Here is a 72,089-nt window from a genome sequence, read left to right as displayed (position 1 = left end):
GGGGTTTCCTTGCAACTGTGTAAGATCAAGGTGCTCCTTACAAAGCCCTTTGTCCTTCCTTTCTCGTGGCTCACATGTCACCCTGCATCACAGCATAAAGGTGTCTCCACCTCCTCCCACTCCCTGGTAATACATCCCTTAGAGAGAGTGGCCCCACCAATCTCGTCCTGTCTGCCATCTGCACCCAGAGGCCCTAAGTGATACTGCTGGTAACAAATAGTTTCCAAGTCTAAGCATTTGACACACATCTTGCCCACGTCATGAAACATCAATCAGTGATTCAGTCCTGCCTGATACTCAAGCCAGAAAATACTGCTTAGTAGGAATCGAGTTAGTAGCATCTTGATGGTGACCAAAAATAGCCAAGAACTTGGAGCATTTATTTGCCATGATAGTTTTTGCTTTTGGTTCTCTTTGCTCCCCTGCTCCCAGCATGGCATCCCAACTAGAATCTCACGATTCTCCAGAAACCTTAGTACTGGGTGCCTTGAAGTACAATTGCCTGTACCTGTGGGTGGCCTTCTTGGGTTTCCCATTAAAATTTTGAGTAAAGCAAATCCGGGACAAGATGGCGGGGAAGTAGGAGGAGGCACCTTTTCAACCTGTACCCTAAAGTGAGCTGATTACCTACCATAGAACTCCAATCACCCATGAAATCAGCCTGAGATCAGAATTATACTTGTCTGAATCTCTACAGGGGCTGAAGATGCCAGTGGGCAGGTAAAGCGGAGTGGGAACTTCACACTGATATTGGAAGATAAACAAAAGGGGGAGGGAGCCACCAGAGGCAACCGATTGGAATGTAATAACCCTAATACGAGAGTGCCCTGCATCTGGGGACCAGCATTAACTTGGAAACGGGTTGAAGAGAGCAAAGGATCCTGTGTGTGTGTGGGGGGGGAATTGTGGTAATCGGGGTGGTTAGGGACAGGGGCTTAAGTCCCCGGACCCAGGGCAGCCTCCCCTGGTGCTTAGCCAGAGACAGTGTGGCAGAGAAACCAGGTCTTGGTCCCTGAGCTGCCAGCCTGCCTGAGATTGCATGGGGTTTGGCTCCTGTGAGGGGCTGGGAGCCACAGCCAGATGGCAGAATGCCGAGCCCTGCTACAGAGCCTACAACCCGTGCGCCCCTCACCCTCCCCTGAGAGAGGTGTACAAAGGCCACACCTGGCGCTCTTAGACCCACACAGTTGTTCAAGAGCCTGAGATGCACGCCCCAAACTCTCCCCTGAGAGTGGGTGTGAAGGGCCAGCCTTGTGCTTTCAGACCTGCGCCTGCTCTCAGAGCCTGAGACACCACACAGCCACCCACAGCCTCCCTGAGAGAGGTGCGCAAAAAGTTTGGGCGCTCTTAGACCCAGAAAGACCAGGCACTCCCAGCCAGGGCCAGTGGGGAAATTCTCAGTGTGAGATTGCTGCTTGGACCTCTCTGGCACTCTGGAGCTGCCAGACAGCTGCCGCTGCCATGTTTTGGGTACAAGCAGAAGATCCTGCGTCCCCAGGGTCTGTGACTCGGAACCTGCTCTGCCAGTGGCCAAGGGGGAATTTATTTGGGCTCTGCAGCCAGACTAAAGCTTCTCTCGAGAGGGAGGTCAGGGGTGCAGTTTGCTTTCCACTTAACCTACAAAAACCATCAAAGCGCTCAAGACGAGAGAAAAAGAAAAAGTGAACAAATATAAATCCTCCAGAGAACAAAAGCTTGAAAAAACCGGTTTCCTCAGAGCCCACCCCCTTGAAGGGGGGGCGGGAGGACTTAACTCAGGGAACATCATTGACTGAAAACCCACGTGGCAGGCACCTCCACCAGAAAACCAACCAGGAAAGAAAAAAAAAAAAAAAAAAGACTACAAGAGAACAACCACCACTACTTCATAGGACAACTTTTATTTTTAATTTGTACCCACTATTTTGGCTCATTTTTAATATAGATAATATTTAACCTAATTACCATCACAGTGAGCTGTCCAGTACATCAAATTACATAATACCTTCTAACCTGAACTTTTGATACATACACCTGTGTTTTTCTTTTGCATTTCTATTTTTTAAATTTCTTTTTTAATTTTAGTTTAGTTTAGTCTAGTTTATTTCCTTTTTTATTTTATTTTCTAATATTCATATAGAGTTAAACTTCAAAGTAATCCCCTTTCCCCAATCAATACTACCCCTATAGGTAAACCAATTTTTAATCCCCCTTTATATTAGGAAAGTTGAGTCCTTTAACAAAGATATCAAGATACATCCAGGAAAAATCAAAACAACCTTCCTTGCCCACAATGAAAATTTATAACCACTCTCTCATCTTCTTCTTCCACCAGTATTTCTGAGTTTTTGTGTTTGTCCTCATAGTATGTAAATCTTAGACTTGGGGTTCTTTTTGATGAGGTTCTTCCTTTATTTGCATATATATATAATTTTTTCTCTTGTCGTGTACTTTTATCAGTCTTTCCTTTGTCTGTTTTTGTTTGTATACTTCATAAATCTCCCCTTAGGGCCCATTTGGGCTGAACCTTCTCTTTTATCTTCCCTTTCTTTCCTGTCTCTCTCTCTCTCAATCTTTTTCTTTCTTTTTTCTTTTTTGTCTCCTTTGGGTGGGGATTCCTGATTGCTCAGAAGTGTTCCAGGGTTCACCTTGACTGTACCATGGTCAATAAATCCAGCTACATCTCTCACCAAAATGACTAGGAGGAGGAATGCCCAACAGAAGAAAAAAAAAAAAAGAGGATGGTCCTTCTGCAACAGAGCTAACAGCTATCAACATAGACAATATGTCGGAAAGAGAATTCAGGCTAACAATTATCCAGGCAATAGCTAGTTTGGAGAAAGCCATGGATGACCAAAAGGAATTGATTAGGGCTGAACTGAAAGCGACCAGAGAGGATGTTCACAATGTTAGGGCAAAGATAAAAGCTACCAGAGATGAGGTTCATAATGTTCTCAATGAGTTCCAATCTAGTATAAATTCTCTTAAAGCTAGGGTAACTGAGACAGAATATAGAATTAGTGATCTGGAGGACAAACAGATATAGAGAAAGGATCAGGAGGAAGCCTGGAACAAACAGCTTAGAAGCCATGAAAACAGAATCAGGGAAATAAATGATGCCATGAAATGTTCCAACGTCAGAATTATTTGAAGTTCTGAAGGGGAGGAGAGAGAAAGAAATCTAGAAGATATAGTGGAACAAATTCTTCATGAAAATTTCCCAATCTCATGAATGGAACCAGCATTCATGTACTAGAGGCTGAACAGTCTCCACCCAAGATTATAGATTCCAGAAAAATATCAAGGCAGCTGATAGTCAAATTGAGGCATCATAATTGTAGATATAATCTCTTGAAAGCCACTCTGAAAAAGAGGCTCCTTACTTACAGAGGAAAGCCCATCAGAATAATGACAGACCTGTCCACAGAGACCTGACAAGCCAGAAAGGGCTGGCAAGATATATTCAGGACACTAAATGAGAAGAACATGCAGCCAAGAATACTTTATCCAGCAAGACTGACATTCAAAATGGATGGAGAGATAAAGAGCTTCCAAGATTGGCAAGGCTTAAAAGACTATGCAACCACCAAGCCAACACTGCAGGAAATATTAAGGGGGGTTCTATAAAAGAGGAAAAAATCCTAAGAATAGCATTGAACAGAAATATAGAGACAATCTACAGAAAGAAAGACTTCAAAGGTAACACGATGTCAATAAAAACGTATCTATCAATAATCACTCTCAATGTGAATGGCCTAAATGCGTCCATAAAAAGACACAGGGTTGCAGATTGGATCAAACGACAGGACCCATCCATATGTTGTCTCCAGGAGACCAATTTTGAAACTAAAGATACACCCAGACTGAAAATGAAGGGTTAGAGAAGCATCTTTCATGCCAGTGAGCCTCAAAAGAAGGTCGAGGTAGCGATTCTCATATCAGATAAATTAGATTTTAAACTAAAGACTGTAGTCAGAGATACAGAAGGACACTACATCATTCTTAAAGGGACTATCCACCAAGATGATCTAACAATTGTAAATATCTATGCCCCCAATATGGGAACAGCCAATTACATAATAAAACTGTTAATCAAGATAAAGAGTCATATTGATGTGAATACATTAGCAGTAGGAGATCTTAACACACCTATCTCAGAAATAGATTATAGAAGCAGAAAATCAATAAAGAAACAAGAGCATTGAATGACACATTGGACCAGATGGACCTCAAGATATATACAGAACATTCCACCCTAAAACAGCAGAATACTCATTCTTCTCAAATGCACATGGAACCTTCTCAAGAATAGACCACATACTGGGCCACAAATCAGGACTCAGCCGGTACCAAAATCTGACATCATTCCCTGCATATTCTCAGATCACAATGCTTTGAAACTGGAGCTCAATCACAAGGAAAAGTTCAGAAGGAACTCAAACACCTGGAAGCTAAAGACCACCTTGCTTAAGAATGCTTGGATCAACCAGGAGATCAAAGAAGAACTGAAACAATTCATGGAAACCAATGAGAATGAAGACACTTCGGTCCAAAACCCATGGGATACAGCAAAGGCTGTCCTATGAGGGAAATATATAGCCATCCAAGCCTCCCTCAAAAAAATTGAAAAATCCAGAACACACCAGCTGTCTCTATACCTTAAAGAACTGGAGAATCAACAACAAATCAAACCAACTCCACACATAAGAAGGGAAATAATCAAGATTAGAGCTGACATCAATGAGGTAGCAACCAGAGATACAGTAGAACATATCAATGAAACTAGAAGCTGTTTTTTGAAAGAATCAATAAGATAGATAAACCATTGGCCACACTAATCCAAAAGAAAAGAGAGAAAGCCCAAATTCATAAAATTATGAATGAAATGGGAGAGATCACTACTAACACTCAGGAAGTAGAAGCAATAATCAGAAGTTATTATCAACAGTTATATGCCAATAAGCTAAGCAACCTAGATGAAATGGATGCATTCCTGGAAAACTATAAACTCACAAATTTGAACCAGGAAGAAATTGACAACCTGAATAGACCAATATCTAGTAACGAGATTGAAGCAGTGATCAAAAACCTCCCAAAAAAACAAGAGCCCAAGACCTGATGGATTCCTTGGGGAATTCTAACAAACTTTCAAAGAAGAAATCACACCTATTCTCCTGAAGCTGTTTCAAAAAATTGAAGCAGAAGGAAATCTTCCACACTCTTTCTATGAAGCCAGCATTACCCTGATCCCCAAACCAGGCAAAGACCCTACCAAAAAGGAGAATTTCAGACCAATATCACTGATGAATATGGATGCTAAGATTCTCAACAATATCCTAGCAAACAGGATCCAACAGCACATTAAAAAGATTATCCACCATGACCAGGTGGGATTCATTCCTGGGATACAAGGATGGTTCAACATTCACAAATCAATCAATCTGATAGAACAAATTAATAAGAGGAGAGAGAAGAACCACATGGTCCTCTCAATTGGTGCAGAAAATGCATTTGACAAAATCCAGCATCTGTTCCTGATTAAAACGCTTCAAAATATAGGGATAGAGGGAACATTCCTGAACTTCATAAAATCTATCTATGAAAGACCCACAGCAAATATCATCCTCAATGGGAAAATGCTTGCAGCCTTCCCATTGAGATCAGGAACATGACAAGGATGCCCACTCTCACCACTCTTGCCAACATAGTATTAGAAGTCCTAGCAACAGCAATCAGACAACAAAGAGAAATAAAAGGTATCCAAATTTGCAATGAAGAAGTCAAACTCTCTCTCTTCGCAGATGACATGATTTTTTATATGGAAAACCCAAAAGACTCCACCCCTAAACTACTAGAACTCATACAGCAATTCAGTAACGTGGCAGGATACAAAGTCAATGTACAGAAATCAGTGGATTTCTTATACAATAACAATGAAAATACAAAAAGGGAAATTAGAGAATTGATTCCATTTATTATAGCACCAAGAACCATAAGATACCTGGGAATAAACCTAACCAAAGAGGTAAAGCATCTGTACTCGAGGAACTACAGAACACTCATGAAAGAAATTGAAGAAGACACAAAAAGATGGAAGACCATTCCATGCTCTTGGAATGGAAGAATAAACATTGTTTAAATGTCTATACTGCCTAGAGCAATCTATACTTTTAATGCCATTCCGATCAAAATTGCACCAGTATTTTTCAAAGAGCTGGAGAAAATAATCCAGAATTTTTTATGGAACCAGAAAAGACCCCGATTTGCTAAGGAAATGTTGAAAAACAAAAATAAAACTGGGCGTATCACATTGCCTGATTTCAAGCTTTACTACAAAGCTGTGATCACCAAGACAGCATGGTACTGGTATAAAAACAGACACATAGACCAGTGGAACAGAGTAGACCCCAAATATGGACCCTCAACTCTATGGTCAAATAATTTTCCCCCAAACAGGAAAAAATATACAGTGGAAAAAAGACAGTCTCTTCAATAAATGGTGCTGTGAAAACTGGACAGCTATATATAGAAGAATGAAACTCAACCATTCTCTTACACCGTACACAAAGATAAACTCAAAATGGTTAAAAGAGGGACGCCTGGGTGGCTCAGTTGGTTGGACGACTGCCTTCGGCTCAGGTCATGATCCCGGAGTCCCGGGATCGAGTCCCGCATCAGGCTCCCAGCTCCATGGGGAGTCTGCTTCTACCTCTGACCTTCTCCTCACTCATGCTCTCTCTCACTGTCTCTCTCTCAAATAAATAAATAAAATCTTTAAAAAAATGGTTAAAAGACCTCATCGTGAGACAGGAATCCATCACAATCCTAGTGGAGAACATAGGCAGTAATCTCTTCGATATCAGCCACAGCAAATTCTTTCAAGATATGTCTCCAAAAGCAAAGGAAAGAAAAGCAAAAATAAACTTTTGGGACTTCATCAAAATCAAAACATTTTACACAGCAAAGGAAACAGTCAAGGAAACAAAGAGGCAACCCAGGGAATGGGAGAAGATATTTGCAAATGACAGTACAGACAAAAGGTTCATATCCAGGATCTATAAAGAACTCCTCAAACTCAACACACACAAAACAGATAATCATATCAAAAAATGGGCAGAAGATATGAACAGACACTTCTCCAATGAAGACATACAAATGGCTATCAGACACATGAAAAAAATGTTCATCATCACTAGCCATGAGGGAGATTCAAATTAAAACCACATTGAGACATCACCTTACACCAGTTAGAATGGCCAAAATTAGCAAGGCAGGAACCAACATGTGTTGGAGAGCATGTGGAAAAAGGGGAACCCTCTTATACTGTTGGTGGGAATGAAAGATGGTGCAGCCACTTTGGAGAACAGTTTGGAGATTCCTCGAGAAATTAAAAATAGAGCGTCCCTATGACCCTGCCATTGCACTACTGGGTATTTACCCCAAAGATACAGATGTAGTGAAAAGAAGGGCCATCTGTACCCCAATGTTTATAACAGCAATGGCCACGGTCGCCAAACTGGAAAGAACCAAGATGCCCTTCAATGGATGAATGGATAAAGAAGATGTCATTCATATACACTATGGAGTATTATGCCTCCATCAGAAAAGATGAATACCCAACTTTTGTAGCACCATGGACAGGAATGGAAGAGATTATGCTGAGTGAAATAATTCAAGCAGAGAAAGTCAATTATCATATGGTTTCACATCATGGGTGCGGGGCAGCAGCAGTGAGGCAGCTGTGGTGGGCGGGCCCACAGCCAACATCAAGGGGGCGTGGCAGCAACGGTTAGTAGGCCGTGGTGGGCGGCCCATTGTGGAAGTCATGGGGACGGGGCAGCCACAGTTAGGCGAGCGTGGTGGGTGGGCCCAACATGCACTGTAGAGGCCAGGGACACAGGGCAGTCACAGACCGGTGGCACCTGAGGTAAGGCAGGCAGTGTGAGGGACACAGCAGGGGACAGGGGTGTGTGTGGTGGTAGCAATGTGAGCTGTGCAGGGAGGGGGGCAGATATTCAGGGTAGAAGTAGTGTGGTCATGCATCTGGCAACTGGGAGGCAACGGAGCAGGGGGAGGGAGAAGCCGTTAGGCAGTTGTGGCGTGGGGGGGGCAGGACCAGCCGGGTGTCAGCAGGGCATCAAGATCATGGCACTGTGGGCAGGGCTGCATGGGCCTGAGGAGTTGGCAGCCAGGAGATAACACTGAGGAAGGGGAAAGGGATCACAGGGGATTGAGCAGGGGTCATCGGAGGCAGGGATGGGGCAGGCAGTAGTGGCACTGGGAGGAGTGTGAGCTGTGTGGCACCTGTGGAGGATGGGTGGAATCTAGGTGGCAGCAGAGGGGGTGAAAGGTTGGTAGCAGCCCCAGGCAGCAATCAGCAACAGTTAAGTTGGCGTGGTGGGCAGGCCCATGTCTCACGTCAAGGGGGAGGGACAACAGCAGCAAGGCGAGAGTGATGGGTGGGCCCATCCTGCACGTCGAGGGGGTGGGGCAGCAGCGGTGGGGTGGGCGTGGTGGGAGGGTCCATCGTGTAGGTCAAGGGCTCTGGGCAGCAACAGTTAGGAGCATGTGGTTGGCGGGCCCATCGTGCACGTCAATGGATCTGGGTAGCAGGTTTAGGAGGGTGGTGTGTGCAGGTCCATCATACATATCAAGGGGACGGGCAGCATCAGTGGGGCAAGTTTGGTGGGCAGGCCCATAGGGCACGTAAAGCGGGCGGGGCAGCATCAGTGGGGCAGGTGTGGTGGGCGGGCCCATAGTGCACATCATGGGGGCGGGGTAGCATTAGTGGGGCGGGCGTGGAAGGTGGGCCCTTTGTGCATGACAAGGGGGCGGGGCACTGAAGCACAATAGAGGCTGGGACACAGGGAAACAGTGGAGCGGCTGCAGCAGTGGTAAAAGGGGTTGTGTGTGGGGGGGTACAGCAGGGTGTAAGGATACATGTGGGGGGCAGCAAGATGGTGGCAGCGTGAGGGGGGCAGGAGGGCGGGCGTGCAAAGCAGTATGCACATGGCCACGGGAAGGCAACGGAGCAGGTGGAGGGGGAAGCAGCTACTCGGTCGTGGCAGGTGGAGGGGAGGGACCAGCCTGGCATCATCAGGGCTTCAGTGTCATGGTGTGGCGGGCAAGGCTGCCAAGCTCCATAAGGACGAGGAGGTGGCAGAGAGGTTAGAACACTCAGGGGCGGGGTCCATGGGGGAGGAAGTGGGGGTGTTACCAGGCAGCACTGGTACAGGGAAGGGGAGCTTCTTGTGGTAAGGGGAAGCTGTGTGACACCTGAGTGGGGCAGCCTTGTGGCACCTGTTGGGGGGTGGAATATAGGTGGCAGGGCAGTGTAGGGAGTGTGGGACCAGCCCTGAGGCAGCAGCACAGAGACAGCTTGGCTGGCTTACTGGGCCTGCTCATAGTGCATGCCAACAAGGTGGGGCAGCAAAGCACAGCAGAGGCAGTGGGCACAGGATAGAGGTGGCACAGCAGTAAGGGGGAATGAGGGGGCACAGCAGGGTGCAGGGGTACATTTTTGGGGGGCAGCAAGTTGGTAGCAGTGCAGGGTGTGGTGGACGTGCTGGGCAGCCACATGCTTGAAGACAGGAGGCATTGGAGTGAGGGGAGGGGAGTGGCTAGGAAGTAGTGTCGCTTGGGCCAGGACAGGACTAGCTGGGTATAAGCGGGATGTCAATGTCATGGCATGGTGGGTCAGGCAGCGAAGCAAGGGCCTGGCTTTGCTGGGCTTGGTGCATGTCTACAGGGCAGGGCCACTGATAGCAGAAGCAGCGGGGACCCAGGGTAGCAGCGGAGAGGCAATGGTGGTTGTAAATGGGGGACACTGTGGACGGGGGTGGAGCACAGTGGGAACGGCTCATGTTGTGGGTGCAGCCTGGTGGTACCAGGGCGGGGAAGGTGGAGTAGGACTCTTGGGGTGGCAGCAGCGCGGCAACAGGGGTAGGGAATCAGGAAGGCTCCTGAGTGGGTGGAAGGGGTAGCACTAGGTGGTAGCTGCAGAGAGTGGGGCTGGAACAGCATGGGGACAGCGTGGCAGGTGGGGCAGGCATGCAAGTCACCAGGGCAGGGCTGCATAGGGCTGGGCTACGAAGACCAGCAGCAATGGGACCCAGGGCAGCAGCAGGACATAGGGTAAGAGTGGGAAACAGGGTGGAAGCAGATCAGTAGCAGGGTGGCGGTAGGGGGCAATGACAGTGAGGGCAGGGGATTGGTAGTGGGGGTGTCAGTCACCCGGCAGGGTAGAGGTGCAGGGATAGCACAGAGGGATGGTAGCAGCAATGCAGTGGAGCAGCAGGAGAGTAATGAGCATGGTGTTGGGTGGGGTGTGACAGCATGGCTGCACAGGTGCATGTGGGGTGACAGGCGGGTGTTGGCATGGGGAAAAGGGGGTCGGAACCAACTGGGAGGCAGTGGCACAGCAACTGCACAGGAAGAGCATGAAGGGAGGTGTAGGACCTAATGCATATCAGTGGGGACTGGACAGTGAAGGTCAGCAGTGGCCTGGGGCACAGGGCAGAAGCTTAGCTACAACAGCGGTTGTAAGGTTGACAGTATGAGGGGCATGCTGCAGACAGCAGAGTCACGAGGCGGGGGCACCCAGGAAGTAGCAGCATTGGGAGAAGGCTGGGATGAGTGGGGCGGCAGCAGCAGGTCAACGGGGAGAGAATCTGGAGGCACTGGAGCTGGGATGGGGGATGACAGGCGGTAGCATTTCAGGCGTGTTTGGTGGGACCAGCAGGGCAAGAGCTATGTGGGCAGGGAAGGGGCTCTGCACAGCTACGGCAGCACGGGGACAGGATGCAGTGAAGAAATGGCAGTGGGGGGGGTGCAATGAGACAGCAGTGACTTGAGGAAGGCAGTGACTTAAGGAAGTGCAGTTGGATTGCAGCAGTCGTGGTGGTGAAGCGGAGAGGGATTGGCCCAGAGGTGGTTGCAAGGGACCAGCAGGTCAGCAGTTGCCTGGCAATGGCATGGCATCCTTGGGGGCAGATCAGTGCGGTGGAGATGGGCAGGGGCAACAGGGTGACCACGGTAGCAGAGGAGGTGCTGTTGGAAACACAGGCACCAGGCAAGTAGAAGCACTGGAGAGTGGCGCTGCAGGGTGGCAGAGTCCTAGGGGTGCACAAGGGAGTGGTAGGGCACTGGGGGTGACAGAGCAGGGCATCAGTTGCAACATGCAGGGCAGCAGGGCAACTATGGCGAGGGTTGCTGTTGTGGGACAAAGGGGCACTGCTGTGGAGTAGCAGGGTGGAGGGTGGCAGCACTGGTGGCAGCGGCCTGTCAGCAATGGGGGGTGGAAGGGACAATGGCTGGTGTATGGGGCACAGCAGGGTGGCAGTGGGGGGATGGCACAGTGGGGTGGCCATGGTACGGGGTGTGGGGACTAGCCAGGCAGCAGAAGCACAGGTTGGTGGGCAGTGATTTGGTAGCAGCGCTATCAAATGCTTTTTCTGCATCTGTTGAGATGGTGCTATGATGCTGATCTTTTGTTTTGTGAATGCGGCACATTAGTTTGATTTGTGTGACGATTTTTATGTGTAGATTCATCACAGATACTAGTGTGTCATTTTCTTGGTGCACATTGGGAGGTTTCGATAAGGGCCATGCTGGGCTCTTAAAATGAGGTGGGAGCATTCCTTCCCCTTGTTTTACTGGACGTTTGAGAAGGACTGGTATTCATTTTTTTCTGTGGATGATTCGTAGAATTCACCGGTGAAACCATGGGGTCCTGGACTTTTGCTTGTTGGAAGTTTATGATTTCTTATTTAATATCCCTACTGGTCATTGGTCTGTTCAGAATTTCTGTTTCTTCAGGATTCAGTCTTGGCAGGTTGTATGTTTCTGGGAATGTATCCTTTTCTTTTGGATTATTCAGCTTTTGGGGTGTAATTGGTCATAGAACTTTCTTATGAGCCTTTGCATATCTATGGTATCAGGCAACATCTCTTTCATTTCTCATGATGAGTCCTCTTTCTTTTCTTTAGCTTGAGTCTGGCTGAGACTCTGTCAGCTTTGTTTTTCAAAGAAATAGCTCTTTGTTGATCTGTTGTTCTTGTTTTATTTTTTTTTTTATCTTTCTCTTGTCCTGTTAGTCTGTATTTCACTTATTTCAGTTCTGATGTGTTCCGTCCTTTGTTCTACTAACTTTGGACTTCATTTGTTCTTTTTCTGTTTCCTTGAGGTATCAAGTTAGGTTCTTTATTTGAGATATTCCTTGTTTCTTGAGTTAGGCTGTATCACTATAAACTTCCTTCTTAGAACCACTTTTTTTTTAAGTTAGCTCTAAGGGGTGCCTGTTAGGCTCATTCTCTTAGGCATTGGACTTTGGCTCAGGTCATGGATTTAGGGTCCTGGAATTGAGCACTGGATCAGCTCTCCAGTCAGCATGGGGAACCTCTTTTTCCCTCTTCTACTGCCTGCTGCTCCTACCACTTTGCTCAGTCTCTCTGTCTCTCTCCCTCTGTGTCAAATAAGTAAATGACATCTTCAAAAAATTAAAGTGATCTCTATGCCCACCGTGGGGTTGAAACTCAAAACCACAGGATCAGGAGTCACAGCGCTCCACTGACTAATCGGGTGCCCCATTTTAGAACCCGTTTTACTGCATTCCATAACTTTTGTTTGATTGCATTATTTTTTCATTTGCCTCAAAGTATTTCTGTGTCCCTATTTCTGTTTGCCCATGAACTCAATTGGTCGTTCAGTAGCATGTTGGTTAGTCTGTTTATGAATTTCCAGTTTTCTTTCTGTAATTGTTTTCTAGTTCTAGACCACTGTGTTTTGAAAAGATGGTTGATTGGTTTCACTCATCATTTGGGAAAATCATAGGCTTCTGGAGTTTATTGACTTGTCTTGTGGCCTCACCTATGACCTGTGGTGGAGAATGTTCTAGGTTCACTTGAGAGGAGTGCATTCCATTGGCTGCTTTTGGGTTGGAGTGTTCTGTGTGTATCTGTCAAATCCATCTAAGTAATGGGTTGTCTGAGGCTGATGTTTCCTTTGTGATCTTCTGTCTGGATGGTGTATCATTGAGAGAAGTGTGAGGTATTAGAGTTCCCTATGTTATTAGTGCTGATCGCTTCTCTTAGGTCTGTTCATATATGCTCTACATATTTAGCTGCTCCATTGCTGGGTGGGTAAATATTTATAAATATTGCATCATCTTACTACATTGATTCCATTATCAGTTTCTAGTGCCCTTCATTGGCTCTTGTTACAGTGTTTGGATTTTTCTTTTCCTCCTCCATTGGACTGAAAATCAGAAGATCATCTGTTAGCTCTGCAGTCATGAGCAAAGCACAGCCCTGCTCTAAGTCTGGTTTTCTTTATTTTCCTATATAAATAAACACAATAAATTCTTCTCCCAGGACAATATCCTTACTCCAATAAGAAAGTATGTATAAAAGTGCTTTGTAAACTAGAAGATACTGCCCAATAATGAAAATGATTATGCATCCACCACAAGTTCAAGATTAGATTTTTAAGACATATTTATTTATTGTAGAAACAGAAAGAGATTGCAGGCACAAGCATATGCTAGAGAGGGGAGGGTCAGAGGGAGAGAGGGAATCCTCCAGCAGCGTCCTCATTGAGTGTGTAGCCTGGTGTGGGGCTCTCTCCCAGGAGCTGGGATCTAGATTGGAGCCCAAATCAAGAGTCAGCTGCTTAACTGACCGTGCCACCCAGGTACCCCCAAAATAAGATTTTTAAAAACATTTTTGAGGGCTTATTCTCATAGGTATTATTCTAAGTGACCTCTATTTCATTCAAATCTAAAAACTATTATTAAATTAAAATAGAAGCTGTTCTAAAAGCAAATATTCATAATATCCTCAGAGGTGGGGAAACAGGTAGAAAAGAGTTTAAGTAGGGGCACAGGGGTGGTTCAGTTGTTGAAGCTTGCCTTTGGCTCAGGACATAATCCCAGGTTCCAGGGATCAAACCCCAGTTCAGGCTCCCTGCTCAGTGGGGAGTCTTCTCCATCTCCCTCTGTCCCTCCCCCTCCTTATGCCCCCCTTCTCTGTCTCTCAAATAAATAATTAAATTAAAAATGCAAGTTAGTTTTTCAGTGTCATGATAAATATTAGAACTAGATACAGTCCTGAGTGTGTGACCCTGAAGAATGTTTTATTTCATTTGTATATTTATCAAAAAATACTTAGCCCCAAAATACCATAGATTAAATTAGTTTCCCCTTTGTCCATACATCGAGTATCAGAAGATGTGACAATTCCAGGATCTTAGCTGGCTGGGTCGGTTGAGTGTGTGACTCTTGATCTCTGGGTTATGAGTTTGAGCATGTTGAGGGTACAGATTACTTAATTTAAAAAAAAAAAGATGCTATAGTTGGGCTTGTTTTCTTTTTTCCTTTTGACCCCTTCACCCATTTCTCCCACCTCCAACCCCAAACATCTTCCACCACCCCCCATCTGTTCTGTCTATGAGCTCACATTTTTGTTTTTGTTTTTTGTTTTGTTTTGTTTTGTTTTAAGGTTCTACATGTAAGTGATTTCTAATATTTGTCTTTCTTTCTGGCCTGTTTTAGCATAATGCCTTCAAGTGTCACCATGTTGTAAATCAAAAGATTTCATCCTTTATTATGGCTGAGTAGGATTCCACTGTGTTTATCGACTGCAATTTCTTTATTCATTCATCCACTGATGGCATTTAGGTTGTTTCTTCATTTTCACTGTTGTAAATAATCCTGCAGTGTATGCAAGGGTGAATATAGCTTTGTGAGTTAGTGTTTTCATTCCCTTCAGATAAATACTCAGAAAGGGAATTGTCGGCTCCTTTGGTTGTTCTATTTCTCATTTTTTTGAGGAACTTCTGTACTGGTTTCCATAGTGGCCGCACCCATTTATACTGCCAGTAATGGTGCACTAGAGTTTTCTTCTAATCCACATCCTCACCAAAACTTGCTATTTCTTCTCTTTTTGATAATGGCCTTTCTGACAGGTGTGAAGTGGTGCCTCATTCTGGTTTGATTTGCATTTCCCTGATGATTAATGATGTTGAGCATTTTTCTTCTTTGTGTAGACCATCTGTATGTCTTCTTTAGGAAAATGTCTATTTGGACCTGCTCCTGATAAACTATATTACTTGTAGAGTTTTTGTTGTTTTTCGTGCTTTTCTGTGTTTTGTTTTGTTTTGCTGTTGAGTTGCATGAGTTCTTTGTATTTTGAATATTAAACCCTTACCAGATATATAATTTACAAATGTTTTACCTTAGGTTACCGTTTTATTTTGTTGATGGTTTCCTTTGATGTTTGGACATTTTATAGTTAGATGTAGGCCCACACTTTGCTTCTTTGTTTGTTTTTACTTTGGCATCAGCTTAAAAGCACCACTACCAAGACCTTTGGTCAAGGACCCTTCCAAACCTGTGTTTTCTGCTACAATTTTTATAGTTCCAGGACTTATATTCAAGTGTTTGACCCATTTTGAGTTAATTTTTGTGTATGGTGTAAGAGAATGGTGCAGTTTTGTTCTTTTGCATGTGGCTCTCCAGTGTTCCCAGCACCATAGATGAAAAAGACCGTGTTTCTCCCCTGTTTATTTTCTGGTTCCTTTGTCATAAGGTCCCGGACCATAGATGTGTGTGTTTACTTCTGGGCTCTCCACTGTGTTCTGGTGATGTGTGTGTCTGTTGTTATGACAATGCTAGATTGTTTTGATTACTCTAGCTTTTTCATTAGTCTAAAATGAGCAAGCATGACGCCTTTAGTGTGGTTCTTCTTTCTCTAAGTTGCTCTGGTATTCAGAGTCTTTTGTGGCATCATACAAATATTTAGATCCTTTGTTCTCTTTGTGTGAAAAATGTCCTTAGAATTTTGACAGGAATGGAAATGAAACTGTACATGGCTTAGCGAAGCATGGACATTTTACCACTATTAATTCTTCTCACCCATGAATATGCGGTATCCTTTGGTTTATGTGTGTTGCCTTCAGTTTCTTTCCTTACCGTCTTGTGGTTTTCATTATATAGGATTTTACTTCTCAGTGAAATACATTCCTGGGTATTTTATTCCTTTTGATGCAACTTCTGGTGGGATGATCTTCCTAATTTATTTTCTGCTGATTCGTTATTAGCATATAGAAACACAGCAGGTTTGGGGTTAGTGATATTGTATCCTGTCCCTTTACTGAATTTAGTCATAGTTTGAGCAATTTTTCACTGGCTTATTGGAGATTTTCCTTATATTCTATATCATCTGCAAATCGTGACCATTTTACTTCTTTCTTTCCAGTTTTGATGTCTTCTGATTATCTTCTTGCATAATTGTTTTGCCTTGGATTTTCAATATTATGTCAGCAAAAGTAGCAAGGAAAGATCGACAATCTTCCTAACTTAGGTGATCTTAGAGGAAATAGAAACAGCTAACACTTTTCACTATCAGATGTGACGTAATCTGTGTGGTTGTCATATATGGCATTTTTAAAAAAGATTTTATTCATTTATTTGACAGAGAGAGATTACAAGTAGGCAGAGAGGCAGAGAGAGGGGAAAGCAGGCTCCCTGCTGAGCAGAGAGCCTGATGTGGGGCTTGATCGTAGGGCCCTTGGATAATGACCTGAGCTTAAGGCAGAGGCTTTAACCCACTGAGACACACAGACACCACATATATGGACTTTTCAGGGTTGAGGTATGTTCCTGGTCTAAACACTCTGTCGAGAATTTTGATTGCAAATGGATATTAAATTTTGTCAAATGCTTCCCTACATCTCAAGATGATCACATCATTTTTATTATTTATTTTGTTAATGTGTTGTATCACTTTGATCGATGTGCACCTGTAAACCATCATTGCATTCCTGCAAGATCCCACTTGATCACAGTATATGATCCTTTCAGCATATTGGTGAACTTGGGTTGCTAGTAATTTGTTGAACATTTTTGCATCTATGGTCAAAAGGGATATTGGACTGTAAGATTTTTTTCTGAGGGTGTCCTCATTTACTTTTGTATTAGGGTAATGTTGGCCTCAGCAAATGAGTTTAGAAGCTTTCTCTTCTGTTTTTTTGGAAATGTGGGCAAAGGACTGGTATGAATCCTTCCCTCAATGGTAGAGTTTATTACGAAAGGCATCTGGTTCTGTAACTTGGTTTTTTGGGAGGTTTTAAATTGCTGACATGATGAGTACTGGTGTTTTATGTAAGTATTGAATCACTAAAGATGAAACTGTTTCCACATCTTGGTGGTGGGATGGATGAAGGGGAACGAAAGTCATGGGGGCCCAGCACTCGGAGGCTCCATCTGCCACTGCGGCTGTGCCATTCCTCTCAGGTGCTGGCAGAGGATGAATCACGTGGTGGAAACATGGCAGAGTGGTAGTGGCGGGCTGGCAGGAATGTGGTGTCCGAGGGGGTGATGAGACTGATGCGTGGCTCTCCTGTCCCACCCACAGGGTATCAGATCGTCTACTGCCTGGCCAACAACAACTCCAGCACGTTCACCACAGTGGAAATGAGTGCCATGGTGAGGCAATTCATGGTCACTGAGCTGGGCCCAGACTCAGCGTCCATCTTCAGGCTGATGACCAAGAAGAGGCAGGGCTGGGAGAGCCCCTAGAGGCCACCATCATCACCACTGAGAAGCGAGGTAAGGCCAGAGGCCCACTTCCACTGTCGTGGTGACAAGGGGAGGACAACTGGGTGCAATTGGGAGCCACAAACTTGCTGGGTCCACAGCTTCCTTGGAAAAAGCTTGCAGGGTAGTGTGTCTACACAGCCTGATATTTACCAGACAGGAAGGAATGTCCCTTGAGAGGAGGTTGAGTAACTGAGTCAGGGTGGCTATGAGTCACCATGTTGGAGGGAGGTTCCCTGAATCCAGGTGATTTTTCTCTGATGTTCAAAACCACAGGACCTGCTGAGCCAGGGGTTCCAAATCACGTTTTCTTCCAAGCAATCTTAGGGAGATATGTCTTCATGGGTGCCGCTTCTGTTCCAAGCACTTTTGAGGTGCTTATTGTTCATCGTCTTGGTTTCTCCTCACCATATCCTGGGGGACAATGGGCTGTGAGGCCCAGTTCTTCAGAAGACAAGGGGCACGGACAAATTCATTCATTTACTGGGACACAGCTGTTGAGGCAGTGATGTGGACACCCTCTACAGACTCTGGGCTCTGTGTTCCCACAGCAATCTGCTGTGGGTTCCCATATCAGTGAGCCCCTGATATGACCTCCAGCCTCATCCTGGGATCTCCCTTAGTGGGTTCCCTTCCCAGGGCCACCCCAACTACTCTAGGCCCTTTTTATGCCACCTGACATTGGATGGACCACAGGGGTGGTCGATCAAATTCGGTCAAAGTCAGGACAGAGCAGGGTCGATCTGGAATGCAAAACAGCACTGAACCCCCACTCTGAGGCTGCCAGGAACCTGGGTGTCTTTCAGGGAAGCGTGGTGCCTGCCAGTTTCTGTGCTACAACAAGCCCACATGCATAGTTCCGTTAGAGTTCTGGCTTCAGAATGTGTGGCTCACGGACTGCTTCCCTATTCTCTCCACATCCAGGGTGCAGGCTGTGCTATGGCCCTGCTAAGGTCACAGGGTAGCAAATGGGTAGTAGCCTGACCCGGCCTATCCCAGGAGTTGTGTTGAGGGGAACATATGGCTCATTTACTTCCTGTCCTCTTGAACAGAGAGCCCCCTCCATGCCCCAGAGGTATCTCCCTGGACTTTGGAGCAAAATCAAAACAACAAAATGAAAGGATCCAGGATACAGTTGGGCCCATTTACCTGCAGAGGTACTCTTGTTCTGTGGCTTACTCATCAATGTCAGAGCAGGGCTCTTACAGGAGCACAGGTATGCTGACAACCAGGCCTGCTGTAGGGTATCTGGAAATGTTGCCAAACTGGGAGAAACACATTTGCTCACTACTCAAGTGTTATTTGTGCTGTTGTGCTGAATCCTCCTCTGACCCACCTGCGTACCATGAGAGGCTGAGTGAAATGCAATGCCTGGAGTGTAGATTGTGTTGGCTTCCCTATACAACTGTCCTTAGGGGTTATTCGGCCAGTGGAGAAGGGGCTGGGGAATAGGTATTTGGGGCTGACATGCCTTGCTTCAGAAGAGCCCCCTGAGGTTGAGCAGGAAGGCAGGGGCTGCAGTCCTATCTGGTACCTGTGTCCACATTGGTCCCCATGGTGGTTGGGTTGAGGGGAGCACAGGGCCAGCCAGCCAGTGTCTCTGGCTCCTCAACTGCCTATTGATGGCCTGCAACCCGGGCCCGGGTGGGAAGGAGTATATTTGCTCTTATTTTTGCTCTTTTCACCACTATGTTGGTTACCTTATTCCAAAGAGATCTGTTGAGGACATGGAACACAGAGGCTGAGCTGCCTGGTGGACACCTTGAGAGCGTGTGCTGTGCAACCGGGGTAGAAAGGGCTAGACTTGCCTGACCATGGTGGATGCAAAGGGGGCACTGAACAGTTTTTTGGGCCTCGGGCAAGGCAGTAGGCTTCAAGGTTTCTCCATCATCCAGGAAGCCTCCATGGACACTGTTGCAAATCCTTTACAACTCCTCTGGTTTTCTCCTTGGGAGAAAATTCTAGACATGGAACTCTTAGTTTAGAATACATGAGTGTGTTTGAGTTGGAAATACAGAAACTCATGGACAAGCCATGCCCTGGGGACAAGGATGCAGGTCTTGTGGCCTCTCTGCTTCCATGTTGATGTCTTGCCTTCTATGTTTGATGAAGATATATCTCATTAAGCGTGTGCCCACAGGACTTTCATCCCTACTCTACCATTAAATGCCTGTGACTGTACACGGTGATGTGTCTTGTGGGGTCTTAGTGTCCGATCGTGAAAATCCTCAAACTCAACTGGGTACAGATTTGCAGAACTCATGGAAAAGCTGCATTCAAGCCAAACAAGAACTAATAAGGGGGGACTGAGTGAGTTGAGGAAGATGAGTCTACCTTTGTAACTTTTGTTTGAAACATTGCTGGTTCTTTAATGTTTCTCCTTCCAGACTGAGGGAAACTATCTGAAAATATCCATGTTCTACAGAAATGTGATGAAATATTTCTGTGTGAACTAATGAGAGCATTTAACTTCTCTCCCTCCCTGAACCCTCCATCATTCAGAAACTCTCAGGGAGAATTCTTTCTTCCAAGGTACTTAGGATTATTGGCGTAAATTCAGCACAAGTGCCTTTTTCTTGTAAGAGGACACTGCTGGAAACATTGGTTATTTTACTAAGGGATTAAGTGAAATGTTCAATTTGAGAGTAACGTGTATAGACTCAGATAATGACCAGACAATTTTCAGGAATTAAGGGGGGCTTTATGGAGCCCCTTGGCAATAGGGGCTTGTCAGCTGATGACACAGTGCCCAGGAGCTGTGCCAGATGAGTAGGAAATGTTACTTGTTGGCAGGTATAGGAACCTCAGGATATTTGGGGGACATTGAGAAGAGAAATCCACCCAAATCAACAGGTATTGCAGTCAAGTCTGATGGGAGTATTGCGCTTGGCTTTGGCTTAGATACACTACCGAACGTTCACTCTAGAGATTCCTTATGAAAAGTTCCAGCACGACAGGGTTTCAAAATCTGTATGGAACAGTCCATCACTATGCCTGCCAGGTTTAGTTAGAATAGATGCTAAGAAACCAAGTGTGCTTTCGGCTGCCTTCTTGCATCTATGAAGCCATCCCAAATCCGTTGAACTGAAATCCATCAGTCATGTGGACTGGCACACGCTGCCTCCACCGCCAGGCATTTCTGTGCCTCACGATGGGTCCTGTGGAGTTCTGAATCTATTTAGTTCACAATCAGATTTGGGGAACTCACTGTGGACGCCAGCAGTGTTTTCTGATTGGGAAAATCCTATCAGAACTATACCCCAAATCGTCCCAGAATCCTCTAGAAGCTGATTGTTGGACGGCTTGCCCTTTGGGTCAGTAGAATTGTCTCTGGTTAGGATTGAAACAACTTCAATCTCCAAGGTATAGGTTACATTCATATTGGGTAGTGATTAGTTTTTTTTTTTCCCTTTTTTGAGTTCCAGGGTCCATGAGAGGCTGTCTTAGAAAGGAAAGATTGGATGCTCATTTCAGCCTAATAGAGTTGTGAAAAAAAGAAAAGAAACAAGACAAACAGAATCACTCACATAGAGTAGAAAAGACATTGAGGAGGTAGAGTATATGCACATCTCCTATTGGAGTTCCGTGTCATTGAAGTTATGGGGTAGATGAATGAGAATGCATATCAAAAGTGAAAGAAGATTCAAGGAGAAGTAAGCAACCTTAGGATGGTCATGCAAAATGCAGCTGAAATAAGGTTTCTATAGATCTTTTGTTCAGGGTCGGAGCAGCAGGAACTTTATATAGACTCTCGTCACTAGTTGCAAATGCTGATTGACCTCTGGGCCATCTCCTGGCCCAAATTCTCCTGCTTGGGTCTGGCATAGACATCATGGAACTCCCAGTAGCCAAATTGCCATGCATGTATTATTTGAAGGTCTGACAGCAGCAATGCTGTCTTTCACCAATTTCAGGATCCAGTGGCTTTGGTCTCTTTGAGCTTGTACTCTCTGCTGGAAGGGAGGAGCATGCTTTCAGTTTTGTATGACATTGTGTCTTCCTGAGTATGGGTCCTGAGACCTCAGCTAAATGCTCTCCCTGTTTTTATAGATGGTGCTTCAAGGCTCAGGTGACTTGGTCTCCTTGGCAGCATCCAATGCTTCTGGGTCGGTCTCTTCAGTGCAGGTTCAAGTGCAACACATACAGGAGTGTGACCCCTATCATCTCACTGGTGGTTGTACATCACAGCAGTAAGCTGTCCTGGTTCTGAACCTTCCGCCTGGGTTGAGGTTCAGGCCTTGACTTGGGTGCCTTTTTTGCTGGCTTCTGTCTTTCTTCCAGAGGGAAAGATGCCCTCTTCTTTTTGATTAAATTGGAGATGTACCCTTAACCAGAATATCTAGAGTTTGTTGCTTGGGGAAAATTACTTAGTGGCACATATGGAGAAGGTTCTGCAACTCCCTGCTCCAAACAAAACATCTGAACTACAGGTTGCTTCTGTTTGCAGAGTCCTGAGTTATTGCAGGGTTATCTTATGAATAGACATTCTCTCCAAAGTAGTGTTTTCTGCAAACACATTCTTTTTAGGGCCAGTAAACTAGAGTAAAGAATATTGGGATATCGAGCATCTTTACAAATGGACATCTGAGTGGACATGCCTCTTTTTTTTTTTAGGGGGAGGTGCAAGAGAGGGAGGAAGACAGAGGCTCCACACGCTTTGCAGAGCATGACACAAGGCTCAATCTCACAACCCTGGGATCATCACCTCAGCCAAAATCAAGAGGGTCAGTAAGAAGTTCATTCACATAGCGTAGAGAAGACCTGAGTAGGTAGAATGTATGCACATCTCCTGTAGGAATTACATATCACTGAAGATTCAGGGTAGATGAATGAGAACATATTTCTAATATGAAGATTCTAGGAGAAGTAAGCATCGCTAAGATGGTCATGTGAAATGCAGTTGTAATAGGGTTTCTGCAAGTCTTCTGTTTGGTTCTGGGAGCAGCAGGAAGTTTATTTAGTCTCTTGTCACTAGTTGCAAATGGTGATTGACGTCTGGGTCACCTCTTGTCCTACACGCTCCTCCTTTAGTCTGGCATAGACATCATGGAACTCCTTGTAGCCAAGTTTGGAGGGGAGGTATGGGGGGAGAGAGAGACCATTAAGCAGGCTCCACCTGCTGTGCAGAGCATGACACATGTCAGGGGCTCGATCTGACAACCCTGATATCAGAACCTGAGGCAAAATCAAGAGTTGGTCCCTTAAATAAAAGAAACATACAGGCATTCCTGGATGTGCTTTGTGTTTATGGAAGGGAGCGTATGTACCCCCTCCTGTACTATAATCTTCTAAATCGGGGACTATTTCCATATCGGCAGTGGTCTTACACCTTCTCAGGCCAAGAGATAAGGAGCTATTCTTGGTGGTAGAGAAAAGCATTTGGCTACCAAATTCTCATAGAGGGGGATGAAGCCCTCACTGCCTGAATCTGAACAGTACAGTTTAATTCTGATACACACATTTCTTCCAAAACAGCACCATTGTAAAAGATGAAATTAATTTGCAAGCCGCTGGGTGGCACAGTTTGTTAAGCATCTGCCCTTGGCTAAGAACAAGATTCCTGGATCCTGGGGCATCAGGCCCTGCATTTGGAACCCTTCTCAATATGAAGCCTGCTTCCTCTCCCTCTTCTCTGCTTCCTGACCCGGACTGTTCTTGCTCTCTCTCTAGCTCTCTTGCTCTCAAATAAGTAAAGAAAATAGAAATATTTCTAAGCATGTAATTAATTTGTAAATCCTTTCCAATTTATGAGGACAATATTAGTAGAATTAAGGACACATGAGAGGTAGATCACAAACCATGTGTTAGTTGAGTCTTGTTGCCATTCATTCCTGTGATCTACATACATCGATAGATTAATGTTTTCATAAACATAAGTCAATAACCGTGTGTTCTAAGATTCTAAGTTAACCCTTCAATTGTTTTCATGGATCACAGACAGTGTATTTCTGTCTCAAACTTTCTGCCAAGAGACAGTACCTGTGTCAATTGTGAGAACTAGCAAAGTCCCCTGTTCTTATCTGGCACAGTGTGCATGGTTGTGAGACCTTGCCTGTTCGGTTATACTGTACTTTATGCAAGTACTGATGGATGGGAGCAGATTTGCTTTATTTCTAGCTATTGATTACTGAAATACCACATTCAGCATCCCTCAGAACGTGACGCAGTTGTATGTGTTTGCAGTGAAAAATTATCAGTGTCTGAGTTTGTATCTCAATGTCACCCTAAGAAATTCCTTGAGAGGTATTTGCCCAGTGATTTTCTGATGTGAGTGCCAGGGGAAGAATTCTCCCCTGTTGCATTGGGACCAGTGTTTCCACAGTGTGAGGGTGTGGAAGAAGGGATACCTGAGCACATTCCTTTCCTCATCACACCAGGAGGTTTTTTTTCTGCGTGAATCCACCCAGGTCCTTCATTTGTTTGCTCCATGAGGAATGGAATTCCCATATGGATTTCATCAGCATTGAGCAGCAGCCATGATGCAGGGTGTCCCAGGAGGTCCCTGCACCTTCGCTCCTGTGTGAGGGATGATGTGCTCTCTCAGATGGTAGCAGGAGCTCAGGCCAGAGCTCCAGTTGAAGCTTCTTCCACCAAGATAAAGCACTAGTGGTTCTCCCTGTGTGAGGTCCCTGGTGTTGGGAAAGGGACCACTTCTGGCATAAGGCTCTGCCTCAGTGATCGGAGACACAGGGCTTGTACAGTGTGATTTCTGTGGTGGTGAGAAAGGTGGGCACTCTGGGTGAAGGAAGGACCTGAGTGATGACAGACACAGGTTTCCCTGCTCTGAGTTGTCTGATGTCTCCAAATGTGAGAGCTGTATCTAATGGCTCTTCCACGTTGACCACATTTGTCGGGGTTTCCATGGGTGTGGATCCTCAGATGCTGGCTAAGGGTGTGTCAGGACTAAATGCTTTTGCTTGAAGATGGCATTCAACCAGTTTCTGTCTGTGGGAATGTGCCCATGACCTCAAAGGGATACATGTTGCTGTGAGCTCTGGTACAGCAATGCCACCACATGGCATCTACCCTGTGTGAGGTCATGGGCAAGAATAAGAGCAGAGCTCTCTGAATGAAAGGTCTCCCACCTTTGTTACATCCATAAGGTGCCTCTCCTGTGGTTTTGCTGTGTACAGAGGTGAGCCTTGCCCTAGAATTGTTTCCCCCATGCATATCATGTCTACTTCCTTTGGAAGGGTGAGTTCTCTCATGTCTCCCGAGGTTAGAGCCCCGACCAAAGGCTTTCCCAGACTGGGGAGATGTGTGTGGTGCGATCCAGGATGAATGAGCTCTGATGTCACTGGCACCAGGGTCACATGGCTGAAGGCTCTTCCACATTGTCAATAAATACAATGTTTGTCTTCCCAGGACACAACACACATGGAGTGAGGTGATGGACGTGAGAAATCTCCCTCCTGTGCCCCAGCATTGGCCAGGTTCCTGTGCGGTGTGAACCCTCTGCTAATGGCCAGAACAGGAGGGGCTGTGGAAGGATCGCTCATTCATGTTTCTCCCTTCCTGACTCAATGTACGCATTTCAGCCCCTTCCTTCAGGAATCATGTCTGCGTCTACCTCTACAAGTCACTTGTAGTCGGGTGCTGTGTTACTTTATGGAATTCAGATAGATCTTTTTACATGGTAGCCTCACACCCATGTCAACTTCTGATTAAATTTTAGATGTTAAGTTTCAAAGACTACATCGGTGAGGCGTGCTCAAGCCAGTGACTTTTACAGACACTCAGGCGATGGTTTGACTTGAGGCACATTTCAGCCCAGAAATAAAACTATTCAGATTTCTGTGCTATGCTGGGGTCATGATGGGAGGCTGACTCTCTAGGATGGCGTTGGGGGAGGTCAGGCAAAAGGGAGGTTTTGCAAGAATGTTGCAGTAGGACAGAGGACACCCAGGATACCGGAGGCTTTGCTCTTGTCAAATGAAGGTGTTTTTTTCTTCTAGGAAGGTATTAATAGAAAGATTGTTGGGAGCTTCCTGGAGGAATGTTACTTTCCTCCTCTCACAAATCCTTCTCAAGGGATTGCAGGTTTGAATAGAAATTCCGTTTTATTGACATTTCCTTCTGCCTCAGACTCCCTCAGTGTGATGGAGGGGAGGGAGATGTTAGGGCTTCAGGAAACGGAGTTATGGGTCTCTGTAAGGTCAATAGCCTCTTGTTCAGCAAGTCTCTTCCTGGAGAATCACGAGGACTTTTATAAACTGAGGGAGACTCTGGTCTTGCAGGGTTTTGATCTCTATTTGTGGAGGATCTGTTTTTTTCCTTTCCTTATTTTAGGGCAGTCAGAGCACCTGAGAAATGTCACCCATATCACAGGTTGTGGGGCGGTGTGGTGTGCCATCTCCTCCTTTGTGCTCAGCTAGCCTTCTTCTCCCTGCTCATGTGCCCCTGAAGAGTTTAGACCCTTCTGTCATTAAGATTGTTGAAGGAGGATGGTCTCATCTTCTGTAACTTCTTCCGGCTGAGTAGGAACATAGAGCTGTCCCTACCTGTGGGTCATTCCTGGTCATTTGGGTGGCCTCTCTGTGTCAGAGTTGTGAAATGAAGAGGCTGCTGAGTGCAGGGGAGAAGTTTTCACTGGATCTTGCTAAGTGGAAAGGACCATCTGTCTTCTGTAAGTTACTGCAGTGAAGGGTTCCTGGTACCACCTGCAGAGACGGGGGGGGGGGAACACAACAGGGTTAAAAGAAGAAAGAGAAGGAGAATCCCCATGAAGAGTCCTTTGATAGTGGGTGAGAACCCTCCCCCAGGCCAAGAGTTGAGCCAATCCTTAAAGAGAGGGATCCTTGGAAGTGAGGATTTGAGCAGTGGTATCTGTTAGAAACCCAGAAATCTCTTTGTGAAGTGGGGAATGTGCCTAAATCATTCTGTCTTTAGATTGACACAAGCTCCACCTTGTGCAGCAGTTACAACATCTGAAGCCTTTGTGTTTTATAGAACTGCTTCATGAATTGGGATCATTCCCTTATTTCATTGAGAAATATTGTTTGGGCTGACATGTAGGGCCTTGACTGTGTACTCTGTGCGGACTTCCCCATGCCACACGACATCCGCCAGTCCCAAAGAGGGACAAAGATAGATGCTAGGTTGTCATGTCAATCAAATGGAGCACACGTGCACCGTTGCTTGAAATGGAGAAGGTCGGCTGTGTCAGTGATGGTTTTAAAAATGTGCCTATGTATCTAAGTCCACCCTATGTGTCCTGTGGCCTCTGGAGCTTGGGGAATCCATGGGCACAGGTTAGAGCTTCATGGCCATTGGGTCCTAGCTAGGGGCCCTTATCTAATCTTGAGTCTCCTTGAGCCACAGTCAGGCTTTCTGGGGTTCCTTGGGTTTGAAGGACCATTCTTGGAATGTGCAATCATTTCAGGCCCATGTTAGGTTGGCGGGTTATGGCTTGGGAAGAAGAGACTTTTCTATAAACTGCTTCATGGGTGTAGAGGACGAGGAAGGCCTGTTGGAGTCAGGATAAATACTTCTAAGATTTTTGCAAATTACAACCAACAGGTGAGCACTAGGATCTCTGCTTTGGGGGCAGATATGTTTGCTGACAGGCTTTGGCCTCAGCAGTGTGAGTTCGACTGCTGACAGCATACCTGGTTCTTCTTATCCCCTTTCATGAAACTGTTGCCATTGTTAAGGCACCTGTCCTCTGCATTTTTGTAGGGGCTTATTCAGTCTGGTGGACTTAAGAACCTTTCAAGAGTTATGAGCCATGGGCGTATAGTGGTCGGGTCCAGGCCTAAGGGTCGCTGGGTTTAAAGTTGGGCTGGTTTCCCGAGTTAGTTCAGGCATATCTCGAAACATAAGCTGGTACTTGATAACTCAGCCTCCTATCATTGTTTAGTGGCCTTTGTTCTCTGTGATGTTCTGGAGCTAATGCCCAGTCCTCAGAGTTACGGGCCATCCTCCTATGAATCGGGATGTTCTTTTCCCAGGAGGGCAGTTGGATGCTTAACTAAAGTCTTTGTTTGCCATTGTACCTGAATGGGGTGGCTTCTTGGATCAGTAGGACTGGGAGGAAAGAAACCATTCCAAGAAGTCCTTTTTATTTTGAGGTCTCGCCTGAATATCCTTGTTAGTAGGAGTCGCCAGTAAGTGGGAGAAAACTTGCCCAGCAGATAAGGGTCTTTCCAAGTGCACCCTCCACTGCAGTTACAGGGACAGCTGGGTCCTTCATTGTCTCCATAAGTCCCCAGAGAACCCTGTGGAGTGGTGTATGTTCTCTGGCTTTGAGGGAAAGAGTTCCTCATCCCAGCCCTATTCATTTGGTCAAGGTGCTAGATGAGTTCTACAGTCATGGGTGAATCAATCGCATGTTCCAGTTGTCGAATTAGTCCTGAGCCCATGGGATCCTGGTAACCCCACAGAATAAGAAGCAAGGGGATTGACTGTCCATGAGCTAATGTGGAAATGTTTCTGAAGATGACCTCAAGTTGTCTAGCTTAAGTAAGCAACACATATGGAAAGGCCACCAGAGTTAGACTTGAACATCCGCAAAGGTGGGTTTATAAAACCTACTTTTCCTCTTCAAAAGAATGCTCCTTTCCAGAGACAGCCAGCTCAGGGATCATGTCCTTGGAAAGCAAGTCCCACTTTAACACACTCGGTGCAATTATCAACTTAAGCTTAGCAAGCCTAGTGATCAATCATGGTGATCACTTAGAATCTGCATCACTGGGACTTTTTTGAGGAATCTCTAATTGTTGTCTCTCTAGGCCAGAAGCCAATGGAAGGGCTTGCCATCATACATGCCTGTGATACCTGTGGATTTGGGCACATTTGTCTTCTTGAGGTGCCCTGTATATCCGAGTTTCCTACACCTGCCAGAGAGTGACATTCTTTACACTCCTGGTGAGGCGGTTGGGAAGTCTTGAAGCAAGGGGTCAGCCAACATTCCCAAAGGGCTTGATGGATGCAGGTTTTCTGAAAGTCAACTTTAGTTCCTTAAAGCCCTTTGGTCCCATCTGAGTCTCTGCCTAGCTCTTTCCATAGGACAGTCCCGTCCAAGATTTGATCAAATCACCCATGTTTCCAATGATGCCCATTGGAGAAGATATTCTTCTTGAACATAGGGAGATAGATTAGGGTTGCCTTGGGAGAAGAAATGCTTCCTGAGACTTTTGGATTTGGAGGGCTCAGGTAGAGCAAAATGTGCAATGCTTTAACGGGCTTCCTAAGGAATGTTGGCCATTGCTGCTTGAACATTGAGGTACAGATGGCCGTTCTTTTCCCTACATCTGTACCTTTGGGGTAAATACCCTGTAGTGCAATTGTAGGGTCATAGGGAAGCTCTATTTTTAATTTCTTAAGGAATCTCCACACTGTTCTCTAAATTGACTGCACCAACTTGCATTCCCACCAAAGGAATGTTGGATCCCATTTCTGTAAGCCCTAGGTGTCTAGCATTGCCATCCTTGAGGCCCATGTTTTCAACAAGGTGCAGTGGAGTGCTTGGGGCCCTAGTTCCTCTGCCATGGTGTTTTGGTCCTCCAGAAGTCGAGCTCAGATTAGGGACAGCCTCTCCTCCCTACAACTTTTGTTGCTGCAAAACACACAGACTGAGCGGGGCCCGATTTGTGGGGGCACTGACAATGTTGAGCCCAGCATTGGTCACAGTCAGGTGCATGGAAGTGACAGGGCCAGTTTAGGGGTGGCACCCTGGGGGAATACAGCTGTGGTGGCTGCTGCCCCTCGAGTCGATTCCAGGGTTGTCAAGGGGCCCTGGCAGTCCCTCTTCTTCCTGCATCTGCCATGCTCTGCATGGTTGCTGGGGACTGGAGGGGACAGTGGGTGGAGGAGGAGCCCCTGCAGCAGACAGGGGAAATGACCGGGAGACTGCTGTCCCGCCCAGTCCCAGGGGGGCCCAGTCTCTCCAGACAATGGACTGTTGTAGGCCCGGATCATTGCCTCCTGCTCCAAGTGTCAGTCATTAGCAGAGCTTGGGCAGCCAACTGTGGGTGTGGTGGCCAACTCAGAGGGTCCTCTTGTCTTGTCCTCGGGGTTCCATTGCCGTCTTCTGGTGGGCTGCACAGAAGTATTCTCTTTGTTTGGCTTGCTGAGGTCAGGTGCAAGAGAGCCATTCCTGCAGGCATGTTTCCTTGTGTTTTCATGCTGAGTCTTCCTCTGGGCCCAAAAGGAAGCCACAAGAGGGGCCCCAGGGCCCTCCTGACTCTCTTTGTCTGAGCCACCTCTGGAGACTCTGATGCTTTGGGGTCATGGGTAGACAGTCCTGTGGTGCAGCTGTGGAGACAGCAAGTGGAATGGTATGAGATAGCGAGTGGCATGTGCCCTGGGGCAGGTCTTACCAGAGGCCTGTGGGGTTTTGTGGGATGTGTCTTCTGAGGTGTTGAGGTAGAGGTTTCCCTGTAGGATCCATGTATGACATGAAGAAAGGGAAGTTTCCCATGGGCCCCCTCGGGCTGAATGAAGGCTACACTACAAGGGTCACTCAGGCCCCTTCCCTGCCTTGCTCCCTTACTGCAGGGTCCTCCTCCTGCTGGGCTGTCCCTTCCCCAGCCTCCCTGAGAGCCCTCAACATGCCCTTATCTGTGGGGGAGCCTTTGCCCACACGAGTGTTGCAGGTGGTGTGACAGAGAAAGTGTGCTCCCGACTCCCAGGGAAGTAAGTTTTCATGGGCCCCACGCTGTGGGCAGGTGGTGGGCCATTTGGAAGCAGGCAGGGTGGCCTTTCCCTGATATTTCTTCCCTGTGGACTGAGGGATTAAAGAGAGTCTCTAGAATTTCAAACTCACATAGTGAAATGGTGCCATGAGGGGACCCGCTACCTCCCCTGAGGTGTCTTGGAGACTCAGGGGACTGGAGGTGTTTGTCAGATCCTACAGGAGTGGCCAGGGTACATGACTCAGCCAGAGAATGGGGCCTACTCAATGCCCACAAGGATGCAGCACTGGGAGGGGTGTGCTGTCTTGCTCCTATGAACCTGGGGGCCTGTCTTGTTTGCTCATTTCTCAAGTGCCTGAAGTGGGAGATGGGGCCACCCCACCACTGTCTCTTCCCGACTAGTGTTGTTCGGAAGCAAGCCGTCTGCTGACTTATGCAGGGTTGGAGGGTAAGACTTGGGTCGTGCAGAGTGAGGGGTCAAGGGGCGTGGGGCCCTTTTCCAGAGGAGCAAAGTGCATGGGCTGCCTGGGGTCCAGTCCCTCCAGGCAGCCAGTGCCCTCCCTCCAAGGTCAGCAGCTCCTACATGACAGTGCCCAACCACCACCGGGAGTTGCACAGATCAGGTGGAGGTTCCCCATGGAATGTTCTCAGGTTTCCTAGTGCCTGCAGGGACTGTGACCTTCCTCTCATCTCCTCTTTGTGGTCAGAGGCCAGGTCAGCACCCCGGGTTTTGTGTTGTTTCCCAAGATGCCCAAAACAAAGTCAGGGCAATGAGGGAGAGCATGTGTCCATATTTGCCTGCCCCTTTTCCTGCCCAACTCACCCCATTCCCAAGTCCTTCTCTTCTTCTGCTTCATTTGTTGTTTCTGTCAAGTACACAGAAGGGAAGCTTCTTGGAAGCTGAAAGCAAGAGCAGAAGGGGGCATGAGCACAGACGCCCAGGCAGCGGAGAACCACGTGCGGACACCCAGGCCCAGCCTCCCTTCCTGAGGCCCCTGCAGCAGTGTGAGCTGTGCCCTGCCGACTACCAGGCCTACTCCCTGCTCTGCTGTCCAGGGCTGCTTCCCAGACTCAGTGGTGAGGTGTTGGGTTGATGCTAGGAAAGGGCTGAGGAGGGCTACCCAGGGATTTCCTACAGCAGTTCAGATGCAAAGCCTGAGTGCCTGACAGAGATTAGGGCCTCCAGGGTGGGCGTCGTCAAAGGAGGGAAAGGGTAAGAGCTGGGAGGAGGCACTTATGGACAGATGAGAGAGGAAGCCTAAGAGATGGAGGTGGAAATGAATTACAGGCATGGTGTGGCTCCTTTTGTTGGATTCGTCATCTCCTGTGGAATCCTCCTCCAGGTCAGAGAGCAGTGAAGATACTGGGGTGGCAGTGAGAGAGGACAAAGGGGAGTTAGTGGAGCTGACGCCCTCTGGCCTGCTGCTCTGGGGATGATGGGCTCTGCCCTCATGGGTGGGGCCCCAGCTCTGAGTCCTCCCTGGCCTTGGTCGCTTGATCTCCGCAGGCTGCAGGTGGGTCTCTGGTTGCCCACCTGCTCTTCCCCCCTTCGATTCTCTCCAAGGCCCAGAAGGCCGTCTGTGTGATCCTTTCCCTCCTGGAGGCCGTCACTATCCTTAAGACTGCCTCTGCAGGACTTTGCCTTCCTCTTTTCTTGTTTCTCTCCCTCCCTGATCCCCTTCCTCCTCCTCCTCCTCCCCTAGTGATGCTCCATGCCCTTCCTCCTGCCAAGGTCCACCAGTCATAATATTGTCCAAGAGGGGGCAATCAAGGAAAGAGAGGAGATATCCTGGTTCCACGGAATCAACCCCCTCATCCCTCTGTGCTTGGAGCAGCTGTCATGAGTCAGGGATTGCTGGGGAAGTGCAGGGAGAGATGGCCCACCACCTCCCCACAGCCATGTCTGCCCGGGGACTGAGATGACCTTCCCAAGGACATGTTTTAAGCTAATACAACACCCTCTGTTTCCATAAGTGTTACAGAGGTTGAATGGAGACAGGAGCACAGGAAATTCTCCTGGAACCCTCAGCTGTTCAGGGCAGCCCTGGAAAATGTCCAGCGGTGTGGTCACTGAATCACAGGATTCCTACCAGAACTCTTGCTGAGGCTGGCAGGGAATGGATGGGGCAGCTGTGTGTGTAGGGCCCTGTGCAGGCCTGAGGAACGTTTGCAGTTTGGGCATGACTGGGGCTTGGGGAGCATGGCCAGGGCTTTGTGCAGGAGAGTTGGGTTTGTGAGAGGAGTTGTGACTCCCTGGCCTTGCTCTCAAGAGGCTCTGTGCTATGCTTTGACAACAGCTGGTGAGAGGTTGAGTGGACCTGGGACAGCAAGTGTGTGAAGCAGCTCCAGAAGCCCTTTCACACATGGTTGGAGGACCCTGGCCCATGACAGGAGGTCTCCAGATCAGCTGCATGGGGGTGTCCTTCCCTTGGGAACACGTCCACAGGTCAGACTTGGCTGCGGTGTGAAGGCTGACAGAAGCTAAGGGCCACGGGAGCCTGTGTAATGAACCCAGGGGAAGTTTGCTTTACCTTCTCCAGCTCTGGGATTCCCCTTGAAGGTATAGCAGCTTGGACAGAACCAGGAAGGTTTGGTAGTGGACATTATGAGGAAAGGAGTTTACCTGTCTTCCACATCCTGGCTCCCAATAGAATGTAGTGTCCTGATTCTTTTGCACAGGAGAGGGTTGTTGGGGCCGCCAAGTCATGACCATGACCAGGTATGGGTCTGTGCCATGAAAGACCCAGAATCTATTGTGCAACATTCCAGAGAGGCCATGAGCAAAGAGACCAAGCTTTGACATGTGGCAGCGGCAAAGGGAGGCAAGAGCAGGTTTGATGGGAAAGATCCTTAAACTAGCCGCCCAAGAAGTTGAGTGGTGATGACAAACCCAGCATACCCTAAAGGTCCGTGGACACAATGTCTGTTCGTTTCATTCAGAAACTACGAAATGAGCAAATCATGCCTGTTGCCAATGCTTTCCTTTCCTTCGTGGTTTTTTATCCAACTTCTTCCTTCTCCAGAGCGGCACGGGCTACATCATGTTCCCAGGAGCCCTGTCCCACTGTTCCCTTTCTCTGTGCCATTCCCTACCTGAAGAGACTTTGTCCTCACTGCTGGAGCCATCGATGCTCTCTACACGCAGATATGTAGGAACAGAAACAGGAGCAATGATGTTAGGAGAGACTGCTTCACCCCTTTATTCCAGTTCTTTGAGATGTCTATGGGCCATGCAGCACATGCCTGACCCTTTTGCTGCACTGTCAGAGGTTCACGGGGCTGATGGAGCCAGAGCCCTTCAAGGAGACAGGGATTGGAGTTTCATCCTTTCTAATGAGACCAGGATGATGCAGCAGTCACCTCAGTGTCAGTTCTGCATGCCCATGACTGCTGTCCCCACACAATGCAACCATCTAAAGCTCCAGTCATTATGGGACTCTTGACATGTGGCTAGTGGGAGTGAGCAACTGGACATTTTATTTTCCTTGATGATTTCCCTATAGTCCATTGAGATAATAAATGACTGTGTAAAATGGATACTAGACAGACACTTTCCTGGTTAGCTCCACGTTAGAAACCAACCAGAAGCAAGAGACAAGCCCTACTCTCCTGCGTATTTCTCCAGCCTTAGTGGCTGGCCTGACAGGGCCGTTGATATGTAAGATGTTCCTGGTCTCACACACCCACCAGGCACTGTTGGAGGCCTTTGGACCCTAAGTGATTAAGGTGAATCCGCAGTTCCTAGAAAAAATAGGGAACAGATTCAGTGCAGCACTGACCAAAGGCACAATGTGATGTTCTCAAAACAGAAACTGCTAGAATAGATATGGAACCACAAAGAACACAAGGAGTCAAAACGTTTCTGAATATGAAGAAGTAGGTTGTGGGTCCCTAGAAGCTGAACTTCCAATACCATGGATCACTCCCCTGAGCCAACAGGATGGTGCTGGCACAAAAATAGGCAGGGGCACGTGGGAGCAAAATAGAAATGCTGTAATAAAGGCGCTCATGTTGACATCACGATGCTTGACAAGAGGACCGCCTAGAAAAAGCATCCTCTTCTAAAACAGCAAACAGAATGAAAAGGCAGCCCATAGATTGGAGACACCATTTGCAATCCTCATTTCAGAAAAGGTGTGTTCACTGACAAAACAGAAAAACAACAAACAAAACAAAAACAAAAATAGAAGAACGGGATTTCGCCAAATGAAATAATCGAGAAAAAGACTTGAGTAGAGTGTGCTGAAAGGGAATGAATGTCTGGCCAAACAGACGTATGAAAAGATGCTCAACATAAGGCATTATGATGGCAATGCAAATCAATGGATGCTGAGCTGTGGCATTGTCTGTTAGGGTAGCGCAGGCCCAAATAAGGAATTCAAGCCCAAAACCCATGTCGAAAGGATGCATAAAATTTGAGACTTTGTATGCAATTAGTGGAATGCAGAATGGTGTAACTACCCTGGAAAAGCCTGTTGAGTGTCCTCAGAGAGCAGCGAAAGGTACTCCCGTGGATCCCACACATGCAAGTGAGGAAAAGAGATGTCAGAAAATCAGATTCTGTTCAAATACGTGTTTGTCACGAGAGAAATTCTTGTTTGGTGCCAAAGAACCCTGAAACCCTGATTTCGTTCTGTTTCCACTCTCAGGCACCGAAAACTCCCTTGACTTGTCTATTAGCCCAAACCTTCCTAATAAAACAAGACCCTCTTGCACAGACAGATGGCCAGGGAAATGTGTAGTGATTGTCCTGTCACACCTGTTGAGGTTTGAGGCTCTCTTTCGCCACTTTGCAATGCACAGAACACCCCTCATTCCTGCATGGAGAGTGCCCAGGTCCCCACAGTGATGCTCCTTCCCTGAAGAGGACCTCATTTCTCATTTGATTGGCCACCTTTTGGGCCCACCTCGGATAGCCCCAGCTAGGACCAGTGGTGGGTGTGTGATTTCCCATGGGAGAAGGCCAGTTTAATTCTTAGACACAGTATCTGCAGGGAAATGGTAGAACTGCACAGAGAAACATGGAGTGAATTGGCCCCATCTATTCCTGTCCACTGCTCCTTTGTCAGTGTCCTACCCAAATGGGCTATTGCATGAGGCTGCCCCAAAAGCCGCCTGCAGAAGGAAGGAGCCTATCCCAGCACTCAGTGATTCCAGTGAGCTTGGGAAGATGCATTGTGTGGCCTCTGATGCAAAGACGTGTGTGTGTGTGTGAGTACAGTGTCAAGAGGGAGGTACTGTGACCATTCATGCCCGAGACGTACCATGATATGAGAGACCCATGGACACTGACTCAGTAACAGGGATTGGAAAAGACACACTTGTGGTTTTGGGGCACAGTTTTCCCCTTCCTAGTTAGTGACAGGATCTGTTTTCTAGGGGAATTGAGGTGTATTTGCAAGGAAAGAAAATGTATTTTAATTGTAGATATTGAAGAGTTTTCACATGCTTGGACATTCATGATGTGATGGTGGTGGGAAACTTCCCTGAGGAAGTGGACACCATTAATCGCTATGCAGAAGGGAACAGACACATACGAGAACATACCATTCACCCAACGGACACACACACCAACCCTGAAAATCACAGCACATGGGTCCTCATGGAAACACACTTCCTGCCCAGCACCCAATCCTATAGCACCTAAGACCAGCAAAGAAGCTTCTGGGGACAGGGTCGTGAGGCCTCAGGTCTCGGTCTGGAATATGACCCTTATTCCCCTTGTAGCAGGATTTGGATTCTGGGTGGCTCTCAAGATGGAGCCTGCAAGAGTCCAGGTTACTCCAAACCAATGAGTGACTCTAGAGTACAGCATACTTACCACTCTCCCTTTCCAGCAGGGCCACATGCGATCTCAGAAAAGGAAACATTATGGACATCAAATCATGTATTTTCCTGTGTGCACAGCTCTTTTGTTCTCTTGGTGATGGGCAGGGCCATGAGCAGTGATATGTAATCAACCTAGAGGTTGCATGCCCTGGGTCCATTGGACAAAACAGGTGCCAAGGCGGTGTAAGTAGTACCCATGAAAAAGCTCACTACCCTGTTGACTGTAACACAACCTGCTCTTTCCGCAGGGTCTTTGGAATTGGGTATCCATTGGTAAGAGATTCTCCCTCAATGATCTCCCCACCAAGGATGTTTTACGTATTGAGGTGTTTGGATCTGATTTTGAGAAACAAGGGATGCTGTACCCCACATGAAGAAAGGCTAACTCACAACCGTGGTGGAAAATGTGGCCTTTCACTCTGTGCTGTCCACGTCAAGGCCATCACACAAGCTAGCCAGGGGATCTAGGTAGATACACTCAGAGAGATTTGGGACACCCACGGGGCTCTTCGGGAATTGCTCAGGAAACTTTGTTTGGCGTGCATGTGTGGACAAGTGAGTGGAGCTGGGGAGCTAATCAGTATGGACTGAGCTGCAGTTGGACCTTCCTGGATGGAGGATGAAAGGTCCTGGAGAGGAGCAAGGACGTGATTAGAAACTGCCTCCTATTGGACCTACAGGGCCTGGAGTAGCTGTGAAATAGTCCACCTTCAAGGCACACCTACTGCCTCCACCCAAACATGCACCATCTAAGAGCAGCAGAGTAGTTTCCGGGGACAGGGCCATGAGGCCATGGGTCTTTCCCCAGAAAATCCCTTACTGTTACTCCAACCCTTATTCTCAGTCCTGCAGGACCTGGAATCAGGGTGGTTCTCATCATGGAGCCTTCAAGGAAGCCCCACCTTTCCGCTTTTCCAGGTTGTTGCAAACAAGTGAATGACTCTAGAGTACAGAATACTCACCACTGTCCCCTTCCAGCAGGGACACCTGTAATTTCAGAAAAGAAAACAGTATGAACATCAAATAAGGCTTTGTCCTGTTTGCATGGCTCTTTTTTTCCCTGGGGGATGGGAGAAAAACAGATGGGAAAGTGTGATAGATGCCCATGAGCCCCAAAGTATGAGGAGAGCAAAATGAATCCTGCACAAATGTGCCCAGTCTTCCTACAGGTCCCAGGTTCCGAGTCCCACTGGACAAAATAGGTGGCAAGGAGGAATAGCTGCTGCCCGTACCAAAGCTCACTGCCCTACAGATGGTAGATGATCCTGCTGTGGTTGCCCCACACACACACAATGTCTTTGGGATTAGATAGCATTTGGGACCAGATTCTCACTCTAACTTCTCCCTATCCTCTAAATTGTGCATGCTGAGATTTTTGTATGTAATCTTGATTTAAAAAGCCAGAAGAATTTTGTGTCTCCCTCAAAGAAAGGCCAACGTACCATCCTGGTGAAAAATAGGGCATCTTCCTCTATCGTTCCTGTGGAACTTTCACCTGCCTGTCCATCCAGGGAAGCTAGGGAGAGATACACAGAATAGCCAGTCCACTGGTGGGGCTCGGCAGGAAGAGCTCAGGGAGTTTAGATTGGGGCGGGCATGCTCGGGAGTGTATGGAGACCTTGGGTTAAATGGGTATGGACTGAGCAAGCTGCTGCTGCATCAAGAAAGGTCAGGATAAGAAATCCATCAAAATCCTTGAGGAGAACACAGGCAGCAACCTTTTTGACCTCAGCCGCAGCAACATCTTCCCAGGAACATTGCCAAAGGCAAGGGAAGCAAGGGCAAAAATGAACTATTGGGATTTCATCAAGATCAGAAGCTTTTGCACAGCAAAGGAAACAGTTAACAAAGCCAAAAGACAACTGACAGAATGGGAGAAGATATTTGCAAATGACATATCAGATAAAGGGCTAGTGTCCAAAATCTATAAAGAACTTAGCAAACTCAACACCCAAAGAACAAATAATCCAATCAAGAAATGGGCAGAAGACATGAACAGACATTTCTGCAAAGAAGACATCCAGATGGCCAATAGACACATGATAAAGTGCTCCACATCACTCGGCATCAGGGAAATACAAATCAAAACCACAATGAGATATCACCTCACACCAGTCAGAATGGCTAAAATTAACAAGTCTGGAAATGACAGATGCTGGCGAGGATGCGGAGAAAGGGGAACTCTCCTACACTGTTGGTGGGAATGCAAGCTGGTGCAACCACTCTGGAAAACAGCAGAGAGGATCCTCAAAATGTTGAAAATAGAACTATCCTATGACCCAGCAATTGCACTGCTGGGTATTTACCCTAAAGATACTAATGTAGTGATGTGAAGGGGCACGTGAACCCGAATGTTTATAGCAGCAATGTCTACAATAGCCAAACAATGGAAAGAACCTAGATGTCCATCAACAGATGAATGGATAAAGAAGAGGTGGTATATATACAAAATGGAATACTATGCAGCCATCAAAAGAAATGAAATCTTGCCATTTGCGATGATGTGGCTGGAACTAGAGGGTATCATGCTTAGCAAAATAAGTCAATCAGAGAAAGACATCTATCATATGATCTCCCTGATATGAGGAAGTGGAGATGCAACATGGGGGATTAAGGGCATAGGAGAAGAATAAATGAAAGAAGATGGGATTGGGAGGGAGACAAACCATAAGTGACTCTTAATCTCACAAACAAACTGAGGGTTGCTGTGGGGGGGAGGGCGGTTGGGAGAGGGAGGTGGGGTTATGGACATTGGGGAGGGTATGTGCTATGGTGAGTGCTGTGAAGTGTGTAAACCTGTTGATTCACAGATCTGTACCCCTGGGGATAAAAATATATTATATGTTCATTAAAAATTAAAAAAAAAAAAGAAAGGTCAGGAGAAGGAGCAGGAATGGAGAGAGAAACATGGACTGCAAACTTTAGCTACAGGGAATCGAATCAGGGTGACCTCTTCAATCTGAAAGAGGGTAAACACTAATACCAATCTATGCTGCTCTTACCGTTCTCGCACCTCTTCTAGGAGATTGTATTTCTTCAGAAGAACACTGTGTGGCAGGGTTACATTCAATGCAAGCACAAGTATGCTAGAGGTCTATATTTGTTCCTGAGTCATGCATGGTCAGGAAAACCAAAGACACAGGATTTCTTGGTACTGACATCTGTGCATTCCAATGGAGTCCCCATTCACAAAGTGCTGATTCTTCCCAGTCTTCCTTTCCTGTGGCATATGGGTGTGTCCTTCAAGTCATCAGGAGATGGTTTTCCAGGAACCCCCCCACACACACCAGGAACTGGCAAGTTCATTAGGGAGTGGAGGCCAGGCAAGAAAAGGGCACTCTCTAACCTGACCATGTAGCAGATTGTCAGGAAGTTTGATCACGCAAAATCTAATGATGCTTTTCTGTCAGTTGCCATTTGCCAGTGAGCCTTCACTCTGTGCATTCATGCTGTGAGTGTTTTTGTAAGGCTGATGATGATGTTTTGGTAGACTAAAGTAGCTTCTGATTCTTTTGTGTTTTGACCCTTTCTGAGAAGTGTCCCCAGCTAGGACAGATGTGGGCTCCTTCCTTTCTCTCCATCCCTGTCTGAGGAAAGGGAATCCTAAGCAACCCTCCAGGTGTAGCTGTGGTCAGCGAGGAATGTAGTCTCCTAGGGGTCTGTACACAGCAGGAATGAAGTATGTTTGGCTTTGAAACATTGACCCATGCACTGAACTTCATTAAGTGGGAAATGTTTTCTGATGAAACGCATGCACTCGTCACACCCACATGCCCAATCCCATTGCATCAAACCACACAAAAACAAGCCCCAACTCTCAGAAACACCAAGCACACACCTGAATGACCTACTGGTTTTCAGCACTGTAGAACAGGGTCCTGGTTTTCTACAAGACACTCTGTTTGTTCAGTCCACCCCAGCCTCCATTCCCAGCAGGAACTCAGAATAGAGGAAGCTCTCCAGACCAAAGGAGGAGAGAAAGCCCTACCTTGTTCTTCAGCTCGATCTGTCCCCCAAAAGTGACTGATGGGAGAACATGTATATAGGCCATTCTGGTTGCTGCCTCCTGCAGTTGGAGAAAGGGAAACGCAGTGAGGATCGCAGCACCCTGTGCACACAACGGGCACACACACCTCTGTGCCCTTGGTGTTGTAAGCAAGCTAGATGGGATGTAATCATTGAGTTTATGATCCAGAGAAGGAGAAAATGACCTCCAGAAAAGGCTCCAGCTTGGAATGTCAAATCTCCCAAGTCCATTTTCTTCAGCAACTCATTTCAAAGCTATTTTCCATAGACAGAATGACCTCCTGGGAAATGCTCATAACCGCCCATTGCGAAGGAATGGTGGTGATGTTTTTTCAGTGCCGGTCTAAATATGGTGTCCGTTAATGGTATAAACTCACTTCAGACTCTCAGGACCAAGGAAATTGCCTCTCCCCTCTGTCATGTACATGCTCAGATGTTCATGGAAAGATAAATCAAACACTGGCTGTCCCTCGGAAGCACAAAATGACTTTACTGAAGTGACCGAGCACCTCAGACTTAGAAGCTTCTGCCTTCAGCTCAGGACCTGATCCTAGGGTCCTTGGATGGAGCCCCACATTGGGCACCCTGCTCAAAAGGGGAGCTTGCTTCTTCCTCTCTCTCTGCTACTCCCCCTGCTTGCACTCTCATGTGCTCTGTGTCCCTCTCTCTCCTTCTCTGTCTTTCTGTCTTTCAAATAAATAAAATCTTGACGAAAAATGAGTTTACCTGAGGGAGAGTCGGAGTTTCTTCCTCTGCCCTCATAAATGGTAGCTCTTCCATCAGGTCCTCAGGGGGAGCTAGAAGGATACAGAACCACTGTGAGGACACTGGTGTGGCTGCTCAGGAAGTAGGCAGGGAGTTTGGATGGATGAGGACAGGAGGCGAGTATGTGCATGTGGGTGCATAGGAGGTATGGATCGCACTGCTGCCTGGCCTTCTCCTTGGTGCAGAGAGGAAGGGATGGGAGAGAAGCATGAAGGAAATGAGAAGAGGGATTTTGTCTTTCTAGCTAATGTGAGCCCAATCAAAGCCGAATGCTCAGTCCAATACATTTGAACCCTAACCTGGCTTCTGTGTGAGGACTGAGTCCCATAACCTCTCCTGACTGACATGCCACTAAGGTGTCACACACTTCTTTGGAAATCAGTTCTGGCCCCAAGATCCCAATATACTGTGACTATAAGCATCACGTCTCTGTAAGATTTTGCACGGCATAAGAAGCAGCCTTGCTTGCCGGGCTGAATTCAACCCTCAGAAAAGAAGCCTAGTAGTTGTCTTCTCATCATTTGTCCTCAAAAAATCCCATGTACAATGCTTGAGAACACTGACATTGTAGTTTACGTAATCAGCTGGCACCGTCGATGAGTTTGATATATTCCTTCCATTATTCTCGAGCTGTTCCGTGTGTGTGTTTCCCATGAAGACCGTGGCTGTCCAAACCATCCCAGGTGTTCTGACCAGTGGGAAGTTCCTTACACAGAGGGGTCATGGAGTCTGTGCTGACACGCTGTAGGCCAGCTTTGCAGGAGATTGGCCCTGAGGGTGTTGGGTCCAAAGCTTCCAACCAAGCTTGACCTTGATTTTCTATTTGCCAGTGGTGTGTGAGTATGTGCTTAGAGAATATGAACCTTCCTGGGGCTTACAGAAATCTTATCAAGTACACTAAATTACCTCCGGGATGCTTTTCTGCCACTGGCCGTGTGTACACATTGAGACTGGCTATGACAAATGTTGCCCTGTTCTGTCCTCCCCAGGTGCACACCTTTTCCAGCATTGTGGGCTTGAGCACAAGGATGTGGCTTTTCTCTGTGCACTTGACTCCAGGGACCAGGCTATAATCTTCAACATGGGCTTCTATCCTTGCCCCGGCTTCTGTGACCATGGGGGCCACTGTGTCATGGTGGGTCCTGTCGGGGACCTTCGTAGAATCTAGGTTTTTGGGTGTGTGCACAGATGCTGGTGGCCCTTTGCTAGCTAGAACCTATGGTACATCATGACCCCTGGCTGAGGGACTAACACAGGTGCATAGGCCACAGCAACTTTCAGATTGAAACCAGAGCTCAAATCTTGGCTTTCCAAGTAGGAAGTCAATGGTTTGGATCATTCATCTCCACACCATGCCCATCTCAGGAAAGCAAAGGGAAACCTCCTCCATGTACAGCTATGGTGAGCAGAGGAAGGAGTATGTAAAGTGTTCCAGGGTGATGAGAGTGTTTTGGGAGGGTGACAATTTGATTGTGATGGAAGTGTGAGAAATATCTCCTGAGAAAGGCACACATTCATGTTCACAAGCATAACACATAGACACACACTGACAGACAGACATACCGCCACGCACCCATGCACACAGGGCCTTCATCCCACGTGCACACAAATGACCCCTTCCATATGTACTAGTTCTTCCAGGTCCTGTACAACGTGGTGACCGTGCCTCACTGGGCAGTCTCAGTCAGTATCCCCAAACCCCCATTCTTTGTCAGAACCCAGAATAAGGGGGCAGTCTTCTTTGTACTCCAGATTGCCTCCCAGAGCCCGATGCTCTTAAATACATACAGCTGTAGTTCCTCCCAGCATCTACCTGCGATTGGGGAAAAGGAAACACAGGGGGATCCCAGCATCCTGTCCACTGTTGGGCCAGCCCTTTGGTTTGGAGAGGACTTCGGGCAGTTAATTGGATGAGGTCCCGTGGTTGAGTCCATGTCCCCCCACCCAAGTTAAAGAGGACAGTTTGAATTATGCTGGAGCTTTTCATGGCAGATCTCCGAAGTCCATTCTGATCAACAGATAGAAAGTTCTTTTTCAAGGAGAAACCTTTTCTGCTGAAGAAGGTGTTTGATCCCATCAAGTTTGTAACTGAGGCTGTCCTGTGTCATCACCCTTTTTGGGTCCACTGTGCGTAAGAGGTTGGGCCTAGCATTCCTCCACGAGGGCAGACTGCTACCCCCTTCCCCTGGGACGTAAAGTGCCAGATTTTCATCCTCCATTGATGGAAGAAATCAAGGAAGGAACATTTCTGTCTCTGAGAAAGAGAGGTGAGCCTACCTTAGGGAGAGTTGGGATGCCTTCCTCTGTCCAGCCCCTAGGAAGCTCCTTGGACTGGTCCTCCACGGGGTCTAGGGAAACACAGAGGAGCTGTCAGGACATTGGCTGAGCTACTCAGGAATGACTCGGGAAGTTAACTCTCCTTGATGTGGATGCGGGGCCAGAGTGAATGGATGTGAAGAGTGACCAAGCAAGGCCTGATGTGCTGCTGGGCCAACGTCCTTGGTGTACATACAAACACAGAGGAGGGGAGCAAAATGGAAAAGGGAAACAGCGCCTTGGCTTTCAAACAGAGGGGATGTCATCAGTAGGAACTCATCAGCGTCCGTCTGGGAAACACTCAAAGCACCCTGGGTTACAGGGTGCAGTCCCCTGAGTCCTCCTGCCCACTGTGAATCCAAGCCAGCTTGCCACTTCTTCACCTCATCATGGGGCCTGTTCAGCTGTCTTCCCTGCATCTCTGCTGTGACCCTATCAACCTCTATTGCCTTGGAGTAGTGGGTTTTTCAGTGATGGAATCTAAATAATGTGGACGGTTGTATTCATTAGTATGTGTATGTTCAGTGACATTGATGACATCCCTGATGCTTTGTAGACAGCACTGCCATGTATGGGGAAAACACTGCCATCCTATCTCATGGAACCTCTGTACTCGTGACGACATGATCGGCCCTCCCCCTTTACACCCTGAACCGTCTTTTCCACATTCTGGGTCTACAAATGTCCCTACTCTAGTGTCCTCAAAGCCTGGGATTGTATAGTGTACCTCTTTCCTTGTGTGTTTGCTCTCAAAATGTGTGTTAGGTTTCCAAGGTCCATCTATTTCCTGAAATACTGGAAACCTTTGTTTCTTCTTATGCCTGAATAGTACTCCATGTTGTGTATGGATGCCATTTAATGTGTCCTTTCTTCCCATGATGGATTTGGGGGCTGTGCCTGTCTATGGCTATTGGGAATCCAGCTGTCTTAGACATTAGTGCACAGATTTCTGTCTGTTTCCAGAATGAGAAGACGTCACTAATGCATTGGCCCAATTTGTAGAATGGTGAACACGTGGAATATACTGGGTACTTTAGTTCCCCAAATGTTGTGAGGTCATTTTGTTCCTTTGGAGGTACATAGCACATGCATGTAAGATGTGGCTAATGGGCGGAAGTGGAGGGGGGAGATCGTGAAACCTGTCGTATTCTGTTCCATTTTTCTGTTCAGCGTTATTGGTGGAAAACATAGTCTCTTCCTTCCTACACATCTAAGAACCATGTTTCCTGGAGAGACCTATAGGGACCTGTGTGTTCCAGAAAGACCTAAAATCCATCCCTTCAGCTAGTAGACACTTCTTTCCTGTGCCCCTTGGATCCAGTTTGAATGAGAATTTCATCTTGACTTTTGGACTTAATGGTGACGGATGGCATAGAGGGCAACGGCTACCAATGAAATCACAGGAAAATGTGTCTCAGCAGTTTTGAAAGCTTCAGTTATGTCTGTGCTACTGAATGAAATAATGTGTCTCCAATCAACATAATGAGTCAATATCCAAGATACCTTCCTCAGTGTCCCCGATGGGGTAGACCTGATCCTGGAGGGAGAACAGGACTTTCTTCTTGGGTGGTCATGGAGGGGGTGGCGTGGATGTGGGCGCCTCCACATCCTCAGGGGTAAGCTCCACACAGATTGCTGGGATATGCTTAGAAATAGGGAGCAGCGTCGGCATCTTGTTGTCAGAAGGCCATCAGGGGATTTGACATTCTTTACTTCTTTTCCAACCATCTCCTGCCCCTACTCACCAGCTGCCAGCAGGCATTCCTCCCCCCAGGTAGGACTTAGGAAGAGGTCCCCGTGTGCTATGCTCTGAATTTTGCCCCCTCCCACACCCACAGGTTCTGTGGGCAATGCCTTGTATTTAGCAGAGACATTACAGAAACGCAGCAGAGCACCGTGAGCACACCTGATGGCCGGGGTTCACATCCCATTGAGCAACCACACGTACCTGAGAGTGTTCCTGAGAACCCTCTGTGCCCCGTTTCCCTGCCCTCCTGACTAGACGTTAGTGTGCCGTCATGGTGTCCCAAGTGATTGAGTAAAAGGAGCACCTGGGAACAGGAAAGGAGGGGATGCTTCCCAGTTGCTCAGTAGGTGTTGAGGAACGGACTGCCTATGGACTGGGCTAGACAGCTGGCTATGGGTGAATCCAGACATGGGACTTGGGATGGCTCCACTGCATGGAAGGATGGAAGCCCCCTCTTTATCCTTCACATGAGAACAACAGTTTACAGCCAGCAGAGAATCCATGTCCTTTTCTCCTGTGCTCCACACAGCAGCACCGATGGGAGTGGCAACAGGCTGGAAGCCCCATTTGACAGTGGAGGGCACTGAAATGTAGGGTGGTGAAGGGACTGTCACGAGTTGACACCCTGATGAGGGATGGATCTGGGAGAGGAATGTCGTCGTTTCCCTGTGGATGGAGATCCCCGAGGCCCTGACACCCACACAGGGCCCCTGAGAAAACGTCCTGAAGCCCTGAACCAAGAGCTATCCTCCCAATCTCAAAACCTCCTGTGCCAGTGTCTCTGTAGGGGAGAGCGAATGTCACGAGACCAGACTCAGTCCTCAGTCACCTCTGTGTTTGGGGCCCTGACATAAAATATGAGGCGATTTCTTCCAAATGGAGCCCTAGTGAAGGATCAGGAACATGTAGCATTAGCCATGTTCCCTCACCTCTATGCCTAGTTAGCACAGTCGCCCATGGCCTTCCTGAAGGCCAGTTGAACCCCACGGCTACTGGGGTTCTGCTTGGCTCCCAAGCTGATTCAAACTCCCAACGGTCGCATAGGACCCCACCGAGAATTCACTTGCCTCCCACTCCCAACAGTCTCACTTTGACCCTGTCGAGAACTCGATTGCCTTGAGCTGGCCAATCCGGAGAAGCAGTTCATGGTACTAATGAACATGGAGGTGGCCACAAGGGCTGGGGATGGTTGGTTTCAGGAAGGAGATGGATGATGCTGAATGCCCTGCCCTTGATCTGAGGACTATTCTGAGGAGCCTGGATGGAAGTGAGGCTACATGGGCTGGAGTGAGTTCCTCCCTACTCTCTCATTCTTTCCCAATATCCCCTGTCTACTCTCAGGTCTCTTGATCCCCTCTGGAGACTGCAGGTTTAGGGAACAGTCTCCTGTCTCACTACATAGGCCAGGCCTTGAGAACCCAGCCCAGCAGTATCTTTGAGACCTTCAGACAGGCCACTGTGCAGCTGCTGTGTGTTTTTCCACACGCACGATGGCACAGCCCATTCCCATCCACTCCCAGGCATCATGCAGACGGCCCTTGAAACCCTCCTCATCAACCCATGAAAACACCCCAGTATTTTCCAGTGTCTCTCCTTCTAAAAACAGCTGCATTTCAACTGCTGACCAGTCCTCTCCGATTTTGTCATCTCCATTGAGAAGAGGTGACCAGCAATTCATTCCCCTCAAATGTGTTGCCTGGGTAGCACTAAAATTCTCCTGATCCAGGGACAACAGTGTGGCGTGTGACCTGTGTGTGTTCACTGTGTGACTGTGTCCGAAAATGGCCTTCAGAAATAGTACGGTTTTCTGAACTTAGAAGTGATTTAAGGAAGGCAGCTTCCCCAAGAAATCCCAATGAAATAACCCAGAAAAAAATAATACAGGCATTGAACCAGGAGGAGAAATCAGAGGGTGGAAAGGAAAAGCCAAAGAGAAGAAGCCAGTCTCTGTAAAAGTGAGGCAGCCAACCTGAGAGAAGAGAATTGAGAAAATTGATAGGCACATACCTGTAGAACAGCAGTTGAGATTTCCCATCATGGGGACCTTTACACCTGTTCACCAAACTGCAAGGGGCTCGCTCACAGAGTGACAGTTGAAACGGAAGGATGGGTGCATGTCATCAGGTCACCATGGTGATGGTTCATGACAGAACTTTCAGAGTGAAGGCATCCTGCACACTGTGGGGTCATTGAGGGAAGTAGGTTGGGGAGGGGTAGATGGATGATGGGCATTGAAGAAGGCACTTGTGATCAGCTCTGAATGGTGGAGATGTGATGAATCCCTGAACTCTACTGCAGAATGCAATACTGCACTGTAAGTTAACTACCTACATTTTTTTACTTTAAAAAAAAGATACTCCTGAGGGCACACAGGAGACTTAAGTGTTCATTTGTCATCTGCTACACTGGAAAACTCCTATTTATATAAGATTGTTTCACAAAGTCTCTCTAGGAGTTCTTGGGTGGCTCAGTGGGTTAAGTATTGGCCATCGGCTCAGGTCCTGCTCTTGGAGTCTGGGATCAAACCTAACATCAGGCTCACTTCTCAGGGGGAGTGCTTCTCCCTCTGCCCCTCACCCAAGTCATGCCTCCTGTGTCAAATAGGTAAAATATGTAAAAAAATAAAAGTGCTTCCTGCAGGGCTCCCCTCCCCAGGAAGGCCCTGTGTTCCTTCCAGGAGCCCCTTGGAGCCAAGGGTGACAGTTACTCATATTGTCTGTGGCGCGGACTGCCTGAGCCACATGCTAAGGATGCAAGCATATGTCTGTCACTTTTCAGTGAGTTGCATTAATTTGGATCGCAAGGTGCCCTTTCTGCCGGGGACAGAGAGATACTCTTTGAAAACACTGGATTCCCCCTGCATTTCTGATTTCAAAGGCCCTTAGTGCATTGACCTCCCTCTTCCCTGCCACCCATCCTCCATTTCCAATCTGCAGGGAGGGTCGCCCTTTGTGGACAGTGGGTAGTTTCCACCACTGGATGGCGCCTCGGGGCCTACATACGTGGCATGCTTATGTGGTGTCTTTGCATGGACACAGAGGATGAGGCAGGTGACAGCTGGGTAGGACCCTCTTGGCTGCCAAGGTCAGTCTGTGCACTCTGGAGTGGTTGGACCCAAAACCTCTCTGCTGGTTTCACCTCTTGTCCATGCACTCCCTGGAGCTTGGCATGCAGGGGCCACATCCACTGTAAGTCCCTGCAGGACTGGCCACTGCCATGCAGTCCCTTGGAAAATGAAAATTCAGAACTCCTTGGCAAATCCCAGGGTATATAAGCATTTGCAGGCAACAAATATGACGTGATTTCTTTAAAGTATTTTCGACCTGGGGCACCTGGGTTTCTCAGTCGCTTAAGCAGTTGTCTTCACCTCAGGTGCAGGCCCTGGGATCAAGACAGAGTCGAGCTCCCTGCTCAGGGGAGGAGCGCCTGCTTCTCCCTGTGCCTCGGCCTGTAGCTCTGCCTGCTTGGGAGCTCTCTCTGCCAAAGAAGTGAGTATAATCGTTACAAACTAAATAAACAAGTTAATACAAATGAAACATAAATGAAGATATTTTATGAGTTCTGCAACATAATATGATGGGAGGGGGAAAAATCCAAACAAGCAACAGCATATATTTACACATGACAATACATCGTCATTCTGCCCTCTTTCTAACAGGAAAACAGCAATGATTTGAGTGGGTTTTCCTACCATCTCTTTTCATGGTCTTTGTGCCTGGCAAACTGTTCAGGTCTTTCTGCCCTTAGAAGGTGGCAGTTTCCTAGTTCCTGGATCATCCAAGCTAGTTGAGTCTTCATACTGCATCCCACTAAGAAGAGTATTTGAGGATGTCTCATCTAGATGGTACTTAGGGTCTCATTTCTGGGTAGACCTGATGGCTGACTTGTATTCTCGGAGGAACACTTATTTTGACATTTTCAGTAGTACTTCAAGGAGAAATGCAAGGTAGAAGCCACTGGAAAATGAAAAATTTTAAATACTCAAGAGTCCAAACAGTGCATTTCCTGCTCAGATGCTAGGGTCTTTCCCATCTGTTCTCACAAAGAGATTCTGGAGGAATGGCAAGACCCATGACGTTGTGTTCTGTCACCTCCGCTCTTCATCTGGAAGATAGCCTGCTGTCGCCTTGACCCTGAATGCAGAGGGGCTGGGTGGGTCTGCTGTTGTGCTGGGTAGATGAAAGTCCCCGGTCTGGGAAGGAGGAGGACACCACTCCACGCAGACCCTCTGGGGATGCCAGGGCTTTCCCTGCAGAAGCTCAGTGCAGTTCCAAGAGAGGGAGGTGGTTCTGGACCCTCTGATCCCTGTCTCTTTTCATCTGTAGGTGTGAAGAAATACCTGCACTTTGGGGTCATCCTGACGGCCTCCAAGAGCATTGTCCTGAGCCCATCTAGCATGCCGTGGAAGTGTTTGTGAGTGAGACCGGTATGGTCTGGGTGCCCCTGCCCTCTGGGATTCCTGGCCTGCCTCTCTCAGGGCCTAGGAGCGTGCCCCTGTTGAAGAGCATGGTTCCAGGGCACTGTGGGAAGGGGAGGTGTGGGTTCCAGGTCACTGCTGGGAAAGAGGAGATCTGTGTAGGGCTAGTCCAACCCAGTGAACGGAGAGATGCTTTCAGTCTTGCCCTCAGAATTGAGGGATTATTTCACACCTGGAGGCATCCTCCTGCTTCCGAGGACCTGCTGCCAGAGAGAGGTGCTGCCTCCTGAGGAATTCAGGAATGTGCAGTCCTTGGCCTCTGCCGAGAAGTCTGTGCTCGGTGGCCCACAGTGCCAGGTGGGCTTGCAGCAACCTGGTATCCACGTCAGCCTGACCTGCTGGTCACAGCCCCTTCTCAGGTCTGAGACAGCCCCGTGGCTCATTGTTTATACCCCTTTGTGATAAGATGAAGCCCCTGAGTTTGTTGTCATAGCTGCCCCTTCTTTGGCTGCTTCCAGAGGGATGTCATGTCTTGTTGAGCACCATGTAGGCTCTTCTTTGACCCGAGGGCCCTGTCCCTTCTCCCCTCCTCTGCTGGGGCTACTTCTCAGGTCAGCTGGGGCAGTTAGAGTGTCATGCCTCTGGCCAGCAATGATGGGAATTCCCTCTGCAGTCACAGTCCCAAGCTGGCAGAAGAAGTGGGCGTGGTCACGTGCCAGCCCTCCGAAATGGGTCAGGTGACCTTTCAAAATCTGGGGAGATTAAGGGTTGTAAACAACAACAGCACCTGGGCCATAACTTAGCCAGATTTTCTGGAACAATCAGACAATCTTTGCAAAATGTGAGGACGAGTGAAATGCCCTGCCTGGAGGGTTGGTTGTGTTGATATCTCGGGCTTTTGTCCCCAGGTGTTATTCTTGCCATTGGGGTGGGTGCTAAGGGGCAGGTTATTTGGGGTCGAAGTGCCTTTCTTCTGAGGAGCCCCCTGTGTTTGAGCAGGAAGGCGGGGGTTGCAGTCTGATCTGGCACCTGGGCCCATGTTGGTCACCATAGTGATTGGGTTGAGGGGAGCACAGGGCTGGCCAGCTGGAGTTTGTGTTTCCTCAACTGCCTTTTGACAGCCTGCACCCAGGGCCTGGGGCACCTGGGGCAGAGCCAGAGTCACAGGGCCCAGGCATATGCTCATAGGAAAGGACTAGAGCCAGGGAGGGAGGCAGACAGACAGGCCCAGGCAATCACGGCAGCCAGCCGTGGTTGCCGGGGTGCTGAAGCCTGGCTCTATGCTCCGTGCTTTATTAGAGGGTTGGTGTTTATCAGGGAAAATGCGCACAGTGTGAAGTCTGCCATAGCCACGACCCTGAAGTGGAAGTTTATTGTGGAAGTGGAAGGTAGTTGTTGTTTGTTTGTTTGTTTGTTTGATTTTTTTCCTTTTGAGTTCCAGGGTCCATGAGAGGCATGTCTTAGCAAGGAACAACCAGAGGCACATTTCAGCCTCATGGAGCTCCTGGCAGCCAAATCGCCAAGCATGTGTTAAAGGAAGGTCTTCCAGAAGCAATGCTAAGTCTTTCCAGATTGCAGGGCCCTGTGGTATTGGCCTCTTTGAGCCTGCACTCCCTGCTGAGAGGGAGGGGCTTGCTTTCTGTCATGGGTGACTCTGTGTCTCCCCAAGTGCGGGTCTTGAGACCTCAACTAAATGCTCTCCTTGTTTTTACAGGTGATGCTTCGAGGCTCAGAGGACTTGGCTGCATGGGCAGCATCCAAAACATCTGGCCTCTGTCTCTTCAGTGCAGATTCAAGTGAAGCACATACAGGAGTGTGGCCCCTGTCATCTCCCTGGTGGATGCACATCACAGTAGTAAGTTGTCTTGGTTCTGAACCTCCTGCCTGGGTGGAGGTTCAGGCCTTGACTTGGGTGTCTTTTTTGCTGGTTTCTTTCTTCTGGAGGGAAAGATACCCTCTTCTTGTCGATTAAATTGGGATGTAACCTTAACCAGAATATCTAGAGTTTGCTCCTTGGGGAAAATTACTTAGTGGCACATATGGAGAAGGTGCAAGAGCCTGCCCCACACAAAACTTCTGAACTCCAGGTTGCCTCTGGTAGCAGAATCCTGAGTTATTGCAGGCAGAGCTTATAAATAGACATTCTCTCTACGATCAGCTTTCTGCCTACACTTGCTTTATTGGGCCATTTATCTAGAGCAAAGAATACCGGGCATCATTACAAATGGATGGCTGAGTGGACTTCCGCACACATTCTCTCTCTCTCCTTCCTTTCTCTCTCTCTCTCTCTCTCTCTCTCTCTCTCTCTCTCTCTCTCTCTCTTTGGCGGGGATGGGGGTAGTGGGAGTTGCAGAGGATGAGAGAGACACTTAAGCAGGCTCCACATGCCTTGCATAGCATGACACGGGGCTCAATCCCATAAACCTGACATCATAACCTGAGCCAAAAACAAAAGTTGGTCCTTTAACTGAAAGAACCACACAGGCATTCCTGGACATGCTTTGTCTTTATGGAAGGGAATGTAAGAACCCATTCCTGTTCTAAAATCTTCCAAATCAGGGAGTACTTCCACATCTGCAGTGGTCGTACACCCTCTCAGGCCCAGAGATACGTAGCTGTTCTTGGTGGTGGAGAAAACCCCTTGGCTCCCAAGTTCTCATAGACAGGGTGGAAGCCCTCACTGCCTGATTCTGAACTGTAGAGGTTTTTCTGCCCTGGTACCAACAGGTCTTCCAGAAGAGCACCTTTGTAAAAGATGAAATTAATTTGCCAGGCCCCGGGTAATGCATTTGGGTAAGCATCTGACCTTGGCTTAGGTCAGGATCCCTGGGTCCTGGGGATCAAGCCCTGTATTGGCACCCTTCTCCCTCTTCCCTGCTGCCCAACCCCGACTGTTCTTCCTCTCTCTCTAGTTCTCTCACTCTCAAATAAGTGAAGTAAATAGAAATATTTCTAAGCATGTAATTAATTTGTAAATCCTTTCCAATTTGTGAGGACAATATTAGTGAATTAAGGACACATGAGCGGTAGATCACAAACCATGTGTTTGTTGAATCTTGTGGCCTTTCATCCTTGCTATCTACATACATTGATAGGTTTGTTGGAGGCCATGGCATGATTGGAGTCGTGGATCAAACCAGGCCTTGACTTGTGTCTCCTTGAAAGTCTGGGCACCTTGATAAGGGGTTAAGGACAGGAAAGTTGAGTAACACTGAGAAAGGGTCTGTGCTATGTGTCGTGCACTTGCCTACGTGACTTACCACACACTCTCCCTACAGAAGGGAACAATGTGGTCAGGGTCATGAATTCTTAGTTGGTCCTTGTTCCTGTACCTCCCATAACCCACCCCCTGGTTGATTGTCTTGCTAATGGCATTAGCCGAGACTACCTGGCATCAGGAGGTTTGCTCATAGTTAATGTAAACTTGTTATAGAAACTTGTGGTCATCTGACTAGATACTGATGTATTACCCCTTCTATTTTGGTCTGCCTTATAAATGCTTGTAGGATGTGGAATAAAATCGGCACTGTTGGACATCCTCCTCAGTGCTCCTCCTGCCCCCATCTCTTTGTCTCTTAATTTCTTTTCACCATCCTCTTACCCTCACGTTTCCTGGTTAATTTGTCGTGCCAGCCGCAACATAGGTTAATGTTTTTGTGAACATACATCAATCACCTTGTGTTCTGAGATTCTGAGTTAACCCTCCAATTGATGTTCTCATGGATCCCAGGCAGTGTTACTTCCTGTGATCAAACTTCCTACCAAGAGACAGTACCTGTATCAGTTGTGACAGCTCGTAAAGGAAAATTCCCCCGTTCTTACTTGGCACAGTGTGCACGGTTGTGAGATCCTGCCTGTTCGGTGAGACTGGACTTTATGCAAGTACTGATGGATTAGAGTAAATGTGCTTTATTTCTAGCTATTGGTTACTGGAATAGTGCATTCAATATCCCTCAGAACGTGACCCAGTTGTATGTGTTTGCAGCGAAAAATTGTCAGTGTCTGAGATTGTATCTCAATGCCCCCCTAAGAAATTCCTTGGGAGCTATTTGACCAGTGATTTTCTGATGTGAGTGTCTGGGGAAGAATTTCCCCCCATTGCATTGGGATCAGTGATTCCTCGGTGTGAGGGTGTTGTTGCTGGCTAAGGAAGAAGGGATACCTGAGCATAAGCATTTCCTCATCACACAGGGAGGAGTTTCTTGCGTGTGAATCCTCCCAGGTCCTTTACATGTTGGCTCCATGAGGAATGGGATTCCCACATGGATTTCATCATCATTCAGCAGCAGTGATGATGCAGGGTGTCCCAGGAGGTCCCTGCACCTTCACTCCTGTGTGAGGGATGACGCTCATTCTGAGATGGTAGTGGGAGCTCAGGCCTGAGCCCCAGTTGAAGCTTCTCCCACCAAGACACAGTGCTAGTGGTTCTCCCCATGTGAGTTCTCTGGTGTTGGGAAAGGGACCACTTCTGGCAGAAGGTTCTGCATAAGTGATGGGAGAAACGGTGTTTGTACTGTGTGATTTCTGTGGTGGTGAGAAAGGTGGGTGCTCTGGGTAAAGGCAGGACCCCAGTGATGACAGACACAGGTTTCTCTGCTCTGAATTGTCTGGTTTCTCCAAACGTGAGAGCTGTATCAAAAGGCTTTTCCACCTTGACCACAGTTGTCGGGGTTCCCACTGGTGTGGATCCTCAGATGCTGGCTTAGGGTGTGTCTGGACTAAATGCTTTCCCTTGAAGATGGCCTTCAACCAGTTTCTGTCTGTGGGAACATGCCCATGGCCTCGAAGGGATGCATGTTGCTGTGAGCTCTTGTGCAGCAATCCCACCACATGGCTTTTACCCCGTGTGAGGTCCTGGGCATGAATAAGAGCAGAACTCTCTGAATGAAGGATCTGCCACCTTCGTTCCATCCCTAAGGTGCCTCTCCAGTGGTCTTGCTGTGTACAGAGGTGAGCACTGCCCTTGAATTTTTTCCTCCATGTGTGTCATGTCTACTTTCCTCAGAAGGGTGAGTTCTCTCATGTCTCCTGAGGTTAAGGCCTCAACTAAAGGCTCTCCCACACTGGGGAGATGTGTGTGGTGCGATCCAGGATGAACGAGCTCTGATGTCACTGGCACCAGGGACACATGGCTGAAGGCTCTTCAACATTATCAGTAAATACAAGGTTTGTCTTCCCAGGATGCAACACACATGGAGTGAGGTGAGTGATGTGAGAAATCTCCCTCCTGTGCCCCAGCATTGGCAGGGTTCCTGTGCAGTGTGAACCCTCTGCTCATGGCCAGAACTGGAAAGGCTGTGGAAGGATTGCTCACTCATGTTCCTCCCTTCCTGACTTGTAGTAATCCCATCTTCCTCCTTCAGGTATAGCCTCTGTGTAAAACTCTGCACACCACTTCTGTTTGAGTGCAATATTCCCTTCCTGAATTCAGATAGATCTTTCTACATAGTGATGGCTTGACCTGAGGCACATTTCAACCAAGAAATGAAATTATTTAGATGTTTGGTGGGGAAACCCGATTCCTCAGTGTCTTGGAAAACAGAAGATTGTGGTGAACGCTTAGTGTACCCCATGTCCAGCTGTAGTGTGGAAGGCCAGGGCTCATTACCATGAAGCTTCCCGTTGACTTGCAGAGAAGCAGACATTTGAGATGCACCTGTGTGTGTATCACTCCATCCTTTTAAATAGGGAATGTATTGCTCTGAGCACTTTGGTCTTACATGCAATCAATGAGTCATTGAACACTACATGAAAAAATAGTGAAATACTCTATGTTGACTAAGATAACAGAACAAAAGAAAGAAAGAGGGGAGGGAGGAAGGAATACAAAGAACAAAAAGATAATGAGGGGAAGGAAGGAAGGATGCAACTGTGAGCATGCTTGAAAAATGGGAGAAGAGAAACTGGTAGAGAGGCATTAGGGAAAAGAAAAATTTTGAAAGTTGTGAAACAAACATCTGAGAGTTAAGATTTGAGCTTTATGACAAAGGAAAGAAATGGAATCCTCTACTCGGTAGCAGAAACCTGTTATAGGGTATTGGTGATGAGAACCTATTGAACAGATAAACATGCAAGAAAAAGACAGTGAGGATGGGATGCTGGGGAGTTTAAGATGGGCAAACTCAATATACGCGAGGACTGAAAGAGGTGCCATGAGAGGGTTTCAGTGCAAGAATCACAGAAGTGTCCTGTCCTCGGAGGACACAGAATGTGCAGTGGGTTAGGTGGATGGAGTCAGAACAGTTGACAGAAATGGGACCGTGATGCAGGGTTGTTTCCACAGGAGCCCTACAAGAGATAGGACTGATGTAGGAAAGAAGTTAGAGTTCAAGGCCAATGGTCAAGAAAGAAGTCTTGAGACGGCTTTGCTGGCAAAAGGTGTTTTTTATTAAAGCACAGGGATACGACCCATAGGTAGAAAGGATTGCTTGCTGGGGTGGTGACGGGAGGCTGACTCTCTGGGATGGCACTGGGGGAGGTCATGCAAAAGGGAGGTTTTGCAAGAACGTTGCAGGAGGACAGAGGACACCCAGGATACAGGAGGCTTTGCTCTTGTCAAGTGAAGGTGGTTTTTCCTTCTAGCAATGCATTGATAGAATGATGGTTGGGAGCTGCCTGCAAGAATGTTACCTTCCTCCTCTCACAGGTCCTTCTCAAGGGACTGCAGGTTTGAAAAGAAACTCTCTATTATTGACATTTCCTTCAGCTTCAGCTTCCCTCAGTGTCATGGAGGGGGGGGGGAGATGTTAGGTCTTCAGGAAATGGAGTTACGGGTCTCTGGAAGGTAGCTAAACTCTTGTTAAGCAAGCCTCTTCCTGGAAAACTAGAGGACTTCTATAACTGAGGAGACTCTGGACTTGCAGGGTTTTGAACTCCATCTGTGGAGAATCTTTTTTTTTTTTTTCCTTTCCTTGGCTTTAGGGCAGCCAGAGTGTCTGAGGAATATCACCCATATCACATGTTGTGGAGGGATGGTGTGGCATTCCAACTTCTGCTTTGTCCTCAGCTAGCCTTCTCTTCCCTCCTCATGTCCTCCTGAGCAGTTTAGACCCTTCAGTCATTAAAGTTGTTGAAGGAGGACAGTCTCATCCTCTGTATCTTCTTCCTGCTGAATAGGGCCATAGAGCTGTCCCTACCTATGGGTCAGTACTGGTCATTTGGGGGCCTCTATGTGTAAGAGTTGTGAATTACAGAGACTACTGAGTGCAAGGGAGAACTTCTGTTTGGCTTTTCCTGAGTAGACAGGACCATCTGTCCTCTGAAAGTTACTGCAGTGAAGGATTTCTGGCACTACCCAGGGAATTTGTCAGGTCCTGGGCTCTTGTTTTTTGTGAGGTTTTTGACCACTGCTTCAATCTCATTACTAGATATACATCGATTCTTGTTGTCAATTTCTTCCTGGTTCAATTTTGGAAGTTTATAGTTTTCCAGGAATGCATCCATTCCATCTAGATTGCTTAACTTATTGGCATATAACTGTTGATAATAATTTCTGATGATTGTTTCTATTTCCTTGGTGTTAGTTGTGATCTCTCCCTTTTCATTCATAATTTTATTAATTTGGACCTTCTCTCTTTTCTTTTGGATTAGTTTGGCCGATGGTTTATCGATCTTATTGATTCTTTCAAAAAAAAAGCTTTTAGTTTCATTGATGAATTATACTGTATCTCTAGTTTCTATCTCATTGATCTCTGCTCTAATCTTATTTCCCTTCTTGCATGTGGAGTTGGATTAATTTGTTGTTAATTATCCAGTTCTTTAAGTTGTAGAGACAGCTGGTGTATTCTGGATTTTTCCAATTTTTTTGAAGAAGGCTTGGATGGCTATGTATTTCCCCCTTAGGACTGCCTTTGCTGTATCCCATAGGTTTTGGTCCAAAGTGTCTTCATTCTCATTGGTTTCCATGAAATGTTTAAGTTCTTCTTTGATTTCCTGGTTGATCCTAACATTCTTTAGCAAGGTGGTTTTTTCCTTGTGGTTGAGCTCCAGTTTCAAAGCAATGTGATCTAAGAATAAACTGGGAATAATGTCAATCTTTTGGTATAGGTTGAGCCCTGATTTGTGACCCAGTATGTGGTCTATTCTGGAAAAGGTTCCATGTGCACTTGAGAAGAATGGGTATTCTGTTGTTTGAGGGTGGACTGTTCTATATATATCTATGAGGTTCATTTGGTCCAATGTGCCATTCTGTGCTCTTGTTTCTTTATTGATTTTCTTATTTTCCAAACAGAAAATCTATTTCTGAGAGTTGCATGTTAAGATCTCCTAATACTGATCCTGGAACCTCCGGTCCCGGGCAGTTTTGCAGAACACTGATATCTATGGACTCTAATATGGACTTCATTTAAAGAAATCTGCGGACCATTAATGGACAAAAACATGAATCAATTTATGTTGTGGCATTCAAATCGTAGCACTTTGGGAAAGGATCTCTTCTGATTTGGCTAAAGCATATTTTCCTGGGGTTGTTGCCACCCTTTTAGTATTTTACTTGCTCCTTCATAAACTCTTATCTGGACAAAATGACAAGGCGGAAAAATTCACAACAAAAAAAAAGAACAAGAGGCAATACCAAAGGCTAGGGACCTAATCAATACAGACATTGGTAATATGTCAGATATAGAGTTCAGAATGATGATTCTCAAGGTTCTAGCCGGGCTTGAAAAAGGCATGGAAGATATTAAAGCAACCCTCTCGGGAGATATAAAAGCCCTTTCTGGAGAAATAAAAGAACTAAAATCTAACCAAGTTGAAATCAAAAAAGCTATTAATGAGGTGCAATCAAAAATGGAGGCTCTCACTGCTAGGATAAATGAGGCAGAAGAAAGAATTAGCGATATAGAAGACCAAATGACAGAGAATAAAGAAGCTGAGCAAAAGAGGGACAAACAGCTACTGGACCACGAGGGAAGACTTCGAGAGATAAGTGACACCATAAGACGAAACAACATTAGAATAATTGGGATTCCAGAAGAAGAGGAAACAGAGAGGGGAGCAGAAGGTATATTGGAGAGAATTATTGGAGAGAATTTCCCCAATATGGCAAAGGGAACAAGCATCAAAATCCAGGAGGTTCAGAGAACCCCCCTCAAAATCAATAAGAATAGGTCTACACCCCGTCACCTAATAGTAAAATTGACAAGTCTTAGTGACAAAGAAAAGATCCTGAAAGCAGCCCGGGAAAACAAGTCTGTAACGTACAATGGTAAAAATATAAGATTGGCAGCAGACTTATCCACAGAGACCTGGCAGGCCAGAAAGAGCTGGCATGATATATTCAGAGTACTAAATGAGAAAAACATGCAGCCAAGAATACTATATCCAGCTAGGCTATAATTGAAAATAGAAGGAGAGATTAAAAGCTTCCAGGACAAACAAAAACTGAAAGAATTTGCAAATACCAAACCAGCTCTACAGGAAATATTGAAAGGGGTCCTCTAAGCAAAGAGAGACCCTAAAAGTAGTAGATCAGAAAGAAACAGAGACAATATACAATAACAGTCACCTTACAGGCAATACAATGGCACTAAATTCATATCTCTCAATACTTACCCTGAATGTTAATGGGCTAAATGCCCCAATCAAAAGACACAGGGTATCAGAATGGATAAAAAAACAAAACCCATCTATATGTTGCCTACAAGAAACTCATCTTACACCCGAAGACACCTCCAGGTTTAAAGTGAGGGGGTGGAAAAGAATTTACCATGCTAATGGACATCAGAAGAAAGCAGGAGTGGCAATCCTTATATCAGATCAATTAGATTTTAAGCCAAAGATTATAATAAGAGATGAGGAAGGACACTATATCATACTCAAAGGAACTGTCCAACAAGAAGATCTAACAATTTTAAATATCTATGCCCCTAACGTGGGAGCAGCCAACTATATAAACCAATTAATAACAAAATCAAAGAAACACATCGACAAGAATACAATAATAGTAGGGGATTTTAACACTCCCCTCACTGAAAGGGACAGATCATCCAAGCAAAAGATCAACAAGGAAATAAAGGCCTTAAATGACACACTGGACCAGATGGACATCACAGATATATTCAGAACATTTCATCCCAAAGCAACAGAGTACACATTCTTCTCTAGTGCACATGGAACATTCTCCAGAATAGATCACATTCTTGGTCCTAAATCAAGTCTCAACCGGTATCAAAAGATTGGGATCATTCCCTGCATATTTTCAGACCACAATGCTCTAAAGCTAGAACTCAATAACAAGAGGAAATTTGGAAAGAACCCAAATACATGGAGACTAAACAGCATCCTTCTAAAGAATGAATGGGTCAACCAGGAAATCAAAGAAGAATTGAAAAAATTTATGGAAACAAAATATAATGAAAACACAACAGTTCAGAATCTGTGGGACACAACAAAGGCAGTCCTGAGAGGAAAATATATAGCGGTACAAGCCTTTCTCAAGAAACAAGAAAGGTCTCAGGTACACAACCTAACCCTACACCTAAAGGAGCTGGAGAAAGAACAAGAAAGAAACCCTAAACCCAGCAGGAGAAGAGAAATCATAAAGATCAGAGCAGAAATCAATGAAATAGAAACCAAAAAAACAATAGAACAAATCAACGAAACTAGGAGCTTGTTCTTTGAAAGAATTAATAAGATTGATAAACCCCTGGCCAGACTTATCAAAAAGAAAAGAGAGAGGTCCCAAATAAATAAAATCATGAATGAAAGAGGAGAGATCACAACGAACACCAAAGAAATACAGACAATTATAAGAACATACTATGAGCAACTCTACGCCAACAAATTTGACAATCTGGAAGAAATGGATGCATTCCTAGAGACATATAAACTACCACAACTGAACCAGGAAGAAATAGAAAGCCTGAACAGACCCATAACCAGTAAAGAGATTGAAACAGTCATCAAAAATCTCCAAACAAACAAAAGCCCAGGGCCAGACGGCTTCCCGGGGGAATTCTACCAAACATTTAAAGAAGAACTCATTCCTATACTCCTGAAACTGTTCCAAAAAATAGAAATAGAAGGAAAACTTCCAAACTCATTTTATGAGGCCAGCATCACCTTGATCCCAAAACCAGACAAGGATCCCAACAAAAAAGAGAACTACAGACCAATATCCTTGATGAACACAGATGCAAAAATTCTCGCCAAAATACTAGCCAATAGGATTCAACAGTACGTTAAAAGGATTATTCACCACGACCAAGTGGGATTTATTCCAGGGCTGCAAGGCTGGTTCAACATCCGCAAATCAATCAATGTGATACAACACATTAATAAAAGAAAGAACAAGAACCATATGATACTCTCCTTAGATGCTGAAAAAGCATTTGACAAAGTACAGCATCCCTTCCTGATCAAAACTCTTCAAAGTGTAGGGATAGACGGCACATACCTCAATATTATCAAAGCCATCTATGAAAAACCCAACGCAAATATCATTCTCAATGGAGAAAAACTGAAAGCTTTTCCGCTAAGGTCAGGAACACGCCAGGGATGTCCGTTATCACCACTGCTATTCAACATAGTACTAGAAGTCCTAGCCTCAGCAATCAGACAACGAAAGGAAATTAAAGGCATCCAAATCGGCAAAGAAGAAGTCAAACTATCACTCTTCGCAGATGATATGATACTCTATGTGGAAAACCCAAAAGACTCCACTCCAAAACTGCTAGAACTTGTACAGGAATTCAGTAAAGTATCAGGATATAAAATCAATGCACAGAAATCAGTTGCATTTCTCTACACCAACAACAAGACAGAAGAAAGAGAAATTAAGGAGTCCATCCCATTTACAATTGCACCCAAAACTATAAGATACCTAGGAATAAACCTAACCAAAGAGACTAAGAATCTATACTCAGAAAACTATAAAGTACTCATGAAAGAAATTGAGGAAGACACAAAGAAATGGAAAAATGTTCCATGCTCCTGGATTGGAAGAATAAATATTGTGAAAATGTGTATGCTACCTAAAGCAATCTACACATTTAATGCAATTCCTATCAAAGTACCATCCATTTTTTTCAAAGAAATGGAACAAATCATCCTAAAATTTATATGGAACCAGAAAAGACCTCGAATAGCCAAAGGAATATTGAAAAAGAAAGCCAAAGTTGGTGGCATCACAATTCCGGACTTCAAGCTCTATTACAAAGCTGTCATCATCAAGACAGCATGGTACTGGCACAAAAAGAGACACATAGATCAATGGAACAGAATAGAGAGCCCAGAAATGGACCCTCAACTCTATGGTCAACTCATCTTCGACAAAGCAGGAAAGAATGTCCAATGGAACAAAGACAGCCTTTTCAATAAATGGTGTTGGGAAAATTGGACAGCCACATGCAGAAAAATGAAATTGGATCATTTCCTTACACCACACATGAAAATAGACTCAAAATGGATGAAGGATCTCAATGTGAGAAAGGAATCCATCAAAATCCTCGAGGAGAACACAGGCAGCAACCTCTTCGACGTCAGCCGCAGCAACATCTTCCTAGGAACATCACCAAAGGCAAGGGAAGCAAGGGCAAAAATGAACTTTTGGGATTTTATCAAGATCAAAAGCTTTTGCACAGCAAAGGAAACAGTTAAAAAAACCAAAAGACAACTGACAGAATGGGAGAAGATATTTGCAAACGACATATCAGATAAAGGGCTAGTGTCCAAAATCTATAAAGAACTTAGCAAACTCAACACCCAAAGAACAAATAATCCAATTAAGAAATGGGCAGAGGACATGAACAGACATTTCTGCAAAGAAGACATCCAGATGGCCAACAGACAAATGAAAAAGTGCTCCATATCACTCGGCATCAGGGAAATACAAATCAAAACCACCATGAGATATCACCTCACACCAGTCAGAATGGCTAAAATTAACAAGTCAGCAAATGACAGATGCTGGCGAGGATGCAGAGAAAGGGGAACCCTCCTACACTGTTGGTGGGAATGCAAGCTGGTGCAACCACTCTGGAAAACAGCATGGAGGTTCCTCAAAATGTTGAAAATAGAACTACCCTATGACCCTGCAATTGCACTGCTGGGTATTTACCCTAAAGATACAAACATAGTGATCCGAAGGGGCACATGCACCCGAATGTTTATAGCAGCAATGTCTACAATAGCCAAACTATGGAAAGAACCTAGATGTCCATCTACAGACGAATGGATAAAGAAGAAGTGGTATATATACACAATGGAATACTATGCAGCCATCAAAAGAAATGAAATCTTGCCATCTGCGACAACGTGGATGGAACTAGAGGGTATCATGCTTAGCGAAATAAGTCAATCGGAGAAAGACAACTATCATATGATCTCCCTGATATGAGGGAGAGGAGATGCAACATGGGGGGTCAAGGGGGTAGGAGAAGAGTAAATGAAACAAGATGGGATTGGGAGGGAGACAAACCATAAGTGACTCTTAATCTCACAAAACAAACTGAGGGTTGATGGGGGGAGGGGGTTGGGAGAGGGGGTGGGGTTATGGATATCGGGGAGGGTATGTGCTATGGTGAGTGTTGTGAAGTGTGTAAACCTGGCGATTCGCAGACCTGTACCCCTGGGGATAAAAATATATGTTTATAAAGCTATAAAAAAAAAAAAAAAAAAGAAAGAAAGAAAAAAAAAAAAAGATCTCCTACTACTAATATATTCATATCAGTATGAGTCATTGTCTTGATTAACTGTTTTCTTATGTAATTGGCTGCTACCATATCGGGGGCATAAATATCTACAATTGTTAGATCTTCTTGGTGGATAGTCCCTTTAAGAATGATGTCTTGTCCTTCTGTATCTCTGACTACAGTCTTTAGTTTAAAAGTAAATTTATCTGATATGAAAATCGATAACCCAGCCTTTTTTTGAGGTCCATTGGCATGAAAGGTCCTTCTCTATCCCTTCACTTTCAGTCTAGATGTATCTTTAGGTTCAAAATGGGTCTCTTGTAGAGAACATATGGATGGGTCCTGTCGTTGTATCCAATCTGCAACCCTGTGTCGTTTTATGGGCACATTTAGATCATGCAAGTTGAGAGTGATTATTGAGAAATATGTTTTTATTGACATTGTGTTACCTGTGAAGTCTTTGTTTCTATAGATTGTCTCCATATATTTCTGTTCAATGATATTCCTAGGTTTTTTCCTCTTTTATAGAACCCCCTTTTAATATTTCCTGCAGTGTCGGCTTGCTGGTTGCATACATTTTAAACCTTCCCAGTCTTGGAAGCCCTTTATCTCTCCATCCATTTTGAATGTCAGTCTTGATGGATAAAGTATTCTTGGCTCCATGTTCTTCTCATTTAGTGCCCTGAATACGTCTTGCCATCCCTTTCTGACTTGCCAGGTTTCTGTGGACAGGTCTAAGTTTATTCTGATGGTCTTTCCTCTGTACAAAAGTGATTTCTTTGCCCTCAATGCTTTCAATAGCTCCTGTCTACAATTATGATTCCTCATTTTCACCATCAGGAGTCTCAAGGTCTTTATAGATTCTATGATCTTGGGGGTAGACCTTTCTGCCTTTAGTACATTAATGCTGGTTCCATTCGCGGGATTTGAAAAATTTACATGGAGAATTTGTTCAATGATATCTTCTAGTCTTCTTTCTTTCTCCTCCCCATCAGGGATTCCATTAATTCTGACGTTGGAACTTTTCATGGCACAATGTATTTCCCTAATTCTGTTTTTGTGGCTTCTAAGCTGTTTTTCTGGGCTTCCTCCTGATCCTTTTTCTCTATCTCTTTGTCCTCCAGATTACTAATTCTATCTTCTGCCTCAGTTACTCCAGCTTTTAGAGAATTTAGATTATATTGGAATTCACTGAGAACATTGTGAACATCATCTCTGGTGGCTTTCACTTCTGCCTTCATCAATTCCACTTTGTCATCAAAGGCTTTTTCCAACCTAGCTATTGCCTGGATAATTTTTAGCCTGAATACCCTTTCCAACATACTGTCTATGTCCATATCCAATAGCTCTGATGCAGAAGGCCGAGTCTCTGAATTTTTCTTCTGTTGGGCATTCCTCCTCTTAGTCACTTTGGTGAGAGATGGCTGAACAGATGTATAGCTGAATATATCAACTATGGTGCAGTCAAGGTGCACCCTGGAACGCTTCTGAGCAATCAAGAGTCTCCACCAAAAAGAAAGAAAAAAAGAAAAAAGAGAGAGAGAGAAACCAGAAAAAAGAAGAAAGATAAAATAAAGGAGAAGGCCCAGCCCAAATGGGCCCCAAGGTAAGATTTATGAAGTATACAAACATAAACAGACAAAGAAAAATACCGACAAAAGTAGATGACAAGAGAAAAATAAATAAATTTTTAAAAAAGAACCTCATCAAAAAGAACCCCAAGTATAAGATTTATATACTACCAGGACAAAAGCAAATACATAGAAACACTGATAGAAGAAAAGGATGGGAGAGTGATTATAAATTCTCAGTGTTGGCGAGGAAGATGATTTTGATTCTTCCTGGGTGTATCTTGATATCTTTGTTAAAGGACTCAACTTTCCTAAGATAAAGGGGGATTAAAACTGGTTTACCTATGGGGTAGCATTGATTGGGTAAAGGGGATTACCTTGAAGCTTATTTCTATATGAATATTTAAAAATAATGAATAAAATAAAATAAAAATTAAAAATAGAAAAATAAAAGAAAAACACAGATATATGTATCAAAAAGTTCAGGTTAAAGGTTATTATGGAATTTGATGTACAGAACATCTCATTGTGATGGTATATAGGTTCAAATGTTATATATAAAAAATGAAAAGAACCAGAATAAAGGGAACAAATTAAAAATAAAAATTGTATCTATGAAGTAGCGGTGGTTGTCCTCTTGTCTATTTTGGGGGGGGTACTGGCTCTCTAGGGGAGGCATCTGCCACGTGCGTTTTCAATCAATGATGTTCCTAGAGTTAAGTTCTCCTGCCCCTATCAAGGGGGTGGGCTCTGAGGAAACCGATTTTTCAGGCTTTTGTTCTCTGGAGGTTTTATTGTTTCTTGGGTTCATTTGTTTTCTCTCCCCTTGGCGGCTCTTGATGCTTTTTGGAGGTTTAGTGGAAAGCACCCAGACCTCCCTCTCAGAGAGAAGCCTCACTCTGTCCCCTCTGGGTGCTACAGGGCACATAAATTCCCCTTTGGCTTCTGGCAGAGCATGGTCCCAGTCATGGTCTCTGGGGTCACAGGAACTCCGCTTGTACCCAAAACCATGAGAAATTCTAGCTGCAGATGTCTGGGCAGTTCCAGGCTGCTAGAGAGGTCCAAGCAGAGATAGCACACTGAGATTTTCACACTGGCCTGGCTGGGAGTGCTCAGACTCTCTGGGGTCTGAGAGAGCACCAGCTGGCACCTGAATGCACACTTCTCAGGGCCGGGTGTAGGGGGCGACTTAGTCTCTGGTGGTGCAGCATGAACATGGAGAGTGCAAAAGACTGTGATTCTGCCTGCTGGCTGGTGAGGCTCCCTCACTTTCATGGGCGCTGCAACCCAAACACTCTCAGGGTCCTGGTGGCTCAGGGACTAAGAACTGGCTTCTTCGCTGCACTCTCTGGCTCAGTGCCTGCCATGGTGTCTTGGGTTGGTGGGCTTAAGCCCCTGTCCCTATCCTCCTGATTCCCCCAATTTCCCCCTATGACCTTTGCTCTGAGTGCTTTCAACCAGACTCCAAGTCATACTGGTCCCCAGTCACAGGGCACTATCGTATTGGGGAATTACTTTCCAATGGGTCACTTCTGGTGGCTCCCTCCCACTTTTGTTTATCTTCTGATATCAATCTGATGTTCCCATTCCGCTTTACCTGACCACCGGTGTCTTATTCCCTCATAGAGATCCAGTGAGAGCTTCCATTTTTTATTGCACCTCATTAATAGCTTTTTTTATTGCAACTTGGTTAGATTTTAGTTCTTTTGTTTCTCCAGAAAGGACTTTTATATCTCCCGAGAGGGTTTCTCTAATATCTTCTATGACTTTTTCGAGCCCGGCTAGAACCTTGAGAATTGTCGTTCTGAACTCTAGATCTGACATATTATCAATGTCTTTATTGATTAGGTCCCTAGCCTTTGGTACTGCCTCTTGTTCTTTTTTTTTTTTTTTCCTTGTGGTGAATTTTTCTGCCTTGTCATTTTGTACAGATAAGAGTATATGAAGGAGCAAGTAAAATACTAAAAGGGTGGCAAAGACCCCAGGAAAATGCACTTTAACCAAATCAGAAGAGACCCCAAATTGTGGGGGGGGGAGAAGGGGGTTAAAAGAGGTTGAGAAAAAAAGAAACAATTTTAAAAAGAAAACAAATAAATAAAAAATATAAAAAGAAAAAAATATATATATTCATATATATATGTACATATATATATATTAGATAAACTAGTTTAAAAACATTAAAAAAGAAAAGGGTAAAAGTTAAAAAAAATTAGCAGAAGAAGAAAAAGAAATTGAAAAAAATTTTAAATTAAATGCAAGACTAAAGAATCATGGGGAGAAAGCCGTGAGTTCCGTGCTTTGCTTTCTCCTCCTCTGGAATTCTGCAGCTCTCCTTGGTATTTAACCTGCACTGCTTCGTAGGTGAACTTGGTCCTGGCTGGATTTCTTGTTGATCTTCTGGGGGAGGGGCCTGTAGTAGTGATTCTCAAGTGTCTTTGCCCCAGGCGGAATTGCACTGCCCTTACCAGGGGCCGGGCTGAGTAATCCGCTCAGGTTTGCTTTCGGGAGCTTTTGTTCCCTGAATGCGTTCCGTAGAGTTCTGGAGGACAGGAATGGAAATGGCGGCCTCCCATTCTCTGGCCTGGAGGAGCTGAGAGCTCCGGGCCCCACTCCTCAGTGCACCATCAGAGAATAGCGCCCAATCACTCCCATCTCCGGGCCTCTGGCTGTGCTCCTAGCTCACCCAGCCTGCAACTGGTTCAAGGTGACCCCGACCTGAGAGCTCACTCCTCAGCTCTGTCTCTGTAGCTGACTTCCCCGTTCTAATACCTGCAACCTCTGTGACACTCAGACACCCCCGATCCCTCTGTGATCCTGCGGGACCTGGGGCCACGCTGACCCCACGTGGGTTTCACCCTGGTTTAGCATGTGGAGCGATGTCCTTCAGCAGAGCAGACTTTGAAAAGTCCTGGTTTAGTGCTCCGTTGCTCTGCCACTTGCCGGGAGCCGGCACCCCCGCCCCCACGGTGGTCTATCTTCCCGTCGCTTTGGATTCACTTCTCCGCTATTCCTAACTTTCAGAAAGTGGTTGATTTTCTGTTTCTAGAATTGCTGTTCTTCTCTTCGATCTCCTGTTGGATTTTTACATGTTTGCAATGTTTAGATAAGCTATCTAGCTGATCTCCTACTACTTGATGTTGTCTCAGCCTGCTACTTCTCCTCCATCTTGACTCCTCTCTAGTTATATATTTTTAAAGATCTAGAGTGAAGAGTGTTTTTATTTTTTACATTTTTCACCTTTTTTTCAACATTTAGTGTTTAGTTTTATTTACATTCAATTTAGCTAACATACACTGTATTGTTAATTAGGGGGTAGAATTTAGTGATTCATGAGTTCTATATAGCACCCAGTGTTCATGACATCAAGGTCCCTCCTTAATGACCATGAGCCAATTACTCCATCCCCCAACCCACTTCCCATCCAGCAACCCTCAGTATATACCCTATTTAGTTAAGAGTCTCTCAAAGTTTGTCTTTCTGTCTGTTTTTAGCCTGCTTTATTTTTCTTTCCCTTCCCCTATATTCATCAGTATTGTATATTAAATTCCACATAGGAGAGAAATATTATGGTATTTGTCTTTCTCTAAGGGACTTATTTCACTTAACATGATACCCTCTAATTCCATCCACACTGTTGCAAGGGAAAATATTTCCATTTTTTTGTTTGTCTGTTTTTGCTTGTTGTTGTTGTTGGCTGAGTAATATTCCATTGAGTATGTATACCATGTCTTCTTGATTCATTAATCAGTGAATGGACATCAAGGCTCTTTCCATAGCTTGGCTTTTGTGGACATTGCTGGAGTAAGACTGGGGGCATGTGCCTCTTCTAATCACTATATTTATACCATCTATTTTTAGGTATTTTAGGCATTATTTATACCGTTCTATTTTTATCTTTCTGAGGAACCTCTGTACTATTCCCAGCGTGGCTGCACCACATTACATTCCCACCAGCACTCTAAGAGGGTTCCCCTTTCACTGCATACTTTGCTACCATAGGTTCTTTCCTGAGCTGTTCATTTGAGCAATCTGATTGGTGTGAGCTGGTATCTCACGATGGTTTTGATCTGTATTACTCTGATGAAGAATGATGTTGAGGATTTTTTTCATGTGTCTGTAAGTCATTTATGTGTTCTTTGCAGATTTTTCTGTATTTCTTCTGGCAGTTTCTTGATTGGAGTTTTTTGGGGGTTGGTTATTGAGTTTGATGAATTCTTCTTAGATTTTGGAATATTTCCATCACAGAGAAACTTGGGCTATGTATCACTCAATGCTCATTCCCTCACCCCAGTCCCAGCAACCACTGCTTTTCTCTCTGTCTTTGGTACTTTACTTCATCTGGGATTATCATGTGCCTGGTATCCTACATTATGGCCTTATCTGTGGCTAAAGAACATAGGAAAGATACAAAAATCTTTTTTCCCCAATTTTTTGTTAAAAAACAAACAAAAACAAACAAACAACAAAAAAAACCTTTTTATTACACCAAATGTTTCTGAAACAGCAATGATCATGGGAAGCCCCAAAATGAACTACTTTCCCCTTATCTGGAATTGTGTTCCCTATCATAAGGATACCTTGAAAGGCAGAAACCAGGGAAATGTCTGGGTCTATTAGACACATTTAAATTATTACATTTTCCTGCATAGGCCACGTTTAAACTATTTCAGTGCGCATATTAAAAAATTTTAACATTACATCTTAAATCTTCCCATTTTTTTACTAATGGGTCAGGAAATAAAGTAAATAGTTCTTTAGGTTTAGGCAGACTATATTTATGTAGTAAAATAATGATTTAAATATGAATAAATGAAGCACATTCCTTCTTCCATGAAATAATCACCCATAACGGATGGTGTCCTGTTTCCATGCTTTTCCCTCTGGATTTAGTGTGTGCTTGCTTGCATGCACATGTGTGTGCAAAGACGGGGCGGGCGGCAGGGAGACTTTTAGGGTTGGGCTCTTGTTCTACCTGATGTCCCTACAGTGGACAGGCATGGTTGCTTCTGTCCCCTTGGACATACTCAGTGACAGCAATCAAATCACCATCTGTTGAACAACTGAGCCATTACCGATTGTTTGACTCACAACATTAAATTAATAAATACGTCTGTGTCATAAATCTCCGTTCTTTATGTCTGATTCCTATAAGCACCATTTCTGGGACACACATTAACCACATGTTAACCACACATGGAGGACATGCTGTAGGCTCCTCTATCTATGCTCTCTTTATCCAGTGCAGCATTCCTTGGGAAAGGGGGAATCTGGAGCCTATAGATAAGACCTGAAACCATAAGGAGAAGCCAGTAGTGAGTCCATTGCTAGTGGGAATGACCATAGAGCAGGGAACAGCTTTCCCACACCCCCCTCATGTGTCATCTCCCACAAGCTTCCTTGCCCCGTATCCTGGAACACACATCATGCAGGCCCTGTCCAGTGATACGCTCCAGCCACTCCAGCCCCTTGTGCTCTTTAACCCAGATTCTAACCTGAGCAACCACGCCCTGCTCCAGGCCAGCAGAGCAGTGCAGACCAGGCCACTCCTATCAGATTGCTCCCTGTACTTCCTGGCTAGACCACATCCTCTAAAGAAAGAACCTCTAAGGGCAGTGCAAGTCAGTGAGTTACAGACTTGTGTTCATCCAGATGTAGTTTTAGTAGCAACAGCAAAAGCCACTTGAACCTGTGTGAACAAGAGAGGCCCTTACAAAGCACATTGGCTGCTCATGGAAGCTGCAGGATGGAAAGATGCTCTACCAAGGGTTTTGGCACTGGATATAGTTTGTCCGCAGCCCTCAGGCTCCCCTAGCAATGTCACCATACCCCTGTCTGCCCCAACCTTGGTATCCCTCAAATTCACCTTGTGTGAGAAAGGAAGCTCTGCTTCCAGCTCAAGACACCATGTGAGAAAAAGGGGGAGATCCCTCTCTTCCCACAATGTTGGGTAAGGAGAATGCACATAATCTGAAGCTTCTTGAGAAGCCATGGTAGTATTCCCTGCTTCTCTGCCACAAGATGGAGCTAACCAGACACAGAAGGTACATCTTCTGAGAGAGGACATCTGGGGCTCTCTCTGCAGGAAGAGAGATAAACACCAGTGAATGGGGACTCAGTGAGAAAGGAGAGTTCTGAGCACTAGGGGAAGGGCTGCCATGGGCTGGGGCACTGCCCTATTGGTCAGGAGCACAGGCTCTGTGTAGGTTTGTAGGGAGTGGTGAGGCTTCATCCTACCAACAGGTCCATCAAAAACCAAATTTACATCCAGAAAATACTTTCAACTCTGACCATCAAAAGTTTCCAGTATCCTGGCAAGCAAGGAAGCCTAAGATGCTATGTACCAATGATTATACGATAGGGTGAGATAGGAGACAGTCGTGATGGAAGTGATGACAGCTCATTTGCCTGCTTTGTATGGAAAGAGCCCCATCTCAAGGAACCCCAGCATTTGTTCCAAAAACAGATGACAATTTAGGAACCTCCAGACTGACAGTCTCCACACCGAGTATTGTCCATGTCCAGGACACAAGCTCTGGGTGAGATCCTTACTCAGGGCTGCCTGGGTCTGATAGATGAGGACCAGTGTTGCGGGATCCCAACTGAGGGACAGGTCACCCATAATGTAGGTGATGAAGGCTTTCTGGAAAGACAAATGAGTCAGGGGGAGTCAGGCTTACCAGGCAAAAGGGACAGAGGGTAAAGGCCCAGAGCCCATGGCAGCAGTGAGCTCACAGTGGGTAATCTAAGCAGATAGAGTTAGGGATGACTGAGTGTCCTTTGAGAACATTAATCATGTCAGTCAATCTCTATAACAATTCCATGAGGAAGGTAGAAATGCCATCTCTGCTTGACGAATAAGGAAATCAAGGCTTTATGAAACTGTTCCTCTCTATACTCCACAGTGAGGTAGAGGCAGGATTGGATCTCATGTCTTGTCTACCTTTGTTGGGCCCACCTGACAGAAAAGCTGCATTCCAGATGCTTCAGAAGGGACTTCTCGACTCTGAGTTTACACGAAACTTTGTGCCTGGTACCCAGGGACAAACCTCATCCTGCCCAGACAAAGGCTGGCTGGAACTGGGAAAGTCCTCAGTGCCAAGACCTGCCATTGTCAGACAACAGAAGCAGGCCACGCTCCAGATTGGTACCACTTCCCCTGAGTTCAGTGAGGTCTCCAGGCCTGGGTGTTTGTATGTGGAGCTTTTCACAACTCTGATTTCTATGTTGGGACCATGTGAATGGAGCACAGAGTCCAGTGGCAGAGAGACAGCAATTCCATTCCCTACTAAGCCTCTTTGAAGCTGGGTGACCCCAGGCAGGGCTCTGAAGCCACAGACTCCATCCTTAAATTAGAGATAGTGATGGGTACAGTTAAGTAAGATGTAGAAAGAAATTACTCCTACAGTTCCTACCTGGTACCTGGGAGCACATGGGGAGCCCAGAGGAAAGGCAGGTATGTTGGTGACAGATTTACCCATGTATCTGTTCTTCCACTTGTTGATTCTGGCATCATCTTTAAGAAACAGATGCTAAATCTAAGGTCAGGAAGATTTCTTCCTAGGCTTTCTTCTCTGAGGTTT

At 46.0% G+C, this 72,089-nt stretch overlaps 1 pseudogene; it reads left to right on the top strand.

The window, feature by feature from the left end:
• Positions 1 to 17,125: 17,125 nt before the first annotated feature.
• On the top strand, positions 17,126 to 51,225 carry LOC125100409 (uncharacterized; annotated as a pseudogene).
• Positions 51,226 to 72,089: the final 20,864 nt, after the last annotated feature.

This window comes from Lutra lutra, chromosome 5 (assembly GCF_902655055.1).
Source record: "Lutra lutra chromosome 5, mLutLut1.2, whole genome shotgun sequence".
Lineage (NCBI taxonomy): Eukaryota > Metazoa > Chordata > Mammalia > Carnivora > Mustelidae > Lutra > Lutra lutra.
Note: the sequence above shows the minus strand (reverse complement) of the source record. Positions and strands in the feature narration are given on the sequence as shown.